We start from the raw sequence: 72,089 nt of genomic DNA on the forward strand, positions 1-72,089 counted from the left end.
TACTTAACTGAACACTGGAATTCAAAATGTAATTTAAATTCACAATAGAAAAATGAATGTATCAGAAAAATCATACTAACCTTTCATGTTTCTAAACATAAGAAAAAATTAAACCTTCAGAATCTTGCATACAAGTTTTGGTATTCTTAGGCAGTTAAAAGAACACATAACTCAGTCAGCGTGCATTCTAAGATGGCAGATTAAAGAGCAAAGTGCTTCTCCGGGCTAAGGAAAAGAAGAGAAAAGTGTAGGAAGTGCACTTTCAGGGGAGAATTGGAGAGAACACCACCCTGGGAGTCCTAAGGGAGGAGGTAAAACTGTATGAACCTTTGTGGAGGGGTGCAGACATGCAGCATGAACACAAGCCCAGAGGCTAAGAGCTGCAGCAGGCAGAAGTTTGGAGATGGAGATGACACTAGACTACAGCAACTCGTGGTGACAGAGTTGGAGGGAGAGCCTGGCGTGGGTCAGGACTGGAGCCCCCAGGACTAGGGGTTGTTCATGGTTGCCCTCGGACCAAATGGAAGTCGAGAGGGATGTTTGTTTCTCTACAGCTTCCCCTAAACAGCACCTGCTGCCCGGCTGAGAGGGCAGGAGCCATTTTTGAGTTAGGGCTGCAGGTGCAGAAGCCTGTGTGTGACTGAAATGGGACTCCGAATTGGCAGTGTTGGCTGCAGTGGTGAGCGGGCAGCGAAGTTCGGCCAGTGGCTCTTTTGTGCACTTGTGATACAGAGGTTCTTGGGGAGTGAATGGTCCACAGTCCCTACTGACGTTGAACCTTCCTGGGAGGTGGCTGGGCAGCCACTTGGGATGGGGGGCACCCACAGCCTTCCAGGGTGAAGATGCCTGGGCACAGCTGTTTCAGGGAATATCTGCCTCTCTGCTCACTGGGCAGGCTGGCAGAGTGGAGAGAAACCTCTGGGCCTGGTGACTGTGGGAACGTCGTGTGCTGAAACCACAGGGACTCAGTGGTTACACGAGAAGGTGCAGGGTGTAGCTGGATAGTGAGAGCTACCACACCCAACTTGGGTTTTACCCTGGAAACTCGCCCCACTCTGGAGCACTGGCCAGAGCTCTCTTTCCAAAGGAACCGCACCTCTCCTGCTATTCACTTCCAGTGCAGACATTCCACTAAGCCACTGAAGCATAGCTCAAAGATAAAAGCCAAAAGAAGAAAAAGACAAAAATCAACTCCACAAATGCCTAAAAACGAATACAGAAATTCAAGAAACAAGAATAAGGGAGACACCATGATCCACACAAAGGAAAACAACAGTATTTCAATATTAGTATGCAAAGATGAAATAAGGAAATGCCAGAAATGGAATTCAAAAAATTAATCATAGGATTACTCAAAAGCAATCAGAAGCAAAGCCACAAACTAAAAAAAAAATCATACATGATATACAAACCAAACTTAAATTAGCAGGAGGAAAGAAATAGTTCAAATTAGAGAAGAAATAAATAAAATTGAAACAAAAAACATGCAAAAACCCAGTGAAATGGAGAGCTAGTTTTTTGAAAAATAAAAAAAAGATAAACCATTTGTGCAACTAACCAATTTTTTCAGACTATTCAAAACATTTTATTTTTTTAAACTTTTATTTAGTAAATATGAATTTCCAAAGTATAGCTTTATGGATTACAATGGATTTTTCCTCCCGATAACTTCCCTCCCACCCACAACCCTCCCCTCTCCCGCTCCCTCTCCCCTTCCATTCACATCAAGATTCATTTTCAATTATCTTTATATACAGAAGATCAACTTAGCATATACTAAGTAAAGCTTTCAACAGTTTGCACCCTCACAGAAACACAAAGTGTAAAATGCTATTTGAGTACTAGTTATAGCACTAAATCACAATGTACAGCACATTAAGGACAGAGATCCTACATGAGGAGTAAGTGCACAGTGACTCCTGTTGTTGACTTAACAAATTGACACTCTTGTTTATGGCGTCAGTAATCACCCTAGGCTCTTGTCATGAGTTGCCAAAGCTATGGAAGCCTCTTGAGTTCACTGACTTCGATCTTATTTAGACAAGGTCATAGTCAAAGTGGAAGTTCTCTCCTCCCTTCATAGAAAGGTACCTCCTTCTTTGATGGCCTGTTCTTTCCACTGGGATCTCACTTGAGGAGATCTTTCATTTAGGTGGTGTGGTTTTTTTTTTTTACCACAGTGTCTTGGCTTTCTGTGCCTAAAACACTCTTATGGGCTCTTCAGCCAGATATGAATGCCTTAAGGGCTGATTCTGAGGCCAGAGTGCTGTTTAGGACATCTGACATTCTATGGGTCTGCTGTGTATCCCACTTCCCATGTTGGATCTTTCTCTGCTTTTTAATTCTATCAGTTAGTATTAGCAGACACTGGTCTTGTTTATGTGATACCTTTGACTCTTTGACCTATCATTATGATCAATTATGAACTGAAATCGATCACTTTGACTAGTGAGATGACATTGGTACATACCACCTTGATGGGATTGAATTGGAATCCCCTGGCACATTTCTAACTCTACCATTTGGGGCAAGTCAGCTTGAGCATGTCCCAAATGTACATCTCCTCCCTCTCTTATTCCCACTCTTATATTTAACAGAAATCACTTTTCAGTTAAATTTCAACACCTAAGAATAATTGTGCGTTAATTACAGAGTTCAACCAATCGTATTAAGTAGAACAAAAAAAAAATACTAAAAGGGATAAAGAATTAAGTTGTACATAAACAGTCAGGACAAGAGCCAATCAAGTCACTGTTTCTCATAGTTACCATTTCACTTCAACAAGTTTCCTTTTTGGTGCTCGGTTAGTTGTCACCTATTGGGGGAACATATGATATTTGTCCCTCTGGGACTGGCTTATTTCACTCAGCATGATGTGTTCCAGATTCCTCCATTGTGTTGCAAATGACCAGATTTCATTTTTTTTTTACTGTTGCGTAGTATTCTATAGAGTACATGTCCCATAATTTCTTTATCTATTTTACTGTTGAAACATTTTAAAGGGAAGGAATCCTTCCAAACTCCTTTTTCTTCTGCATTTTGCATTTTTTTTGTGTTTAAACTTTTATTTAAGAAATAGATACTTCATGCATTTGATATATACAAATTTTAAGCATGGTGATTCTCCTCCCCTACCTCCTTCACATTCATACTCTCACCTTTTGCCTCCTCCCTCTCCCTTTCCCATTTTTAATTTTCAGTTAATTTTATATTCATAAGTTTAACCCTAAAATAAGTGGAGAGTTCACCAAATAGTATGAAGAAAAAAGAAAAAAGAATAAAAATAACAAACAAGAAAAACATTGTTCCTCAACAGTGAAGACAATGGCTATTCAAAATCATCTCATATCAAGGTGTCTTATTCACTCTATAAATTACCTTTTAGATACTCTATTTTTTAGCCATAGATCAGAGATACCATTTGGTACTTACTTTTTGTGATAGGCATATTTCACTAGGTATAATGGTTTCCAACTGCCCAATTATTTTGCAAATGTCAGGATTTCATTTTTTACCACTCTGTGGTATTCCATGGTATGTGTATATAAATATATATTATATATAATATTTAATATCAATTATATATATATATAATTTCTTGATCTAGTCTTCAGTTGATGAACATATGGGTTGATTCCGTATCTTAGCTATTGTACATTGAGCTGAAATGAATTTGGAATTACTGATCACTCCCATTGGCTGATTTCATTTCCTTTGGCTAAATTCCCAAGAGTGGGGTGACGATCCATATGATAGGTTTCTGAGGTATCTCTATACTGTCTTCTTCTTCTTTTTTTTTTTTTTTTTTTTTTTTTTTTTTTACAGGCGGAGTGGACAGTGTGAGAGAGAGATAGAGAGAAAGGTCTTCCTTTTGGCGTTGGTTCACCCTCCAATGGCCGTCGTGGCCAGCGCGCTGCAGCCGGCACACCACACTGATTCAAAGACAGGAGCCAGGTGCTTCTCCTGGTCTCCCATGGGGTGCAGGGCCCAAGTACTTGGGCCATCCTCCACTTCACTCCCGGGCCATAGCAGAGAGCTGGCCTGGAAGGGGGCAACCGGGACAGAATCCGGCGCCCCGACTGGAACTAGAACCCAGTGTGCCGGCGCCGCTAGTTGGAGGATTAGCCTATTGAGCCACAGCGCCGGCCATCTATACTGTCTTCTACATTGACTGTACCAGTTTACATTCCCACCAACAGTGGAAATTCCCACCAATACTCCCCACATCCTTAATAGCATTTGTTGTTTGTTGATTTCTGTATGAAAGCCATTCTAACGGAGGTGAGGTACAACCTCAGCGTGATTTTGATTTGCATTTCCCTGATAACTAGCAACCCTGAGCATTTTTTCATGTGTCTGTTGACCATTTGGATTTTCTCTCCTGAAAAATGTTTGTTCAGATCATTTGCCTGTTTCTTTTCTTTTTCTTTTTCTTTTTTTTTTTTTTTGACAGGAAGAGTTAGAGAGAGAGAGAGAGAGAGAGAGAAAGAGAGAGAGGTCTTCCTTTGAGGTCCCCTCAAATGGCTGCTACGGCTGGCGCGCTGCACAGATCTGAAGCCAGGAGCCAGGTGCTTCCTCCTGGTCTCCCATGCGGGTGCAGGGCCCAAGCACTTGGGCCATCCTCAACTGCACTCCCGGGCCACAGCAGAGAGCTGGCCTGGAAGAGGAGCAACTGGGACAGAATCCGGTGCCCCGACTGGGACTAGAACCTGGGGTGCCGGCACCACAAGCAGAGGATTAGCCAATTGAGCCGCGGCACCAGCCCTATTGGCCTGTTTCTTAACTGGGTTGTTTGTCTTGTGTAGTTGTTGAATTTCTTAAGTTCTTTATATATTCTGGAAATTAATCCTTTATCATTTGCATAGTTTTCACATATTTTTTCCCATTCTATAAGTTGCCTCTTAACTTTGCTGAGTCGTTCTTATGCAGTGCAGAAGTTTCTCAGTTTGATATAATACCATTTATTAATTTTGGCTTTGATTGCCTGTGCCTCTGGGGAATTTTCCAAGAAGACTTGCTCTATGCCAATGTCTTGTAGGGTTTCCCCAATGTTCTCTAGTAATTTAATGGTGTCTTGACATATATTTAGGTCTCTGGCCCATTTTGAGTGGATTTTTTTGTAAGGTGTAAAGTAGAGATCTTGTATCATACTTCTGCATAAGGAGAACTGTCAGAGCTCCTGGGATTGGTTTTAACTCTGTTATCAATGGTAAATTAGTTGTAGATGTATGGATTTATGTTCTCGAGGTTTTATTCTGTTCCATTTATCTACAAGTTTGTTTTTGTGCCAGTATAAGGCTATTCTGATTATAACTGCCCTGTAGTATTTCTTGAACTCTGGTATGGTGATGTCTCCAACTTTGTTTTTGTTACATAAGATTGCTTTAGCTATTTGTGTTCTCTTATTTTCCATATGAATTTTGACATCATTATTTCTGGATCTGAGAAGAATGTTATTGTTATTTTTATTGTGATTGCATTGAATCTATAAATTTATTTCAGTAGTATGGGCATTTTGATGATATTGATTCTTCCAATCCATGAACATGGAAACTTTGTCAATTTTTATGTCTTCTTCTATTTCTTTCTTTAACAGTTTGTAATTTTCATTGTAGAGATCTTTGACATCCTTAGTTAAATTTATTCTAAGGTGTTTGTTTTTGTAGCTAGTTATGCCATTGTCTGTGAATATGAAGGCTATTGATTTTTGTGTTAGTTTTATATCCTGATAATTTATCAAACTTTTCTATGAGTTTGAATAGTTTTTTCTTGGAGTCTTTTCGGTCACCTATATATAGAATCATACCATCAGCAATAGGGATAATTTGATTTCCTCCTTCCCAATTTGTATCCCTTTAATTTCTTTTTCTTGCCTAATGACTCTGCCTAACTTCCAGGACAATATTAATTAGCAATGGTGAGAGTGGGCATCCTTGTCTGGTTCCGAATCTTAATGGGAGTACCTCCAATGTTTCTCTATTCATTAGGATGCTGGTTTTGGGTTTGTCATAAGTTGTCTTGATTATATTGAACAATGTTCCATCTATATGCAAAGCCTTGCTTAAGGTTTTCATCTTATAAAAGGATGTTGAATTGTATCAAATGTTTTTCTGCATCTATTGAGATAATCATATGGTTTTTGTTTTTCAGTTTGTTAATGATGTATCACATTTATTGATTTCTGAATGTTGAACTATCCTTGCATACCAGGGATAAATCCCACATAGTCAAGGTGAATGATATCCCTGATGTGTTATTGGATTCAATTGATTGGTATTTTCTTGAGGATTTTTGCATCTATGATCATCAGGGAAATTGGTCTATAATTCTCTTTTTCTGTTGTGTCTTTTTCTGGCTTAGGAATTAAAGTAATGCAGGCTTTGTGGAAGGAGTTTGGGAAGATACTATACTTTCCAATTGTTTTGAATAGCTTGAGAAGATTTGGAATTAGTTCTTTTTTAATGTCTGGTAGAATTCAACAGTGAAGTCATCTAGCCCTTGGCTTTTCTTTGTTGGGGTTTTTTTGTTTGTTTGTTTTTATTACTGATTAAATCTCCATTTTGGAGATTGTTCTGTTTAGGTGTTTTATGTATTTATGAATCAACTTTGGTATATTGTATGTGTCTAGGGAATCTATCTATTTGTTCTAGGCTTCACAATTTGTTGTCATAGAGCTCTTTGTAGTAATTCCTGATGATTCCTTTATTTCTGTGGTTTCTGTTGTTACATTTCCTTTTTCATCTCGGATTTTCATGATCTGGGTCTTCTTCCTCATTTTTTTTATAGTTGGGCCAATGGTGTGTCAAGTTTTTTTTTATTTTTTCTAAAAAATAGCTCTTTACCTATTTTTTGTATTATTTTTGGTTTTAATATTGTTTATTTCTTCATTAACTTTAATTATTTCTTTCCTCCTCCTTATTTGGGGTTTGGATTGTAGTCTTTTTCTCTAGGCTCTCAAAACGCGTTGACAGCTCATTTATTTAGTGACTTACCAGTTTCTTGATGTAGGGACCAATTGCTATAAACTTCCCTCTTAACACTTCTTTTGCTATATCCCAATAGTTTTGTATGACATATCATTGTCTTCATCCATTTCCAGAATTTTTTTAATTTCTCATTTGATTTCTTCTTTGACCCACTGTTCATTCAAGAGCATGTTTTTCAATCTCCATGTTTTTGCATATGATCTATAGATACTTGATTTCCAGCTTTATTCCATTGTGGTCAGAGAAGGTAGATGGTATGATTTCAATTATTTGAATTTGCTGACACTCGCTTTATGGCCTAGCATGTGGTCTACTCTAGAGAAAGTTTTGTGCACTGCTGAGAAGAATATATATTCTGCAACTGTGGGGTGAAAAGTTCTGTAGATATCAGGACTATTTGGTCCATACTGTCAATTAATTCTGTTGTTTCTTTGTGGATTTTCTGTCTTGTTGATCTATCCATTGATGAAAGTGGGGTATTAAAGTCCTGTATCTCCTGTATCTCCCTTTCAATCTATTAAGAGTACTTACAAATTGCCAGGAACCATGTATTCGTGTATACATTTTTTATAGCCATGTCTCCCTGTTGAATTGATCCCTTAATCATTACATAGTGCTCTTCTCTGTCTCTTTTTAATAGTTTTTGTGTTAAAGTCTATTTTGTCTAACATTATGATGGCTACAATTGCCCTGTTTTGGTTTCAATTAAGGTGAAATATCTTTTTCCATCCTTTCACTGTCAGTCTATGTGTATCTTTGTTGGTTAGATGTGTTTCTTATAGGCAGCAAATAGATGAGTCTTGTTTTTTAATCCATTTAGTCAATCTGTATCTTTCAACTGGGAAGCTGAGGCCATGTATGTTCAAAGTGACTATTGATAAGTAAGAATTTGGCCCTGCCATATTTTTCCTTCGATATTCTTATCATTTACTTCAGATTGTTTTTGTAGTTTTATTTTTACTGGGGGGGTCTTCTGCCTTCTCATTATTCATGATGATGGCTTTCTAAGGCTGATCAATTCTTTCAGTTTCCCTTTGTTATGGAAGGTCTTTATTTCATCTTCATTCATAAAGGAGAACATTGCAGGGTACAGTATTCTGAGTTGATCTTTTTTTCTCTTAAGACTTGAACTATATCTTGCCAATGTCTTCTTGCCTGATGACAAGTCAGCTGTGAATCTGATTGGAGATCCTCTGAAAGTAATCTAGCATTTCTCTCATGAACATTTTAGAATATTTTCTTTATCTTTTACTCTGGAAAGTGTGACTACGATGTGTTGTGATGATGATCTTTTCTGGTCATATCTGCTAGGAGTTCTATGTGCTTCTTGTACTTCCATGTTCCTTCTTTACCCATATTAGGGAAGTTTTCTGTAATTACTTCACTAAACATGCCTTCTAGCCCATTCTCTCTTTCTACACCTTCAGGAACTCCTAAGGCCTGTATAGTGTTTCATTTGTTAGCATTCAATAGAAGAGGCAACTGACAGAATGCAAGAAAATTTTTACAAACTATGCAACTGATAAAGGGTTAAGCATCCAGAATCTGAAAAGCTCAAGAAATTCAACAACAGCAAAACAAATGATTTAGTTAATAAATGAGCAAAGGGCTTGTGCAATCATTTTTCAGTAGAGGAAATTCAAATGGTTAACAGACACTGAGAAAATGCTCAAGATCACTAGCCATCAGAGAAATACAAATCAGAACTACCATGAGGTTTCATTTCACTCCAGTTAGAATGGCTCTCATATAGAAGTTAACAAATGACAAATACTGGCAAAGATGTGGAGAAAAAGATACCCTCTTCCACTGTTGATGGGAATGTAACTTGTGCAACCACTGTGGAAGACTGTATGGAGAAACCTCAGAAATTTGAATATAGACCTATCATATGGTCCAGCCACCCCACTCCAGGAAATTTACCCAAACCAAAAGAAATCAGCATATGAAAGAGTTATCCACACCCACATGTTAATTGCAGCACAATTCACAAAGCTAAGATAGGAAATCAATCCAGATGTCCATCAACTAGCGGCTTGCTTAAGAAATTATGGTATAAGTACCATCAAGTACTACTTAGCTATAAAAAATTCTGTCTCTTGCAATAAGATGCTTGCAACTGGAAACCATTATATTTAGTGAAATAAGCCAGTCCCCAAAAGACAGATATCACATATTTTCCCTGATCTGAGATAACTAATGGAGTACCTGAAATGAAATGTATTGGAGTGAAATAGACATTTAGAAGATTAGTGATTACTTATAGCCCTTCTCTCTACCATTGATGAAAAGTGTTTTGTTTCTCTTTACACTATTATTGTTGAATTCTTTTACTTAGAGTAGGGTTAACTATATGATCATTAAGTATACTGAAGATAGATCACTGTACAACTTAAGAGTGGGAATCTTAGCAGGAGGGAGAGAAAGAGTTGGAGCATGGGTAGGAGGGAGGGTGGTGGCGGGGGAAGTGCCACTATGTTACTAAATGTGTATATATGAAATATGTGAGACTTTTAAAATGTAAATAAAATTTAGAAAAAATAACAATGCATAACTGAAACCAAGATGGTGGGAGAGTACTTCCCTCTGTTCCTGATTTGAGCCAGTTTCCATTGGATGGTCCAAGACGCAAGTTGTATTCCAATTCATTTGTTATTTAGATAATAGGATATTGTATTATATTTTTCAAAGTAAGTGACTAGTATACTTTACTTTATGGATATGTTTTAAGGTTTTACCTTTTTGAGTAGAAGTGGAAACAAAGATTCCTGTGTTCCTCAAGAAAATTGAATTCAGAAATTTTCTGATAAATTTTGCAAATATAAATGTCACTGTATTAATCCTTGTCTAAAAATTACATATTTTATTCCTTTATCTGTATAAATAACATCATGAAAAGGAATTCTGAATTATCTAGAAAATCTAATATATAGTGATTTAGAGACATAAAGTGCCCAACAAAGAATTCTATTTAACTTTTAGTTATGGGGACTCCTCACTGCTCCAGGCATGTCTTTCATCCAGGAGGAAGTGGCAATATGATGAGTACCTAGGGAGGAATATATTCAAGGGATATAATTGTGTTTTCACACATGCTTGAGCCTTACCAATTGACTCCTTGGCAATAGTGTCTGATCACAGTTTTCATGCTTCATAATTTAAAAACAGAGTACCTTAATAAGCTTTTATTCTCTTCACCTGATTGATTCCATATCAGCTTTCAGGTCCATACTTAAAATCATGTGCTCTGGAATACATATGACAATTTATCTGTGTACACACATGCACATACATACATATACACTGCTATATTACTTTATGAAATTCAGAAATTTTTTAAAAAATTTTTATTTATTTGAAAAGCAGTTTTACAAAGAGGCAGAGGCAAAGAAAGAGAGACAGAGGTCTTCCATCTGCTGGTTCACTCTCCAAATGGTCACAATGGCCAGAACTGAGCTGACCCAAATTCAGGAGCCAGAAGCTTCCTCTGGATCTCTCACACAGATGCAGGGGCCCAAGCACTTGGGCCATCTTCTGTTGATTTCCCTGGCCATATCAGGGAGCTGGATTGAAGTGAAACAGCCATGTCTCAAACAGGTGCCCGTAAGGGATTCCGGCACTGAAGGTGGTGGCTTTATCTGCTATGCCACAGTGCTGGCCCTGAAATTCAGAATTTATGTGTTCATTGTTTGACTCTCCAAAACTATAATTTATAATAATTCTACTATTTGATGTTATGGTGTAACTGATATTAGATTAGCCTTCTTACAGCATGAAATTGGGTATATAATAGACTACATAAGTTCATAATCTTTCGGGTTAGGAAACGAAGCAGAAGGTTAGTGCTATGGTTGCTTGTCCTGACTTTGTTCCTGATAATACAATCCAAATTGGTATGCATACTGTGGAATCTAATAGATAAGAGAAGTCTTGGTGAGTTGGGAAGGATAAGACTGGAGAACAGGATTACTGAAGGGAATAGAAATGGCAGTGCTTGGTATCAGAGAAGGCACTGAGGATGAAGTGTGACCCAGACCAAGTATGAATGGGGATTTCCAGCAAGCTGTTGTGTCTGCATAAGGAGAGGAGCACAGAGCCAAAGACACTGCTCACTACAAGTTTAAAAGCTTAATGGGGACAGAAAATCCAGAAAGCACTTGAGGACAGTGAAGGTCTGACCCAACCAGTTTGTTCATGGACTCAGACTCAGTGATATTTTTAAGAGCTAAGTTAGCAATCCTCAAATGAAGTCCCAACCAGAACAACAGCAACCATGTTTTTGAAATTCACAATTTGATTCTGAAACTTAAAAAAAAAATGACTCAGAAAACCTAGACAGTCTTGGAAAATGGAAGATGGGTGGAGGATGTTTAGCACTTGATTTCCATAAAGTTGCATGGACAGTTGTTCTTGGCATGTGGATAGATAAACAGATCAGCAGAAGAGAATGGAGTTCTGAAATAAATTCACAAATACAAAGTCAACTGAGTTCCAATGAGAATTCAAGAAGCTTTCTTGAATGGAAAAGAATTCAATTTCTTTTCCAACGATTTGTAATAACAAAACCAGATGAATGTATGAAAAAATATGAACATTGTTATCTACCTGTGATTATACACAACATTTTTCTAGTGCATCAGACCTAAATATAATAGGAATATTATTAAGCACCTTGAAAATATAACAGAATATCTTCATGGTCTTGAAGAAAGAAATGAACTACTTTAGGAGAAGATACAAAAATTTCTAACCATAACAAATGAAAGATTTAGAGTACACTTCACCAAAAGTAAGCAATTCTCACAAAACTAGTACTATGAAGACCTAACAGATATGGCCAAAACTGAAATATTTATGATATAATATGTATTAAAGGACACTCAAAACATATTTTTATAAACTCTTAAACAGTAATAACACAACTCAATTTTAAGAATTATAAATGCCGGCACCGCGGCTCAATAGGCTAATCCTCCGCCTTGCGGCGCCAGCACACCGGGTTCTAGTCCCGGTCAGGGCGCCAGATTCTGTCCCGGTTGCCCCCCTTCCAGGCCAGCTCTCTGCTGTGGCCAGGGAGTGCAGTGGAGGATGGCCCAAATGCTTGGGCCCTGCACCTGCATGAAGACCAGGAGAAGCACCTGGCTCCTGCCTTTGGATCAGCGCGATGCGCCGGCCACAACGCGCCAGTCGCGGTGGCCATTGGAGGGTGAACCAACGGGGAAAGGAAGACCTTTCTCTCTGTCTCTCTCTCTCTCACTGTCCACTCTGCCTGTCAAAGATAGAAAAAAAATTAAAAAAAAAAGAATTATAAATAAGACTTGAACAGCCGCATCACAAGTGAAGATAGAAATAACAAAATAAAGCCATGAAAAGGGAAATGTGCCACTTCACTAACACTGAATGTTGTTGAGGGCAGGATGATCAAACATTCTGAATGCCATGCAAAGAGTTACAACTATTAAAAACTTTTTAAAAAAGATTTATTTCATTTTTTTGAAAGGCAGGGTTACACAAAGAGAGGGAGATAGAAAGAGAGATCTCCCATCTGTTGATTCCCTCCTGAACAGAACAACCAGAATAACCCAGGGCTGGGCCAGATCGAAACCAGAAGCCAAGAACTTCTTTCAGGTATCTCATATGGGGGCAGGAACCCAAGAACTTGGGCAATACTCCTCTGCTTTCCCAGGCTATTAGCAGAGATCTGGATCTGAAATGGAGCAGCCAGGACCTGAAGCAGAGTCCACATGGAATACCAGTGCTGCAGATGGTGACTTAACCCACCATGCCAAAGTATTGGTCCCTGGAACACTTTTTCACAGTTCCCTTTAAAGACAATCATTCTACCACCAGTCAACTCAATCGTCCCTTCTTGGCAATTTACTCAAGGGAAATAAATCATTTATTGGCCAAAGGTCCATGATAGTATATTAATATCTTTTTTATTAACACTAGCCCAAATAATAAACAAATGTCTAAAATCAGTTACTACAAATTGAGACGTATTCAAACAATGGAATACTTATGCATCAAAAACATTGGTAAATCTTGAGAATATTACACTATTTGAAAGAATAAGGCCGGCGCTGCGGCTCACTTGGCTAATCCTCCGCCTATGGTGCTTGCACCCCGGGTTCTAGTCCCGGTTAGGGTGCCAGATTCTGTCCCAGTTGCTCCTCTTCCCAGTTGCTTCCTGTCTGTGCCGATCCGAAGCAGAGAGATGGACTAGAAGAGGAGCAACCAGGACAGAACCGGCGCCCCTACTGGGACTAGAACCTGGACTGCTGGCGCCACAGGGGGAGGATTAGCCTAGTGAGCTGCGGTGCTGGCCAAAATACTTTTTTTTTTAAAGAAATGTTTAAGACTTGGGCCAGCTTATATCAGTTTTATTTTTTGCTAAGTTTAATCTATTATTTATTCAGAAAGTGATTCTAGTCTTGAAAGGATTTATTGTAAAAAAAAAAAACTATTGGAATATTTCATCAGTTCTGAAGGCTCTAACTAAATGTCAGATTTTATTACTTTGAATATTGATGGCATGTCCTATGAAGTGTTTATCATGGGGATCAAGAATTTCTTGATTATTTATGATAATTTCAACTTTATTTTTCAAGGGACCTTTACACACCCATTATGTCATAACCTTATGCTTTACATAAGAAAACTATAAAAGTATCCATCTTATTTCTAAAGAAATTAAGACACAAAGGTCACCTGTGTTATCTAAAGTTATAGAACTACTTAACAACACGAACTAGGAACAGGACATGAATCTTTATGCGCTTACTTGAGTTTTCTCTACTATACCTTAGTGCTTCTGGGGTAACCTAGTCCCATACCAATACTGATTTCTGCTAAACACCAATGACTCCTTAACTGAGATTAAAGTGATTTTGATTGAAAATGTTCTTCTCTTCAAACTGAGATAATTTGAATGAGCACATCATTCTCAAAACGCTTTTGTTGGGAATTATTACGCTTAACTTTCTTCTTCATAATCATATATGTTCCTCAAGGGTGCAAGAGTGGATGGCCTTGTCTCTTCATTTCTCCTCTACCACTTTCCAGAATAGAATATGTAAGTCATGAAAAAGAGACCTGGATAAAGTTGAGCAGTTATAAATTTATTTTTATACAAGTTGTATGTAAAAATTGCTCCATTGTTTTTATTTTCATTTTATTTCTCCCCTGCTTCGTATCTTTTCTCTGCTTCCTCTCTCTTATGGCTATCTGAAGAAGACAAATATGAGAGCCAGAATTTTCTCAGTGGAAGATATCACCAAGCTCAGCTCCAAGCTCAAACCTGTTGTTACAGTAAGTCTTGCAAAGCTCAAAGAGTAGAAACACAAATATCTCAAAATTGCCTCTCCTTTTATTTATTCTATCAATCAAGGCAAAAATGTACTATTCTCTTCTCGGACCATGATTTCTAGACAAAGAGAGAATTAATATCACTATGGCCAGCTGGAAGCAAACTAGAAACTGTGTAATCTGCAGACACTTGGCAGGTCACAGGGAATGGTGTAGAGTTCGCTTTTCTTTTCTTTTGGGTTCTGTTATGCAAGTCACAAGTTTGCCCTTTCCTGTTTATTGTGCACTGGCTTCTGCTGTTAGAGAGTTGGTTTCTAAAGTTCAAATATACAACTTACCTGAGTAGTTTACGAAAACGTCCTAGCCTCCTGGTGTGAGGGCAATTCTGTTACAGGTTTGAGATAAGTCCCAGTAATCAACAACTTAAACTTTAGCACCCTCCTATTAGGAAAGTTCTAAGACAGGCAACTGAAAATATTCCTTTGAAAAATTCTAGCTTAGAGAAATGGGTTTACGGTTCCCTATTTAAATTATTTTAATTATGCTTTATCATAGAGCATGATTTGTTCCCAGAGGAAATATATAGGCATGAAATGAACACATATGTTTCCTACTACTTTAATTAAAAGAGTGGCATGCATATTTCAGTGCTATTAACAAAATGAAATTGATTTGCTTCTCTGGATAACAGAATATATCAAAACAAGAGTGCTTTTATTCTATGGCTCAGCTGTAAATTCCACATTGTTTTAATTTTATAGATATTGAGAAGTATTGTGAGCTTTTGGCCCATTTAAATTTGTATTTATTTTCAATTTACTTGAAAGGCAGAGATGAGAGAGAAAGAGAGAGAGAGAAAGAAAGACAGAGAGAGAGAGAGAGGAAACTTCCACCCGTTAGCAACAGCTATGGCTTGGCTAGACTGAAGCCTGGAATCAAAAATTCAATCCATGTATCCTGCATGAGTGACAGGGACCCAAATATCTGAGCTAACACAGGCTGCCTCCCAGGGTAAGAGCAGGAATGTGGAATCAGAAGTGGAGGCAGACACTAGTCTTGTTTATGTGATCCCTTTGGTACTTAGTCCTATTATTACGAGCAATTGTGAACAGAAATTGATCACTGGGACTAGTGAGATGGCATTGGTACATGCCACCTCGATGGGATTCAATTCGAATCCCCTGGTATGTTTCTAACTCTACAGTTTGAGGCAAGTCAGCTTGAGCATGTCCCAAATTGCACATTTGAAATTTTTTTTTTCCTTCCAGTTTTTTTTTTTAACTTTTATTTAATGAATATAAATTTCCAAAGTACGACTTATGGATTACAATGGCTTCCCCCCCAATACCGTCCCTCCCACCCACTACCCTCCCCTTTCCCACTCCCTCTCCCCTTCCATTCACATCAAGATTCATTTTCGATTATCTTAATATACAGAAGATCAGCTTAGTATACATTAAGTAAGGATTTCAACAGTTTGTTCCCACACAGAAACATAAAGTGAAAAATAATAGATGATTTTTTTAAAATGATGATGAAATCAGATCAGACCTATTGTCATGTTTAATCCCAGTGAGAGTCAAGTTGGGAATTGATAATTTCTTTCTTTTTTTTTTTACAGAAGATCAGTTTAGTATGCATTAAGTAAAGATTTCAACATTTTGCACCCCCATAGAAACACAAAGTGAAATATATTGTTTGAGTACTCGTTATAGCATTAAATCTCAATGCACAGCACATTAAGGACAGAGATCCTACATGAGGAGAAAGTGCACAGTGACTCCTGTTGTTGACTTTACCAATTGACACTCCTGTCTATGGCATCAGTAATCTCCCTATGCTCCAGTAGCTGATAGAATCAAAAAGGGAGAGAATGATCCAACATGGGACATGAGATACACAGCAGACCCATAGAATGGCAAATGTCCTAAACAGCACTCTGGCCTCAGAATCAGCCCTTAAGGCATTTGGATATGGTTGAAAAGCCCATGAGAGTATTTCAGGCATGGAAAGCCAAGACACTCTGGCAAAAAAAAAAAAAAAAAAAAAAAAAAAACAACTAAATGAAAGATCTCCGTGAGTGAGATCCCAGTGGAAAGAACAGGTCTTCAAAGAAGGAGGTACCATTCTCTGAAGTGAGGAGAGAACTTCCACTTTGACCATGGCCTTGTCTAAATATGATCAGAGTCAGTGAACTCAGGGGGCTTCCATAGCCTTGGCAGCTCATGACAAGAGCCTAGGGTGATTACTGAGGCCATAAACAAGAGTGTCAATTTGTTAAGTCAACCACAGGAGTCACTGTGCACTTACTCCTCATGTAGGATCTTTGTCCTTAGTGTGCTGTACATTGAGATTTAATGCTATAACTAGTACTCAAACAGTATTTTTCACTTTATGTTTCTGTGTGGGAGCGAACTGTTGAAATCTTTACTTAATGTGTGCTAAACTGATCTTCTGTATATAAAGAGAATTGAAAATGAATCTTGATGTGAATGGAAGGGGAGAGGGAGTGGATAAGGGGAGGGTTGCGGGTTGGAGGGACGTTATGGGGGGAAGCTATTGTAAATCATATTCTGTACTTTGGAAATTTATATTCATTAAATAAAAGTTTAAAAAAAGAAAAAAAAAAAAAAAGAAGTGGAGGCAGGACTTGAACTCACGTACTCCAATATAGGATGCTTGTGTCCCAAGTGGTATCTTAACTGTGGTGCCAAATGCCTTGCCAATGTGAACCTCTTTATAGCCAGAAGAATAACTTGTAGTTTTACTATTATTTTTTCATCTGTTTGCTTTCTATTCTTTCTTTTGTTTTAATTCTAGTACCAAGTATAAAAATGGCATTAGAAGGGTACAAAATTAAAATGACATGTATTAAACTAAATTGATATCAATCTTTTCCATAAAGGAAAATATTTTTTTTTGACAGGCAGAGTGGACAGTGAGAGAGAGAGACAGAGAGAAAGGTCTTCCTTTTGGCGTTGGTTCACCCTCCAATGGCCGTCGTGGTCGGCGTACTGCGGCCAGGGCACCGCGCCGATCCGATGGCAGGAGCCAGGTGCTTCTCCTGGTCTCTCATGGGGTGCAGGGCCCAAGCACCTGGGCCATCCTCCACTGCACTCCCGGGCCACAGCAGAGAGCTGGCCTGGAAGAGGGGCAACTGGGACAGAATCCGGCGCCCCGACTGGGACTAGAACCTGGTGTGCCGGCGCCGCAAGGCGGAGGATTAGCCTAGTGAGCCGTGGCGCTGGCCTATTTGTTTTTATGAAGGTAGATACCACTAAATGCTGAAAACATTCCCAAGCACATCACAGTCATATTTCAAGAGCTGAGCACCCTCTATAAAATGCACATATTTCTCAATGATACATATGGAATACATTAAGGTGAAACTGTATAGCAAAGGTAGATCACTTATTTATTTATTTATCTATTCATTTATTTTTTTATTTTTGCATTTATAGTAGTTCATGCTCCTCTTCCAAGTACCACGACTAAGCTATTTTTGTCTGGTTGATGCCACTAACCTGAGCCCTCGTAGTTTCCATGACACCCACCTGAACTTCTTTTCATCAGCTTATTTGCTCTCTCATGAAACATGCATTCTGTGTGTATCATAATACCATATAAAAGATGAAAAGTAGAATCCCAAAATGAATTCTTTCTTGGGGATGATTCAATATAAACAAAACAATTGTAATGCCAAACAATAAATATAGAAGTCAGCTTCCATTAGGACCCTCAGCAGTCACTTCCTGATTTTCATGCCTCTTTGTAATCCCCATACCTATAGGACTGTGGCTGCCTGTGCTATTAATAAGATGTCAAGGAAATGTCAGTGTCTGACTCTGAGACTCAATCACATAGAACATTGTAGGTTCTGTCTTACTCTTTCTTAGACCTTTTTCTCTCTGGAGAAAACAAGCAGATTTTTTTTTTTAATTTATTTGACACGTAGAGTTATAGACAGTGTGAGAGAGAGAGACAGAGAGAAAGGTCTTCCTTCTGTTGGTTCACTCCCCAAATATCCGCTACAGTGGGAACTGCGCCAATCCAAAGCCAGGAGCCAGGTGCTTCTTCCTGGTCTCCCATGCGGGTGCAGGGACCCAAGCACTTGGGCCATCCTCCACTGCCCTCCTGGGCCACAGCAGAGAGCTGGACTTGAAGAGGAGCAACCGGGACTAGAACCTGGTGCCCATATGGGATGCCAGCGCTGCAGGCAGAGGGTTAACCAAGTAAGCCACGGAACTGGCCCCCAGCAGATTATTGTGAAGGTACTCAAATCACTCTGTAGAAGGTCCTAAAGAGAGAAACAGACTTCCTGTCAACAGTCACACCAGCTTGAAAGCCTTAAAAGGGAACCAGTATGGAAGCCAACATTGCAGATCTAGCCAAACCCACTTCTTGTCTGAAGCTCCATGAGAGCTGCGGAGACAGAAACACTGAAATCACTACAAGAATTCCTGGTCCATAGAATATGAAACGAGGTTTCTTCATTTTGATCTAAGAAGTTTTGGAGTAATGTTTTGCATCAATAATTAACTAAATAAAAAGCAAGCAAAAGTGTTCTAAGAAAAAAATCAGAGTGTTATAAAATGCTTCATAGAAGAGATAGCATGTGAATGAAACCTTAAAGATGATTGGTTTAGAGATGAGAGCTGAGAAATGCCCTTCCAGAAAGAAAGAACAGCATGCACAAAGGGGCCTTGATAGTGGTATGCAACAAATTAGGCAAAAATCTAATAGTCTTGTTTTATTGCAACATCAGTTTACTTCAAAGTTGTGAGTTTTGTGGTGTTGAGATTAAATGAGGGGCTATCTATTTTATAGTCAAGGGAGTAGGGTCCGTGTGAAGCTGAGCATGACACTGGGAAGAGTTTAGTAAGTTGAAGAAAGCAGATCCAAACAGGTCACCAAAGAGAACAGACAAGTAAGGGTTGGGCCCAGGGATAAGGGAGCAAGGAATTCAAAGGCGGTGTCTATTCAGAACGAAAAGACTATTGTGAATGGATAAATCTCTCATGAAGAGTCCATGTGGCTTGACATTCGGACTAGCTACTGATATATCGAGAGAGATAATTGATTTTATGAGTTAGTATGGCATTTACACCAATATCAGAGAACGGCAGTAAAAGAAAGTAAAATTATAGTTCAGGGCATCATTAAGCTTAAGTATAGATACAAAAATCACTAATAAAAACCAAATCCAGAATCGTATATAAAATAAGAAGTCTTTTATGAATATGAGGATGTCTTAACAAAGAAATGATTCTGTGAATTCAATTTTCTATAAAGGAGAAATGCAATTATATTAATTACTACACAAAAAATCTTTGGATGAAATTCACATGAATTTATGTCAAGAATTCTTAGAAAGCTGGAAACAGAAACTTTTTTAACTTGAAGAAAGATAACTACACATTCTAGAAAATACAATATTTGTAAAATATTGGAATTATTTGTGGAATAAGATAGTGTATTTGCTGGGAGAATATTCACTTTTAATAATTAAATCCCAGATCATCGGCACTTTAAGATAATCAAAGCTTATTTCTCAACCAGATCACATATCTGTGATGCTGTTTCTCACCAAGTAGACCCCCCAACATGGCCATTAAGAGCCGTACCCATCTTGAGACTGCAGTTCCTTAGAGTCTTGGGTTCTCTCCTGCAGTGTGGAGAGAGAACAGAATATCATGTACTGGAGATTCCTTGAAAGTTCCTGGAAGTGGCATCTGCCCACACTGCTTTGGTTAGCAGGCTGCGTCGCCACCTTCACTGAAAGAGGTTTGGAAACGCAGAGAAGATCCCGGGAAGAGAACATGAGTTTGCTGATCAGGGAGCAGTAGTCCCATTCTTGCCTCGAAGGAAACAAGTCAAAGTCCTTTCCTGTGGACACTTCTGTTCAAGAGCAAGATTGTAAGGGACAGGCATTCTTCTGCACAAGGTCTGGATGCAACTTTTTCTCATCCAGTAAGTTATGAATTAAAAAGACAAATCATAAACTCCCTCCTTTCCATACCTACTTCCACTACCATCATGGAGGAACCTGGATAAATACTGAATAAATATATCCACTTAAAAAAGTGAGAGAAATACTTCTATAAACAATGATCAAATACTGTTGGGCACATATTATGTTTTCTTCTGCTCAGTAGTGGAGACGTTACTTGGTCAGTTCTGCTCCTCGAGAGAAACCATCTCATCCTTGGCATTCTGACATCCATACTGTACCTGAAACAGCAGGAAGTGCATAGTTTTGGGAGGCTATATAGAAATTGGCTCTTGCTTCCTGCTCATGTAACTTTGGGAACTTAAGTCTTGCGTTAGAACTCTGGGGGACACAAACATTTTTACTTCAGTCGTCTTGCAATATCTTTCAATTTGGCTATTAAAAAAAAAAAGGAAAAATATGGTTGTGCCTTACAAAATTGAACATGTGCTTACCATATGATCTAGCAATTATGCTCTTGAGTATTTTTTCCAGAGAAGTAAAAACATATACCCTTTCAAAATCCTGTATACCAATGTGCATGGCAGATTTATTTGTAAGAGCTCCAAATTGGAAATGATCCAAATGTCCTTCAACAGGTAAATGATTAAACAAACTATGCAGTACCATCATACCATGGAATACCAGTTGGCAATAAAAAGGAACACACCACTGATTCATACACAGCAAAGATTAATTTTATATTAGCCTCCTATTGCTTCTGTAATTAATTATACAAATTTAATGGCTTAGAACTCCAGAAATGTATTTTCTTACAGTTCTGGAGATTAGAAGTATCAAATGAAGATGATGTTAGTCAGACTGTCTTCCTTCTGAAGGCTTTAGGGGAGAATCCATTTCCTTCCATTTTTTTCAACTTCTAGCAGCTGACTAAATTCATTGGCTCATGACTCTTACCTTGCATCACTTTAATCTCTTGCTTCCATTGCCATACATCCTGCTTCTCTCTGACCTTCCTACCTGGCTCCTTAATGACTCTTGTGATTATATTGGACCCACAAGAATTCTCCAAGGCAATTTTCTCATTTGAAGATCTTTAATCACACTGGCAAAATATCTTTTGCTGTATGTGATAACTCCATAGGACCAAGGGATTAGAATGTACGCCTTTCAGGATGTGGCACACCATTCTGCCTATCATAGATCAAAGGGATTATGCTGAGTGAAAGAAACCATATTCAAAGGTTTCTCATGACTCCTCCATTTATCTAGCAAAATGACTTTATTATCAATAAAGACAAAGCTGAAAGACATAGCTCAGATATGCTAAATGGATCCCACAATTGAACAAATTCAAACACTTTGCCAAAGGCAATACTAGCAAGGAGCTGCACATAGAAACTAGAGCTTTGTACATGCCCAAGAAAAAGGTAGAAGAAACTGAAGTCAGCATTCCAAGATTTTCAAAACTGCTTAGCTCTCCATCTCCCAAGATATGTTAATCCAACTGAGATCCCCTGAATGAAAAACAAAGATTTAAGAACTCTTTCTCATAGCATATGTAATGGTTCACCTGTTTAAACTTCATAGGAGGTGTGTGAGTACCCTCTACTTTAAGAAAGTATTCAGTATTTCACAATAATGTTAAAATTTAAAGATTCAAGAGAAGACAATAAGACTGTCAGAAGTACATAACGGTCAATTTTATTAATAATTCTAGATTTTGGACTTTTGAGGGTAGGAACCGGGGAACAATTTCGGCTTTACCATCAGAGGAATATCAAATTCAGAACTGATTTACGAGATGACTTCAATGACAACTTCAGAAATATGAAGGGGGTCAGATGAGCACGAAGGTGATGGCCAACATCAACTGGACTGGCACCAGCTTAGTGACCACATTGAAAGCAGCCTGTACACTGAGGAGAGCCTTCTGAAGAAGGTGTCAGGGGATGTCAACTTCTTGCATTTTGAAAACATTTTTTAAGATTTTATTTATTTATTTGAGAAGTATAGTTATAGACAGAGAGAGGGAGAGGCAAAAAAGTCTTCCATCTGCTGGTTCTCTCCCCAAATGGCTGCAACAGCCAGAGCTGAGCCCATCTGAAGCCAGGATCCAGAAGCCAGGAGCTTCTTCTGGGTCTCCCACGTGGGTGCAGGAGCCCAAGCACTTGGACCAACTTCCACTGCTTTCCCAGGACAGAGCAGAGTGCTGGATCAGAAGCAGATTGGAGTGGAAGGTATTAAAGATGATGGTAAGGTTTACTTTCTGGGGAATGTCAGAGCCATTACTCTGAAAAAAAAAAAAAAAGGAAGAGATGTTAATGAATGGGAGAATTGACTTCTCCAGATCAAATCCACATCCAGTCATTTATAATCTGTTATTTTAAGTTTTAAGGACATCAAAAACTCTCCATGTTCTCTCTCTCTCTCTCTCTTTTTTTTTTTTTTTTTTTTTTGACAGGCAGAGTGGACAGTGAGAGAGAGAGAGAGACAGAGAGAAAGGTCTTCCTTTACCGTTGATTCACCCTCCAATGACCGCCACGCTGATCCAAAGGCAGGAGCCAGGTGCTTCTCCTGGTCTCCCATGGGGTGCAGGGCCAAAGCACTTGGGCCATCCTCCACTGCACTCCCAGGCCACAGCAGAGAGCTGGCCTGGAAGAGGGGCAACTGGGACAGAATCCGGCGCCCCGACCGGGACTAGAACCCAGTGTGCCGGCACCGCAAGGCGGAGGATTAGCCTAGTGAGCCGCGGCGCCGGCCCTCCATGTTCTCTTAACAGCTCCTTGTGATATATTTGCTATTTAAGTCTTTTAGTAAAATTTCAGATTTTTGCTCCATGTAGTTTCTTCTATATTTTTAGGATTATTTTTATTCCTACATGCATAATAGCTTTGATAAGTATGATAGATAAAATCCTGTACCTAATCTGAAATGATGTTACATCTAGACTTTAGGAAGCTCTTGCTTTTTGTGTTTATTAATAGTTTTTCACTCTAGTGCCATGAGATTGCTGGCACAGAAAGAGTTAAGCAGGAGTAATATATTCTTGGTTTTGGGGTTTTATATTTATTTATTTATTTGAGAGGTAGAATTATAGACAGTGAGAGGGAGAGACAGAGAGAAAGGTCTTCTGTCCATTGGTTCACTCCCCGAATAGCTGCAAAGGCTCAAGCTACGCCGATCCAAAGCCAGGAGCCAGGAGCTTCTTCCAGTTTCCCACATGGGTGCAGGGGCTCAAGGAACACGGCCATCTTCTACTGCCTTCCCAGGCCACAGCAGAGAGCTGGACCGGAAGAGGAGCAGCCAGGACTAGAACTGGTGCCCATATAGGATGCTGTGCCGCAGGTGGAGGATTAACCTACTGCGCCATGTCGCTGGCCCCCTGGGTTTTATATTAAAGGATATTCCATGCCACTACTTTAAGAGCTGGAGCAGTATAAACTAAGTAAGGCAAAATGTGAACAGAGTCTGGACAGGTAAAGAGCAGGCCAGGAGCATCTTAGGAGCCAAAGTAAAAATTTCATGCTTTGCTTTTTTCTTATTTGCATATGTCTTATTATTCTTTCCACCTAAGATATTAGTAATTAACAAACATTAATACATTGCTTTATAAAAAGCTTAAGATGTGGAAGACTGGAAGGGATCTTCTTTGACTCCAGGTCTCTGGAAACAAGAACAGCTGTTCTGGGGTGTGACTCTGGAGGCCTGTAATGACAGAAGTGGTTCCCTTTGTGATGAGTTCTGAGTAAACCTGACACTCTACAAAGACAGTGAAAGTACCTCTGCTCGGTTGCCTTTGGACTCCTTTGTCTTTGATCTCTCAGGGATGATTGTATTCCACAAGTGAAAGTAACTGTGCATTTTGCTTTCTGAAGTGGCCAATTCCTAATTTCATAATACTATTGCTAGCAATGTTAGCAGTAACAATAGCCACAGAAGTCATGTGTAGTGAACAGCAATTCTGTCTTCATGAGAGTCACAGAGTATTTCATTTAATTCCTACAAAACAGTTCTTGTTTTGGGAGTTGATTTTTCTGCTTTAGAGACAGTCAAACTGAAATGTTGCTTAAGATCTACAGAAGCAGACCTGGCCAGTCTGAATTCAGTGCCCAGCTGCTGAAACTATGAGAGGTAGAGGTGGTTTATATGTTAAATGACCATACCAATTAAACTTCTCAGTATTGTCTGAGACAATTAGTAGACACAAAGTACATTAAGAATAAATCCTCTCGGCCAGCGCCGCGGCTCACTAGGCTAATCCTCCACCTAGCGGCGCCGGCACACTGGGTTCTAGTCCCGGTCAGGGAACTGGATTCTGTCCTGGTTGCCCCTCTTCCAGGCCAGCTCTCTGCTGTAGCCAGGGAGTGCAGTGGAGGATGGCCCAAGTGCTTTGGCCCTGCACCCCCTGGGAGACCAGGAGAAGCACCTGGCTCCTGCCTTCGGATCAGTGCGGTGCGCTGGCCGCAGTGTGCCAGCTGTGGTGGCCATTGGAGGGTGAATCAACGCCAAAGGAAGACCTTTCTCTCTGTCTCTCTCTCTCACTATCCACTCTGCCTGTCAAAAAAAAAAAGGAAAAAAGAATAAATCCTCTCTTTCAGGCTTTTGCTCTCTCTCTCTCTCTCTCTCTCACACACACACACACACACACACACAATTCACAGTAACAATTAAAACAAAGAAAAACCTTCCACTTTTCAGGGATATGTGAAATTCAAAGGCTGGTGTTTTAGGAGAGAAGAAAGTTTGCATATGTCATTTGGAGGTGTAAATTCGATAAGTACAGAGCATGATTTGTGGAGGGGGCTCAGAGCTACATTTGCTGTCATAGTGATGTAACGTATTTCAGAACTGAGGAACTCCAGATGGCAACCAAAGAGTCTGGGATCAAGGACCCTGGCCATGCATCTGGGAGAAACGTCTGCGATGAGGAGGAATAGGCAGTGACCACGAAGGAAGAAAATGGGCAGGGAGAAAATCAGGGGACCAGAACAACCATTGAACACTTTCAGAGAACTGAACTTGTCAGTTATTCCAGGCTATGTTCTCCCTGAGTCAGAAGTGTTGTTGAGTTTACTCCTACTGCACCCTGACCCTATTGACACCCAAACCTTGAATAAGAAACAGTGTCATGCAAAGGCCCTGGACTGCTAGTTTTCCTCAAAGAACGGCAGATGGCACAACCCTGAATGGTGAAGGGTGTTGAGGAAGAATGATGTCCCCACACCAAGGAAAAATCAAGGGCCTGGGACTGCAGGAAAGCAGGATGTTCACCTGGCCATTCTATAGTGGACAGCAATAGTCTTCATTCTCCCATCAAAGTAGAAGTTGATCCTCTATGTGAAAGCAAGTGGGGCCCAACTCTGCTAGTTCTCCACAATGAGACTTCTAGGAGGCAGGTGCACTAGATTATTGTCATGTTGTCACCTCACATTGCTTAACCAGGAGCTACCACAAGGCAAGTCCAGACTGGAGGAAATGTATCAAGCCAAGTCCCTCTGGAATCCTGAACTCAACCCCACATTATCTATAGGTGGCCATTTCCTGCATGCAGTGTCAGGCTTTTCTGTTCTCTTTTCCTATCATCTTCTAGGGCAACCAGTAAGTGGAGATGAATATCCATAAGACCCTTAATCTTTCTCAGCTTCTGCTCTTTGAGGGACAAGGGGCTATTATGACTGAGTACCTTTTAACCTCCTGTTCTGTAGAGACAGCCATTGTTGTCTGCCATAATTCCATTAGTTAATGAATGCTTTAAGAATATATCCATCATAAAATTACACTTAAATTAATCAATGATTTCTTCTGTTAATGTTTCTTGTTCTTTTCTACACTTTCACATTTAGCTGAAAGCATATGAGAAAAATATGATTAATTCTTGGATTTCAAAGTTTCATGTCAGGGCCAGGCATGTGGCACAGAGGTTAAGATGCCTTTTGGGATGCCCACAACTCATATCAGTACATCGGTTCAAATCCCAGGTTTTCTCCCAATACTAGCTTCTTGCTAATGCACACACTGGGAGGAGGAAACAGTGATGCCTCAAGTAGTTGGGTCTCCCACATGGGAGGCCTGGTTTGAGTTCTTGCCTCTTGCCTTGGCCCAGCCAGGTTATGGTGAACATCTGGGGAGTGAACCACAGGGTAGGGGATATTTCTCTCTCCCCTACCCTCTTTCTATATAATAAATATCAGAGCTAATGGGTAATTATGAAGCTCCCAGAAAAGAAAATTGACAGCACTTCCGAAATTACAGAAGTACTTCCCAAATACTAGTAGATGTCTACAGAGACATGATGTTGAGGACAAGGATAAAGAACCCTGGATATTCTGTGTGTCAAGATTACATTAGCACTTTGCTGATGAGAAATCATCATCTGTGGCTACTTTCAATTAAATCATGTGTGGGGTTTTCTTTTAGGTTAAGAAGTTGTCTCCTTATAATTTCTCTTTCATTCTCCTCCCAAGTTCTTAATATCCCAGAGAATCCATGTGCTAAGGTGTTATCTGTAGTTAGTGGAACCACGGAGAGGTAATATTTTTTTATTTTATTTTATTTTTTTGACAGGCAGAGTGGACAGTGAGAGAGACAGAGAGAAAGGTCTTCCTTTTTTTTCCATTGATTCACCCTCCAATGGCCGCTGTGGCCGGCACACTGCAGCCAGCACTCTGCACTGATCTGAAACCAGGAGCCAGGCACCCCTCCCAGTCTCCCAGGTGCTTCTCCTGGTCTCGCAGGTGCAGGGCCCAAGGACTTGGGCCACCCTCCACTGCACTTCCAGGCCACAGCAGAGAGCTGGAAAGGAAGAGGAGTGACTGGGACAGAATCTGGCGCCAACGCCCTGACTGGGACTAGAACCCAGTGTGCCGGCACCGCAGGCAGAGGATTAGCCTATCGAGTCACGGTGCCGGCCAGTAATTTAAAGATAATTTTTAACCACATTGAAGCAGGATGAGAAGGGACAGGAGATGTCAACAGGCTTCCAAAGTCTCAGCAATGGTTGTGGGAGACAGCCTGAAGATTCTGGAGGGCACCCAAACATGTTAACCCATCAACATGTGGGTGGAGTAGCAGCATGAATGGGACTGCGTAATAAAAGGCAAAACAGTCAATGACAGAATGGAGACCCTGTTCAGATATAAAGGATGAAACCTCAATCAGATCACTGTATCTCTAAGATGATATAAAAGGTCATAGAATCGAATTCTAAGGAACAGTGGAAACCCAGAAATAAAATTAGAAAGGAAATCTAAGATCTACTTAAACTCAGGATCACCTAAGAAGGAGTAGGACAGTGAGGATTAGAAGGTACGGTGCAGACTTTTGGATCAGACTAAGATCCTTTAATGAAAGGCCCTGTCTTAGGAATTCCACAGGGGTTACCAGGAAGCCACGGTGATCTAAGAAACCAAGTCCACTCTCACTGTCGGAGTGTCTCAGCTGAATCCAGACCAAAATAGGATTTTGACTGAAAACGTTAAATGATCAGGAGGTAAAAACCAGAAGCTGTTAATTATTGGTCACTGATCTGTTTGCCACATATAAAACAAAGGTCTTAATCATTAGATTATTGGTCATATGGCTTTTTAGTTACTAGGCAAAACAAAAGTCCTGCTTTGAGGCCTGGAGAGAGGGCAGCATTAGAAGTAGTTACAAGTATGAGTACATTGATTATACTGGCAGTGAGGAGTGACTCTGATTTCCTGTAATTCTCAAATCCCCCTATTTATAAAGTGCTGATTGGCTACCACCCAACAGGCTGCCCACAGACTGGAAAGCCATATTAGGAAACAAAGAAATAAAGGAATATTATTTAAAGAACATATTAATCAAAGAGGCATCATGTGAAATTTTTTTTAACTTTTATTTAATGAATATAAATTTCCAAACTACGGCTTATGGATTACAATGGCTTCCCCCCCGTAACATCTCTCCCACCCGCATCCCTCCCCTTTCCCACTCCCTCTCCCCTTCCATTCACATGAGGATTCATTTTCGATTCTCTTTATATACAGAAGATCAGTTTAGCATACATTAAGTAAAGATTTCAACAGTTAGCTCCCACACAAACATAAAGTGAAAAATAATAGATGATTTTTTAAATGATGATGAAATCAGATCAGACCTATTGTCATGTTTAATCCCAGTGAGAGTCAAGTTGGGAATTGATAATTTCTTCTTTTTTTTTTTTTTACAGAAGATCAGTTTAGTATACATTAAGTAAAGATTTCAACCGTTTGCACACCCATAGAAACACAAAGCGAAATATACTGTTTGAGTGCTCATTATAGCATTAAGTCTCAGTGTACAGCACATTAAGGACAGAGATCCTACATGAGGAGTAAGTGCACAGTGACTCCTGTTGTTGACTTTACCAATTGACACTCCTGTCTATGGCATCAGTAGTCTCCCTATGCTCCAGTCATGAGTTTCCAAGGCTATGGAAGCCTTTTGAGTTCACCGACTCTTATCTTGTTTAGACAAGGTCATGTTCAAAGTGGAGGTTCTCTCCTCCCTTCAGAGAAAGGTACCTCCTTCTTTGAAGACCTGTTCTTTCCACTGGGATCTCACTCACAGAGATCTTTCATTTAGGTTTTTTTTTTTTTTTTTTTTTTTTTTTTTTCCAGAGTGTCTTGGCTTTCCATGGCTGAAATACTCTCATGGGCTTTTCAGCCAGATCGGAATGCCTTTAGGGCTGATTCTGAGGCCAGAGTGCTGTTTAGGACATCTGCCATTCTATGAGTCTGCTGAATATCTCGCTTCCCATGTTGGATCACTCTCCCCTTTATTTATTCTATCGGTTAGTATTAGCAGGTACTAGACTTGTTTATGTGCTCCCTTTTGAGAGAGGGAAGAGATGTACAATTTGGGACATGCTCAAGCTGACTTGCCCCAAATGGTAGAGTTAGAAACATACCAGGGGACTCCAATTTAATCCCATCAAGGTGGCATGTACCAATGCCATCTCACCAGTCCAAGTGATCAATTTCAGTTCACAATTGATCATAATGAAAGGACTAAGAGTCATAATGTGAAATTTGAATAGGAGAAAATTGTATTGAATCTCCTGAAATTCTTATCTATTTTTTTCTTTGAAAATAAATATTCCTTAGTACTAAGTATATTTGGTTTTACTAAGTTATTGATATTTTTCAAAATGGTATTCTGGATAATTCTGAAAAATTCTGATAGGCATAAACTTACATCATTTTCTAACAAGTCTTTGTCTTTTCATCTTCATGTTAGAAAATTCCAAGCAGACTTAAGTTACTGCAAAGAATTTATGGTATTTAACTGTCACACACAAATGAGTATTCTCTGCTTTAATAATTCCCGTTTCAAGGAAAATAAAGATATTTGGCAGGAACTCCAACTCCATCTAAGTGGTGATATATTACATCCATGCCCAGACTAAAATGTGTGAAATCATATTTTAGAAATTTAAATTTCATTAGGTCACTATTAGGTCATTGTGTATTTTCTCCTTCATCGTTTTGAAATTTAATATATCTTTCAATGATCCTTCCAAAATTACATGAAAATGGTACCTACAGATCTCATAGAATATACCTTCTAATCTATAGGAATAGGTATATTTATTTCAAAGAAAGATACAACTGATGAGGCACATGTTAAAAAAAAAAACTACCATTTGAAGATTGGATTTAATGTTTCTTGTAATAATTCAATAAAAATTTTAATAGAGCCAGTGTTCTGACTGCATCATTCTGCTATTATCTCACACACACACACACACACACACACACATATATATATATATATACTTCCACATTAATTAACAGGTGGTATCTAGGTAAACTCATGATAATGGAAATGTTTATACATAGATGCATTTCATTCTGATTTCTGTATCATGTAGACTGAGTTAAATGGACCCATTTCAATTCAGTAGAAATATCCTGCAGCTGCAGCTGAGCACACAAATGAAGTAGCAAACCAACACAAAGGCATTGCAGAAGAAACCTGCTTCTGCGTTTGACTATATCATTGTACTCAACCTTTAAAAGTACAATGATCTGGGGCTGGTGCCATGGCTCACTTGGTTAATCCTCCGTATGCGGCGCCGACATCCCATATGGGTGCCTGGTTCTAGTCCCGGTGGCTCCTCTTCCAGTCCAGCTCTCTCCTGTGGCCCAGGAAGGCAGTGAAGGATGGCCCAGGTGCCTGGGCCCTGCACCCGCATGGGAGACCAGGAAGATGCACCTGGTTCCTGGCTTCGGATCGGCACAGCGCGCCAGCCATAGCAGCCATTTGGGGGTGAACCAATGGAAGGAAGACCATTCTCTCTCAGTCTCTCTCTCTCACTGTCTATAACTCTACCTGTCAAAAAAAAAGTACAATGATCCACTTCTATTGTTTGGATATTGCCAAAAGTTAGGATCATATTTAACAATGTGATAAAGTCAAAACTTAATAACAACTACGAAATATATGGTCAGAGTTAGATTTCACTTAAATAGTAGCAAAGGAAATCTATTCCTGTAAAATATTGAAACATGACACATATTTACCCAACCTCGCCAAAATGGTTTTTAAACAATATATGAAGACTTTTAAAAATGCATATTATTGAGGTATTTTCTGATTTAGTGTGGCCTTATTTTGGTTTAGTAATCTGCATTTTTAACAAATGCCCCTTACAAATGACCCTTAAACAGATGATCATGGAGTACCAGCCTGAGAAACTCCTTCTCACTTAAATGTTTCATGAGGGAAAGTGATGTTAGCTTGCAGCTTTAATTTTATAGTTTTTTTCATTTTTTTAGCGTTTTGGACAGCATAGTCCAATTACCCCACAAGGATAGAACTCCATGGAAACTTACACAAAAAATAAATGAAAATGAAGGACAGAATATAAAATATTTCTCTGAAAATTATCCCCAATTTTTTGCCAGTCTGCCATTTGATATGTTTTAGATTACATTTTTTAAGATCTCCAAATTAACATTTTTAAAATGAAATATTTCCAAGCATTTTGATTTAATGGAGTTATCCAAGACAATATTTTTTTCAAAGATTTATTTATTTTACTTGAAAATCAGAGTTACACAGAGAGAGAAGGAGAGGCAGAGAAAGAGAGGTCTTCCATCTACTGGTTCACTCCCTAGTAGGCTGCAACTGCCGGAGCTGTGCCAATCCGAAACCAGGAGCCAGGAGCTTCTTTGGGTCTCCCATGGGGGTGCAGGGACCCAAGGACTTGGGCCATCTTCTGCTGCTTTCCCAGGCCATAGCAGAGAGCTGGATAGGAAGTGGAGTAGCTGAGACTAGAATCAGCGCCCATACGGGATGCTGGCACTGCAGGCAGCGGCTTTACCTGCTATGTCACTGCGCCAGTCCCCAATACAATATATTTTTAAAATGCTTTCATTGTTTCTGCCAGAGAATCTGAAAATAATCAAAATAACATCACTTCTACATGACTCTTTTGAGTTAATTGTTATTTTTCCACATTAATTACCAGGTAATATCTAGGTAAACTCATATTAATGGAAAAGTTTATACTAAATTTTATATATTCTATCTACTGCATATCAGAAAGATTTCATGCTTACATTATCACTGTATTTTTGAACAGATATATGAAAAATAGCAATTGTAGCACTAGTAGGATAAAAATGTCAGTAATTAGTATTTCTGGAGAAATTACTAAGTTCAATACATGATGCTAATCATGTTATACGCATCTAAAGCATTTATCCCATCAACCTCATATACAAAGTCAAATTTCTTCTGATTCAAGAATGGAAACTGAGCCTTGTAAATGTTAACTAAAATATCTGTGATTATAGAGATCATAAGTGACACAGCAGAGACATGAACCCTGGGGCCAACTGCATCCAGTGCCCGTGTGTTTAGCAACACTATGATGGAAAGGCTACCCCCAAAATAACTGTTGTTGCAGTTAAACTCTTTTTCATACTATCTGTAGACATGGAGCCAAATGTCTGCAGCTGACAAAATACTTGAGCAACAATTCAAGATTTTCATTCCACCCAAACTTTGATCACACATGAAATATCCCGAGTGATATTTGAGAGATCGTTGCCCTCTGTCATTTTTGGTGAATGTATTTCTACATTGCTTCATGAGCAAGGTATTTAACTGGTGGAGGTGGGACACACATCTCATGTGTCTTATTCCTATCTCAGGTGCCTTCTAGTTGATCTTTTTGGAAAAGGAAGACAATTTAAGGGACAGACAATCAGGGAAGGCCTCTCATCCCTAGCCCAAATGAATCTTTTCCTGTTTCTTGGTGACTGAATAGCAAGTACAAAACCTTTCCACTCAATACTGGAAGCAAAGCTTAGCATTCAACTGCCACAGGATTCCAAAATCCAGGTCTGATGATTAAATCCTCCCTGAGAACACGTTTGAGTGAGTACTGGGGCTGGGGTGGGGCGATTGTGACTGGAGGGAGAATGACATGAAGGAATATGAAAAGGGAACGATCCAGCCACTTCATTGTGTAACTAAATTCCTTCGGTGGCATCCACAGCAGTTTCAGACATGTCACCTCCACAAAGGTACTCAGGAGTTAAGAGTCATCAGTTTAGTGTGTTAGCCTCAATCAGAAACTAGAAACAACATAGACATAGATGTCTATATCATTTACATTTCAATGATTTCCTCTGAATGGGAGGAGTCTTTTTTTAAATCTTAACATCAATATAGTTGTCACAAGGCACAATACAATGCATTTCTGCTTTAAGGATGAAGATGAACTTGTTTTCGTATCAGTATTTCATAGTTCTTAGGTATAAGTCTAAGAATATAATGATACTCCCTTCCTTCCTTCCTTCCTTCCTTCCTTCCTTCCTTCCTTCCTTCCTTCCTTCCTTCCTTCCACCATTGTGAACTATATGATGACGGAACACATTTTCATTTCTGCCCAGAGAATTGAACTCTCAGAATATTTAAATGATATTCATTTTCAAGTACAATTGCATTTCCCTTATAATAATTTCAAACAAATTTGTTTAACTGCTCTGTGTTAAATATGTCAATTTTTCCTATAGTATTTGGAGTTTCTTTTGGAAAATGAGGTATATATGTGTCTGTATACATAAGCATGTGTATATAATTTTCAAATGAATGCAATCATATGACCAGGTAAGTCCATGTATCTGATAAAAATGTGGATTCAATGAAAAATATACAATTGTTTAAATAAATTTGTGTCCAGAAGTTATGGAAATATTCCAGATTCACTCCAACATAATGAGCACACAAAGATAAAGCTGGAATACAGATAGAGGCTCTTACTGATAGAATTCCCTCATGTCTTTCAGTATATCTAAGCACGTGCACTAGCTGATATATTTTGGAATTTATAAATGATTGCCACATAGTGACTCTTTCATATTTGTATATCAAAATTCAGTGATGGTGGTAAGACTTTAAGGCAATCTTAATCTTTGTGCTCAGTCATTACTTTCTCATCACCAGTTAGAATACGGATGATCAGGATTTGTGATGATAGCAATTTTTCTTGATAGATTATAATTTTATCAGGGTAACAATAAGGAACATCCTTGCCCTATATGTCTGAAGATTTTCTTCTTTTCTTGCTGGTAGCTCATTTGTAACTTTCCTATTAAGCTATGGCATTTTATGCCTCAGAGAAGAATGAGAGGACTGATATTTGAATGGTTTCATTTTCTATCATTTCATATAAATTGAGCTCATTTTCACAATCTCCGAAGAATATCCTTTTAATATGTGTTTCATACTTTTACTTGTATCACAGTTCAAGAGAAATGCTTTTGGAACCACAGCATAAACCTGAAATAAGGCATTGTTTTCCTTCTTACCATCATTATTCTGGGTTTGCAGGTGATTCTGCTGCTGGAAGGATTCCCAACTTAAGTAAATTCTTCCCACTACAATTTAATGAAGGTTTACTCTCCCCAGTGGCTCACAGTGATGCTAACCTTGGCCTTGAGGATCTCTGTGCTGTAATCTCTGGAACCCCAACTCCACTTCAAGATCCGTTTCATCATGACCAGGTCCTAGCCAAGAAGAGATATTTCTAAAGTTGCTGACCTGGAGTTCCTACATTACTGTAGTAGCCTCTCTCCTGCTAATGATCCTGGCTGAGCTTCCTGTGAGCTGAGGGTCATGCAGTGTTCCAGGAGGCTTCCCAAACCCAGAACACAGTCATTTACATATTTACTGATAGCAAGGTTTTATTTGTTTCTCCGTGGTTGATCCCAGCTGCTTGTTCAAACCTATTGAACACAGGGAAAGAAGTGTGTTGGTCCAACTATACTTAGTAATTTATGAAGAAGAGAGGTTATTTTTTGACAGTTTGGAGGCTGAGAATTCCAAGATGAAAGCAACGTAATTCCATTGAGTGCTGCTCTCTGCTTCCAGGATGCTGCTTGGAAGGCTTGGTCCTCTCCTGCGTTAAGGCAAAAGGGCAAACCAGTCACCTGCTGCACGAAACCTCCTTCATGAGAACCTTAATCCTATTTGTGAAAGGAGGAGACTTCCTAACCTAACTACCTTTTAAAAGTCATCAACTTCTTTTTTTTGTTGTTTGGAATTAAAGGTAAGTTTATTTTAGTAAAAAAAATTTGAAATCCATGTAGTTTTTTCATTACATATATTTCCTATGAACTTTTTAAAAATGTTGTTTAAGTAGTAGTGTCAATTGTTAAATCAACAACAGCAGCCACTGTGCACTTACTCCCCATGTAGGATCTCTGTCCTTAATGTGTTGTACTATGAGAATTAATGGTAAAACTAGTCTTCAAGCAGTGCTTTATACTTTGTGTGTCTGTTTGGGTGCAAACTGTTGAAATCTTTACTTAGTATAAAGTTGATCTTCTGTATATAAGGATAATTAAAAATGAATCTTAATGAAGAATGGGATGGGAGAAGGAGTAGGAGGTGGGATAGTTTGGGGGTGGGAGGGTTGGTATGGGGGGAAGAACCACTATAATCCAAAAGTTGTACTTATGAAATTTATATTTATTAAATAAAAGATTTATATAAAAAAGAAAAAGGAATGGAGATAGATTAATAACCAAGAAATATAATGAGCAACAGATGACAAAAAATATTTAAGTTATACAAGTTTTATGTATTTCATATTCAAAGTCCTCAAATTCATTCCATCAACTTGGCTATTAAGTTTCAACATACGAGTTTTGGAGGGGACACATTTAAACCATGGCAGAAATCATGAAATTAGACACAAGAAGGAGAAAAGACAGCCAACTCTTCTTTAACCAGAACTGAAGTTATTTCACTCAAAACTCCCACTAGTTGGCCGGTGCCATGGCTCAATAGGCTAATCCTCCGCCTGTGGCGTCAGCACCCTGAGTTCTAGTACCGGTCGGGGTGCTGGATCTGTCCCGGTTGCCCCTCTTCCAGGCCAGCTCTCTGCTGTGGCCAGGGAGTGCAGTGGAGGATGGCCCAAGTGCTTGGGCCCTGCACCCCATGGGAGACCAGGAGAAGCACCTGGCTCCTGGCTTCAGATCAGTGTGATGCGCCGGCAGCAGCGTGCCGGCCGCAGCGGCCATTGGAGGGTGAACCAACGGCAAAGGAAGACCTTTCTCTCTGTCTCTCACTGTCCACTCTGCCTGTCAAAAACAAAACAAAACAAAACAAAACAAAACAAAACAAAACAAAACAAAACCTCCCACTAGCAATGAATTCCTTTTGTCTATTGTTCTGCTGCATCGAAGAATTCATTATTTTTTCTCTCTGTCATTACCACAACCTACATTGCACACTCATGTGTTCATGTATTACCAGTCACTGTCAGAAACTCTTTGCTGTTAGGAGGCAATTTAATTGGCACCATTCTTAAAGGCTTGAGAAAGGAACTAAGAGCCAAAGGGTTTATTTTATATTGAATAATATCATAAAATCTCAAGCAAGGCTATTCAATAACTATTGAATAATACAGTTTGCAATTAAATCACTCCTTCAAAATAAAAATTTAAATTCACTTTAAAATCTAGTCTTTTCTTTCAGACACCATTATTCTAGAAAAACCTGCTAGACTAGAATAGGAATGCTACTGAAGTTTATAAAATGTTTATCAAGAAATGCATTTGCAAGGATTACAAGACCTATGGTGCAGTAAGTGGTTAAGAATTACTGGGTCTGAATCCTGGCATGACAATCTTAGGGGTGATAGATAAGGGTTCAGGTATTTGGGTCCCTACCAACCCTGTAGCAAACTCAGATTGAGTTCCAGTCTCCTAGCTGTTGTGGGCATTTGGAAAGTGAAGCAATGGATAGAACAACTCTCTCTGGCTCTGTCTTTGTGTCGCTCAGCTTTTCATATAAAGATTAGTAAGTAAGTTATTAAATCAACAAATAAATGAGAAATGCATACACAAAAACGTGTAAGAACATGTATCTGTAATGAAAGGCCTTGAGGCCCCATTTTGCTTAGCTATGTGTATGCAAATATGTATGTCTTAGATGTGATGTATATCAGGGTACTGAGAAAAGTTTACTGTTTCCTCCCACAAGCTTTGCTATAAACTCTTATAACTTCTAAAAGGGAAATTTTTTATGCAATTATTTGAAACCATGGGCATTGGAGAACTGGAGAATGAGCCTTAGGATTCAGAATAAAAATAGCTGGTTGAAGATCCTACCTCTAGACTTCATATCTGTTTTATCCTGGCAGCTCTAGGGAATTTTTAAAGTCTCTGTGATGGTGACAATAAAACATATGCCATAGGATTGTAGTAATGATCAGAGGTGATAATTACATGAGTCCCTTTAAATATTGTGTTATTTTGCTATCTTCAATTTGGGATGTTTCTTGTGAAAACTTCTTTCATCCACCCTATCAGATTCTGAAGGGGTATAATGTTTTGCAAAATCAAACATAATTAGACAGAGTTAAAATTTTGATATGGAACCTAAAATTCACTTAGCATTAAAACTTATAACAAAATTAGCTTAGTCCTTAGGAAATAGATAATCGACTACTTAAGAAATGGATGGGAAAATAAAATGTTCATAAGGACAAAAGGAGAAAAGAAGGAAAGAAGAAGAAAGAAAAAAAAAGACATGATGGGGGCCAGCACTGTGGCACAGCAGGCTAAAGCCCTGGCCTGAAGCACTGGCATCCCATATGGGCATTGGTTTGAGACCCAGCTGTTCCACTTCCAATCCAGCTCTCTTCTATGGCCTGGGATAGCAGTAGAAGATGGCCCAAGTCCTTGGGCCCCTGCACCTATGTGGGAGACCTGGAGGAAGCTCCTGGCTCCTTGCTTCAGATCGGCACAGCTCTAGCTGTTGTGGCCAATTGGGAAATGAACCAACGGATGGAAGATTCTCTCTCTCTCTCTCTCTCTCTCTCTCTCTGTCTGTCTCTCCATCTCTGTAACTCTGCCTTACAACAAATAAATAAATAAAATTTAAAAAAATAGACATGATGGAATCAACTGGTTAACATCGGAAGGACAATGTGCAGGGCACTTTGAAATGTGTTCTTAATCCAAAACATCCTGTTTTATCTCTTGTGACTGCTGAAGAAACTGAAATTAAGAAAAGTCATGTGCTGAGGTCAAAACTGAAATTAAGCCCCATCTGACTCTCCCAGAATGTCCTATTTGTCTGTGTGATCCCTGAATTACTTGGCACACTGGGAGACACTGGGAAAAAAAAAACACAGTTGAATGAAAAGCCCTTTATTTATTTATTTATTTGACAGGCAGAGTGGATAGTGAGAGAGAGAGACAGAGAGAAAGGTCTTCCTTTGCCGTTGGTTCACTCTCCAATGGCTGCCGCTGCTGGCGCACTGTGGCCGGCGCACCGCGCTGATCCCATGGCAGGAGCCAGGTGCTTCTCCTGGTCTCCCATGGGGTGCAGGGCCCAAGCACTTGGGCCATCCTCCACTGCACTCCCTGGCCACAGCAGAGAGCTGGCCTGGAAGAGGGGCAACCGGGACAGAATCCGGCTCCCTGACCGGGACTAGAACCTGGTGTGCCGGCTCTGCAAGGCGAAGGATTAGCCTAGTGAGCCGCGGCGCCGGCCAAAAAGCCCTTTTAAGAAGAGAGGGACGTGGAGCTTTCCTCTGAGCCCTCAGGAGAGTATCTAAAATACTGAAGGAATGTCGCCAAGTCCTCTCCTCTTTCATACTTCACACATCTATAGGAAAGAGAAGCCCAGTGCATTATTTTAAGACAAGAAATATATGTTTTACCTCCCTGGGACTTTTCAGTGGTTGACATCCCACTTCACCTTCCTCTCCACTTCCCTTTCTCTCCTCTGTGAGGAACCAACATCTCTTTGATTACTTCAAGTAACATAGTTACTGCAATGCTGTCACCAGCCCCAGAAATGTCCAGTGTGAACAGTCAGCTTAATTCTATAGCATTCATTTTCAGTGTTGCATTTATATCAGCTTATGAATGACATGTGTCTGCATTACATAATTCAACTTGAAGTAGCTTATGTCCACTTTTAGTTACAAAGATTTATATATGGGTAACCTAGTTCCGATATATAATGTAGGTTTTATTCTATATGTTTCTATCACTACTGGTTATTGAAGTCTATGAGTCAGGCAGTAAATATATATAATGCATTGGTATTTTCCAAAATGCAGATGAGAGGAGGTTCAGGAGATATCTGTCACCTATCAGTGACTACCATAGGTGAAGGATTCCATTTGTTAAAGGACAAAATGACTGCAGATACTGGATGATTGGATATCAATAGTTTGGACAGAGTCTCTCCTAGAAAAGTTTATTGTGTTCAGACACAGTCATAGTGTGTGGGGGGAGTGGGAGAAGGGTGTTGGGGCAGCGGGAGAAGAGACTTGCTAAATTGAAAAAGCAAGTCAGATGAAAAAACAATGCTACCAACATGAGGAGAAGGCGGTTGTGAGGTTGTAAGCTCCCTGAGAGGTGATGTTTGCATGCCCATCATTGTATCCACAGTGTTAGACACGGACCCACACTCACAGGAAGTGCTTCTTTCTGTGTGATGAATGAATGGGTACATGGACACAGTGTGCACAATGCTGAAAATCAATTAAATAATTTTATCAGTGGTTGAAAGAGATTCTTTCCTCCATGCCAGGACAAGCGCTTCCTGTGTGTAGTGCAGCTAGTACCACACTAAGGAAAGAAACACCAACATTTAGTAAGCTGGTAAGGCAGTAAAGGGGCAATAGAAAGAGCGTAAGTGTGCTCAGTGTGTACCAGATGGAGAGCCATATGGGGGCAAAGAGGAAAATGATAGTGGTTCTCCAAGAACACGTGTGAGCCGTCACAAAGATTCTGTCATCACAAAGAAGGGACTTGGGGCTGGAGGTCCAGAATTGTTCTGATAGGGCCTGCAGCCAAGGGCTCTTCCTGGTGACAAGTATAAACACTGTATCTTGCGTCTTCCAAGCTTGTTTGTCCTGAGAAACAAGTACATACATATTTAATTCAGTGAAAAATTACTTCCAATTGGCAGATGTTAGGATATTAGCTGCAGAAAAGAGAAGTATTAAAATGTTCACCAAATGCATCAATATGGTGAACCGTCTGTAGACTTTAAGTTGTATTGTGTATTCCATTATGGAAATGAGCATGTGGTATGTCAGGTAAAGAAAGCAACAACTCAAAACTACATGTACACACTGTGTTTGCAACTATGTTAAAATGCACAATTACAGGATTCAGAGAAAGACCATGGGATCATTGATAAAATGTAAATATTTGACATTTTAAAGTTTATGAGATAATTTCGCTCTAAATTCTGTGCAATAAAATTTATTGTGAACAAAACGGTTGCTCCCTCTACTCAGTCATAGCATGCATCAAATGCTGTCCCCAGATGGGGGTGTGCTGGGCGTCACTCACACAATAATACAGAAGTAATGCAATGCAGGTTATACAACCAATAATGGGGTTCTCTAGAACTCTATCACTGAAAATAAAATGATTTGCCAGAAGGCGTATGGACTGAGGAAAGCAGCGTTAATAAACTCTAAAATGAGTTTTCCTACACAAGCTTTATATGGTCTTCATATTTAGGTTATATTAAGTCAGCTGTCAACTATACACTACAGTTCAATTTAGCAATATTATTGATTAGGTAAGTCATTTCACAGTCATAATTTCTTGCATTTCATTCACGGCTTGTGGAATTTTACATATTTCTTCTGCTGGTCATTTTTGCTTTCTATAAAACAATGAGAAAAAACTCCTGAGCTTCCAGTCTGGAAGTAAAATTAAAATAGTAGAGTAGAAATACAGTTAGCAGCAGTACTTTGCATATTTTACAACACTTCTCTGTAAACAGATGTTTTATTAGTTGAAAATGTTTAGGACAAATAAAATCCAGCTTTCGTCTTACAAAGACTCCCCGAGAAGCCTAATACATGCTTGCTCTCTACTCATTTTTTTCCTCCTCTAACTCTTGGCCTCATAGCCTTGACCTGCCTCAATTCTTTGTCACCCTTTAAGGGAATTTGGAGAGACTTTAATAAGTAAGGGAACCGGGAACTGGGTCAATGGAGTTTTTGTTCTGAGAGCCCTCCAAGTGTGTCTGAAAGTCTTGAGATACTAAGGATATTTGTATCTTTGACAGGTGTTTCTTATTTAAGGCTTAGTGAACAAAAGAGTATAGTAACTTAAATACCTGTGACATTCTTAGATACAGCTTCATTGTGGCTGGTAAGGCTCAACATTTTGGACAGAAGAGTCAGGATTTGGAACAGACACAAAAGAGAGAAAGGATCTTCATCCCCTATCCTCATGGTCAATGCTGTGCATCAGCAGTGGTAGTGAGAGAAGAATTAAAAAAAAAAAAAAAAAACAGTGGAGGTAAATCAGAATGACAGTAAATTCCTATTCAGGGTGATTAGTATCACTTGTTCCCAGAATCCCTTTCATTTGGCCATGGGTTGAAGAGATGCAAATCAAGGCATAGTTTTCCTTGTAACCAAGTCATATTTGACTCTAGGGCACTGGTGATTGCTCCTTACAAAAGAAACCTCACGATCCAAATCAGTATTTCAAAAGTCTTTGCATTGTTGCAGAAATCAGAAACTTTTATGGACTTATTTAAAAGTCATAATCATAGCCGGTGCCATGGGTCATTTGGCTAATCCTCCACCTGTGGTGCCAGCACCCCGGGGTTCTAGTCCCGGTTGGGGCGCAGATTCTGTCCCGGTCGCTCCTCTTCCAGTCCAGCTCTCTGCTGTGGCCCGGGGAAGGCAGTGGCCTTCCTGAGTGCTTGGGCCCTGCACCCGAATGGGAGACCAGGAGGAAGCACCTGGCTCCTGCCTTTGGATCAGTGCAGTGCGCCAGCCATAGTGGCCATTTGAGGGATAAACCAACAGAAAAGGAAGACCTTTCTTTCTCTCTCTCTCTCTCTCTTTCTCTCTCACTGTCTAACTCTGCCTGTCAAAAATAAATAAATAAATAAAAGTCGTAGTCACACAATTTTACTTCTTTCAAGCCTTCTGAGGGACTTTTCTCCAGGAATGTCTCTACCCATTTAATTTCACCACACATGCAGTCTCCCAACTTTTGCTTGGTGTTTCCAAGTTTATGCCATTTAATGAGTCTGCATAGCTGATGTCAGAACCACCTGCCATGGCAGATCATACTCAGTATTCCTATCTCTTCCCAAGGATCAGTATCAAGAGAATTTCCCAGCCCTCTCTCCAGTCTGATCAACTCTTGTGATAAATTGCAGGTTTCCAGACTGGCCTTCTGTGTGGTAGTGTAGAGGGAGAGGTTATTTGAGAATTGCCTGAGGAGTTCAAGCTGTTCACAAACCATTATCAAGGGATGAGGACTCTATAAAGAATGACTGCATAGAGGAAATCCCATTGTTACTCCAGAAGGCCAGTGTTTCATCTTATTTGTTACGCCAGATGCAACACATTCAGGCCCCATTAGCCAAGAGGCCTTGGCTAGAAGCTATGGTGCCTTGGAACAATTTTGCAATTAAATACCTTGGCGGTAGTTAGCATGTGCTGAATGATTTAGGCTTAGTTCAATTGAAATTACCAAAACCCACAATCAATAACCCACATTTGATTTGCTGGACCATTAAGGAGAAAATACTTTTCAATTTTGACAGATTTTCTCAAAATAGCTTATAATGCTTGCAGTTTTTTTCTCAAATCTTCTTCCATCTGTAGCCATCATAGCTATGTGGCAAACCCAATATTCACCTCCATGAAGCTTAAGGAATGTCACCAAATTTCTTATCCAGTTTGTCTCATCATCATATATAATTGTCCAAAAACACATGTCATAGCTAAGTTCATGGAGTATCCCACCAAGAACCTACTAGATTTTATAAACAACCTCTTAATCCATCCATCCCCAATGTCTCTCCTCATACAATTCTGGACTCCTGGGATTACCATACCTAGGGTCTCCACAGAGTAGGGTCTCCGGCTTCCCTTCTGTACCTCAAGACAAGTTCTACAATTTGAAGAGGAAATGCTTATTATGTTCATGTTAAAAGCAAATACTTTGACATTGCAAATGCATTAATATGGTTATTCTAAGACATTTACTTCCATTTTGTTGTCAGAAGTATTTCTCTTAAACTAGCAATCATGTCTCAAAATTATAATTTTTTTTCTGGTTGATAAAAAATTAGTCTTAAGTTGAGGTTAACCTATTTCATATTATTTTCTTTAATGCAGATTACAAACAACTATAGATTGATAATAACTGCCTGGGTTGCTGAAATATGAAGAATTCCAAGGACATTTCCCAACTGAAGAAGGAGCTCCAGAAGATAACTTGTTGGCTCATAGAAGAAAACCATCCGAATACATGACATATGTTTGCCAGCTTTATCCTAAACTTTTCTCAAAAAATCAGTTTTAAATGTTCTATTCAACAATACAATATGATGACAAGAATCTAGATCAGAATTAAACAAACTAGAACATGAGTGCCAATTCCAGCCACTGTCTGTTTCTGAAAATAAAGTTTTCCTGGAACACAGCCACACTCATCTGTTGACCTGTTGTTTACTGCTGATTTCAGTGTTACAACTGATATGTTAAATGGCTGTTATAGAGACTTCAAAACCCACAAAGCCTAAAAAATTTACTATCTGGCTCTTCAAAGAAAGAAAGAAAATTTCCTTCTCATCTAGATGGAAACTAAAGCTACCTACTTGAATCTTTCCTCCATAAACCTTATGCTAAGGCCACTTAAGCTCCTACTGGTGACTCAGTCTCATAGGGCCTTTATTCAATAGAAGTTCATTCCAAAGATCAGGTGTTTCAGCATCATCATGCCTGAGGTATAGGCCTAATCCTCTCAACTTCGATAACTGGTATTTGTATTCTAGTTCCTAAATATCTAGCATATTAACACAAACACAGTCTCCTGACTTTCCCACACCTACTGCCCCTCTATCCCAGTCTTCTAGATGTCAGCCACTTATCCAAGATCCACTAAGTCATCCTTGACAATTGCGGTGATTACCATCTGCTGCTGTATATAAAATAACCTCAAAACCTGATGACTCCAAGCAGTAATCAATCATTAAAACTCAAGTGTCTGCAGGGCAGATGCCAGGTTTACTCATTGGCTCATGGGCCAGCCATGGACTCCACTTCAGACTTGATTTTGCTAGAGCAGTTTGACAAGATGGCTCTGTTTGCCCTTTCTCCATCCCACTGTGAGAAGTGGATAATATGGTCATATTCTTCTTTGGGTGATGACCTCAGTGCAAGAGACCAAGCTCAACTACACAAAACATCTCCATTTCCTAACAATCCATTGGGTGAAGTCAACCAGGAGGCCAAATTTATGTTCAAGGGGTACAAGCAAAGCCCATGTCATACAAGGAAGTCTATAAAACTACATTTGTCCATGGGACCTCAAATCCCATTAAGCTGGGTGGTAAAAATGCCATCTTAAGGGCTAAAGTGATCATATTCAGTGTTAAAGCAAACATATAGATAGTATTTAGTGTTAAACTGAGCATATTAAGTGTCTGGTAATAATAATAATAATAATAGATAGAATGTTCCAACATGGGAAGCAGTACACCAGCAGACTCATAGAATAACAATCACTTTAAGTAGCACTCTGACTTCAGAATCAGCCTTGAAGGCATTCTGGTCTCACTGAAAAGCCCATGAGAGCATTTCAGGAATGGAAAGTTAAGACACTGTGGCAAAAAATGTTCTACATGAAGGATCTCTGGAGACCCAAGAAGAAAGAAGTGGCCATTAAAGATGTAATTTTTTCTGAAGGTAAGAGAGAACTTCCACATTGCTTATGGCCCTGTCTAAATACTGACAGAATTTGTGGATTCAAAAAGCTTCTGTAGCCTTGGCACCTCATGTCAAGAGCCTCAGGTGGTCACTGTCATCATACATAAGAGTGTTAATTAACAATAGGAATCACTGTGCACTAACTTCCCATGCAGGACTTCTGTCCTCAATGAGTTGTATTATGAGAGTAAACTGTAAAACTTGTTAAACAGTTTGTGTGTGTGTTTGCGCAAATTGTTGAAATCTTTACTTAGTATAGAGTTGGTCCACTGTGTATCAAATTAATTGAAAATGACTTAGTGGAGAGTGGGACTGGAATGAGAGGGAGGAGAAGAGGTGGGAGTGTGGGTGAGAGGTTGGGTATGGTGGTAAGAATCACTATATTACTAAAGTTATACTTAAGAAATTTAAATAAGGGGGGCTGGCATTGTGGCTCACTTGGTTAATCCTCCACCTGCGGTGCCAGCATCCCATATGGATGCAGGGTTCTAGTGCCAGTTGCTCCTCTTCCAGTCCAGCTCTCTGTTGTGGCCTGGGAAGGCAGTGGAGGATGGCCCAAGTGCTTGGAACACTGCACCTACATGGGAGACCAGGAAGAAGTGCCTCCCTCCTGGCTTCAGATCAGCACAGTGCCGGCCGTGGTGGCCATTTTGGGGGTGAACTAATGGAAGGAAGACCTTTCTCTTTGTCTCTCTTTCTCACTGTCTATCTGCCAAATAAAAAAAAAATTAAATAAAAGGTTTCTTTGGGGAAAAAAAAACTACATTTGCAAAGGGCATGAATAGAAGACATTAATGCACTTTACCTCAAGGATCCAAGGATGCTCTAAGAAGAGAAGCAAGACTCTTGGTAGTTACAAAGTGTCAGACTATCGCCTCTAATATCTCCATCAACCTGATCCAGAGCTAAACAAACACCCAATATTTTACATCATAGTGCCCTTTTAGGATGTAAAGGCAAGCACAAGAGGAGGAAGGAAAGAAAGTTGTATTTCAGCCCAAATTCTAACATTGGCAATTTCATTCTGAATTTACAAGCTTTTTGGAAGGTGCTCTTCTTCTCTTTTAAAAAAGACATGTTTATTTATTTGAAAAGCAGAGTTACACAGAGAGAGCGGCCAAGGCAGAGATACAGAGAGAGATCTTCCATCCACTGGTTCCCCAAATGGCTGTAATGGGTAGGGCTAGGGCAGGCCTAAACCAGGAGCTAAGAACTTTCTCTGGGTCTCCCATGTGGTGCAAGGGCCCAAGGACTTGGGTTATCTTCTGCCACTTCCCAGGTACATTGGCAGGGAGCTAGATCAGAAGTGGGGTAGCTGAGATTGCAGGTGGGGCTAAACCCACTGTGCTGTCCCCTGTAAGGTTTTCTTTTATGTGAAGCCCACCAACCCATAATGTAGAGCCTTGTTCTTATCTTGCAGTACATCCTCATGTAAGTGATAATGTTGGTAATCCATCATGAGGAATGGGCAATACTCATTTCATTGGTTGGTGAAGCCAACATCTACTGATTTTTAACTCTTTGTTTTGAGAAATTGTAGATTCATAGGCAGTTGTGAGTTATAATACAAAGAGGTACTGTATATCCTTTACCCACTTTCCTCCAATGGAGACATAAATTTGTTCAATTTATGTGTGATATCATATTATTTAGATTTCACAAATTTCACATGCACTCTCATATGTATGATTTCATGCATTTTATCACGTGTAGGTTTATGTAACCTCTACCATCTTGAAGATGTCAACATACAGAACAGTTCCAACCAACATCTACTATTTTTAACTCATCTAAGATCAGTGAATTCTGTCGAGGAGCTATGAATTAGCCTCAGTGCAGGATTTTTAACAGTCTCAGACATTTGGTTCATGTCATACCGGTAGACACAGGATATTTGTCTCTTTTCAAAACAGGTAATTGATTGTTAAATGAGTCACATAAGTACTCGCCTCTCAAGTGACCGTGGAGTGCTTATACAGAGTGTATCTTCTTACAAATCTAATAAGGACTGTGTAAAATGAATTAAAAAGTGTTTCACTGAAATGCTATCTCGAGGAATCCAGCTCTGCCCATTAGATTTGAAGCTGTGAAAGAATCTGAAACACACTGAGTGAGCCCCACTTAGATAATTTCTCATATGAGATTGCTGTAGTTTTGCTGCTGTTGATCTCATCAGAAGTGATTCTTTGGCCATACTTGTCTTTGTTTTGAAATGCCAATTAATGAATTGCTATAACAAATGGCTTGGGCTCCAGATCCTCATAGATGTCTCAGAGTGGAAGATTTGACAATATAGTAAAAGAGTGTGGAATTTCATAAAGCTCATTACCAGAGTGAGTGCTGTGTTTCCTTCCTCAGGCTGCACTTCTGATTTTTTGAGCAAAATGCCAGAAAAATGTATTCTTGATGAGAATTATTTATCTACCTGCAGCTGTGTGTTCACCTAATTTTTTGTGTTAGCACTTGGAAGAACTCACAATAGCCCACAAGGATGCACAGCCCAGCCTATTTAATGAACTGTAATCATTGAATGGTAACACTGGGAGGCTTTCATTGAATCAAGGAGCTTGCAACATTTTTAGTATTAGAACTTTCTTTTTGAGTGTGTCTTTTTAAAATAAATTTTAAAGGTTATATGTGGACACAGTCTGAAGGGTCAAGTAGTTCTACAAGAATTGAATTAGTGCAACAAGAGCAGGCTAGCAGCGAAATAAACATTGAGTCTGCCGCATCCCTGATTTTTAATTTGTTGTTGCTTTCATAATCTTTTTCAATCTCTTTATCTGAAAGCTTTCATGCCTTTAAAAACACCTTCTTCTCATTTCCATGGAATTCTTGAGAGGTAGAATAGTAGTTATGTTAAAGTACACAGCTATCATTTATCAAAAAAGTCAATAAAATCTTATTCATCACCCCTTCAGAAGGCACTTGAAGATCAGGCATGTGGCCCACTGTTTAAGACATCAGTTAGGATGTGCATATCACAAATGAGAGGGCCCGAGTTTTAGTCCCCATTCCACTATTGAGTCCTCGTACAAATGTGCACTCCAGGAGGCAGCAGGTGATGGCTCATGTAGTTAGGTCCCTGGTATCCATGTTGGGAACTGAATTACTGGCTCCTGGCTTAGACCTGACTCAGCTTGAACTATTGTGGACTTTTGGAAAATAAGCAGAAGATGGAAGATCTCTCTCAATCTATTTGTCTCTCTGCTTCTCTTTTTTAAATAAATAAATACAATTATTTTTAAAGAGTAGCTAATTGAATCATGGGCTATCAAAATCATAAAGACTCCTTGAAACAATGTTTGCAAAAAAATACAGTAACCCAGTCTCATCATTTTATAGGTGAGGAAATAAAGAGTTGAGCAAGTAATGTGAATTGTCTAAAACCCCATAGATGATAGAAAACAGATTTAGACTACAATCCACATCTTCTCTCATTTAAATAGACACCATTTTCATTCAAATATGTTGTCTGTATTTAATCCAGAAAGCAATGAAATTTTTGGAGACATTGTTTCAGTAGTCTATATAAAATCTACTAATTCACTTACTGTTTCTTTAAGTTAGACTCCCACACTGCACCAAGGGTTGTGCTTAGCATGGAGGGTAAAACGATAAGTATAGTGTAAGTATGATCCTTTTTTTTTTCAGGTCTACATTCAATGATGGAGAGGTCATAATCTGCCAGGTTCCAGGCTAGATTTAGCCAGCAGATGTGTTTTATTTGGCCTATCCATTGTGTTATAAAGAATATATAAACTTACTGACAACAATCAAAAATGGAGAAATTATGTTACAGGGAATCTGGAAGTCTGACTTCTCTTGAAAGATGGCATGATCTGGAAAGACTGACCATTTGTTTACACCTGACACAGTGATGAGATGTTAACAGTCCCTTTAGATTGAGCCTGCAGTCCTTATATAGCCCCGTTCCTGCCATTTCTTTGTATTACTTGCTCTGTCCTTAGAACAATTGCACCTTCTTCATTAGCATTTTTTAATATTCTGTGGACTCCTAGACATTCTGATGAGGATCTCAGCTGGCCAAGTACAGAGTTCAGCCAATCCTAATAGATTCTATCAGAAAGTCTCTGCTCTACTCATCTCTACTTTCCATACTAGGCATACACTTAATCATTGTCTTTCACTAACATGTTCTGCTTAAGGAAAAACGATCAAGTTCCACTCTGTTATAAGAATGTTTTAGTAAGAAGGTACAGACAGTAATTGCCATGGAAGTAGGAAAGGAATATTGCTTCAGTATTTGATTTTGTCTTTTATTTTTAAGATTTATTTATTTATTTGAAAGGCAGAGTTGAGACAGAAAGATAGAGATAGATAGAGATAGAAATACAGAAAGAGATAGAAATAGAGATGGAGATAGATATAGAGAGATAGAGATAGAGATAGAGAGAGAGAGAGAGATAGAGAGAGAGAGAGAGAGACCTTCCACTTGCTGGCTCACTCCCCAGATGGCCTTAACAGCCAGAGCTGGGCATATCCCAAACCAAGATCCAGGAGCTTCTTCTATGTCTCCCACATGGGTGTAGGCACATTAGCAGGGAGCTAAATCAGAAGTGGAGTAGTTGGGAATTGAACTGGTGCCCATATGGGATGCCAGCACTGCAGGTGGTGGCTTTGGCCACTATACCACAGTGCCAACCCCAATTCAGTCTTTTAAGAAAGAAGTGGGGCCACAGAATAGCTTTTTCAGAAGTCAAAAATTTAAGATGAATCACTCAACTAAAGGTGCAGCAAGGAAACAAGCAGTGGGTCTCATAAAGAAGTGCTTGGTAAATGCATCCTCTACTCTGATTAACCTCAAATAGGTTAGTGACATATAAATAAGTGGTCTCTAATTGTGAATTTATTTTTTAAAACATAAAAAAGGGGATTAAATAAAACTCACAAATTTTCTTTACCCTTGTCAGGTAGATACATGGGCTCTCAAATACTTGAAATTGCAGTGTTTTTTCTGTAAACACAATAAAATAGAAGCTAGTTTTCTAAGGACTTTGGTGAGAGGGTAAGTGTATCTGGAAAAGAGATTATGACTTTATTTCAATGAAACACACATAGTCAATAAAGACTTGGGGGGTTGTTAGTTGATTTTAATTAAGATGAATTCAATTTAGTGCATTTTCATTGCTGGCACACATCTACTCTTTTGCAATAAATAAGATATAATTTCTATCTTTATATTTTAAAAACTCAGACTTCTCATACATTTCTAAGATGAGGAGCCACTTGGTTGACTTTTACATTAAAATGTAACCATTATTTCTTAGCTTTTTTATTTTTAGCATTTAAATTGTCAAATTTCACAGAGACAATTGCTTATCCCATTATAGGCTTGATTTTTAAATATTGAAATCTGCCTGCATAGCAGTTTGTCCTTTTAATCCTTTTCTTCATTATTTTCAGGATACAGCATAGAATTTTAAAAGATTTCAAGTCACTCAACTCCAAAGTCCATAATTTACAAGACATCTTCTACCTCTTCAACCCACGTGGCAGCAGATAGATATTGAGGTCTACCTCATGGATTCATATGCTTTTATAACAATATCTGCAATTTAATATTTAGAAAGAAGCTCACATGTAGATGTTCATCTGAAACAACAAACTGCCAAGCTAGAAATAGGATCTTCATTTTACGAAGCCCAAAACTAATTTTCAAAGCTACTAAATGACTTACCTAAGGTTGCACAGGTCTCAGAAAGCCCTAGAATTATTTACTGGCTCTGACTGAGGCATTCATTTCCCATCAGTGTTAAACAGATATTGAAAGTGTAGCCACCCCATGGAGTTGTTGAAAGGACAGAATGATATGAGGAAAGGCCAATCAGAAATTGGTAAGTAGGAGGGGTTTAACAAATGCTCAATACTAGAAGTAGTAAAAGGATTTGAACTTGGGTTTTCAAGTATTCTGATTATCCTACTTCCCACACTTTGATTTTGCAAATAGTTTATAGAGCCAAGAGTATGCTCAGCTTGCATATGACCAACATTTCAGTCATTCATGTCTTTTGGCATACTGAATTTTCAGGGGAAATGGTGTTTAAAAATCAGATCCATGGGATCACTGGGTCATGTAACTTAGTTTACTTCACAAAATTTCTCCAAAAGTTTGTTCATTTGTGAGAAGATATAAAATAACAATAAATGCATATTACTGGGCTTGAGATGTGAAGTAGGGGATGGAGGATTTCTCCCCTTCTCCCCTCTCTTAAATACATACATACACACATACACACATTTTTAAATGTGGAAGGAGGGTTGACCTTGCACATACCAGTTGACTTATGTAAGAATATGGGAATCATATGCTTGAAAATGGTTACCTTACAGATATGTGCTGCATGTTGGATTACCTTCAATATCATATCTATACAGTGATTATAAATTTGGTGCATGGTCCTCTTCAGAAATTCAAAGCTCACTACTACTTGGGGTAGTCCATTCAATCTCAGATGCTTCTGACTATGGAAATATGTGCACTAAATCTGTGAAAAAGTATATCATAAGACTTCTACTTATTTGTGCTATTTGGGATAATATTAAGTAATTAAATAATTTCAAAATTTGAATACAGTTCCATGGACTGAAGAAACACTCCCTCAAGTATATTAGCCTCAAGCCAGTCAAGACTTCCTCTTTTAGACTTAGAAAAAGAAGAACTTCACATTCATGATCATTCTTCTCTGAATGCCCTCGAGTATTGCTTGTGATTTTTACATTATGTACTCAAAACCAAGCACAGAGACTCATGGGGCGATCTGAACTGTTAGGTTCCTACTGCTAAGTCCTATGCTCTGATCAAGGCAGCCTGTTCATGACCACCATTGATTCCCATATGCTTACATAGGTTAACTGATGGGTGCAAGATCAACCCTCCTTCCACATTTAAAAATGTGTATATGTGTGTATGTATGCATTTAAGTGGGGGGGGGGGGGAGTGAGGAGAACTCAGCCCATGTCTCCAAGTACTTGGGCCTTCACCTAGGGCTTTCCAGGGCATTAGCAGGAAGCTTCATTTTGGCTACAGAGCTGAGACTTGAACCCAAGAACTCGGATATGTGATGTGAATATCCTAAGCGACATTTTAAACACTATGTCAAATGTCCAATCTCTCATTTAATTTCAAATACTGAATTATACTGTAGAGTAACATCACTCTTCATTTTTTACAAGATAGAGATTTAGAGATACAGGGATTGTGGATACTTGATAGTTCAGAGGTAGCAAACTAGCCCATTAACCCAGTTGATTTTATGTCTAGTAGATTTGTCATGTATGATATCTGAAAAACAAAGCCCATTCCTGGGGGCTACATAGAGTGGCATGCTCAGTAGAGAAGTAAGAAGTCTTGTAATCCTGAATGACCTTAATCACTTGAAGCTACATCTCCACCACTTATATAGACAAAGCATGTTCATTCTGTGACCATATTTGAACCTCTTTGCTGATTTCTATTGTCTGCCTGAACCCTACTTGACTTACCATGGTTTGAAGAGCTGATTGCTCTCTACTTGTTCATCTACCTTTTCTACACTCCAGCCTCTCTTCACCTTTAGCTTCGGATGCGTACCAAACCTCTCCCTATAAGAGCTCATCATGTCTGTTCCTGAAACACCATCAATAAGTGCTGATGGCTGCATCTGGCCCCTCTCTCAAATCCCAGAAGGGTCCTTCTTGTTGCTCTTCTTTCTTGGGCTACCTCTGTGTCTGCCATGTTTTAGCTCTATCCCTCTTCACCCATGTGTTACTCTGCTCATCCAGAAGAATCCTCTACATTTCATCCATACTGCTATCCATGTCTGGGCTTTTTCTACAGATTTTCTCCTGGTCTTGCATCAGCCCTGTTTTGGTGGCTCTGCTTTGTACTTCCTCAGCACCAGGACAGAAGTCCTATCTTCCTCTGCCTTCCTTCACACCACTGAAACTTTGTTCTGTTATCTTCTGTAACCCAGTGGCCTTCAAGGGCATCAGCATCAGCTGGAAATTATTCTTGGGGTCAGCACTGTAGCTCAGCAGGTTAAAGCCCCAGCCTGCAGTGCCTGCACCCCATATAGGCCCCAGTTCAAATCCCAGCTGCTCCCCTTACGATACAGCTCTCTGCTATGGTCTGGGAAAGCAGTGGAAGATGACCCAAGTCCTTGGACTCTTGCACCCACATGGGAGACCTGGAAGAAGCTCCTGGCTCCTGGCTCCTGGCTTCGGATTAGCTCAGTTCTGGCTGTTGCGGTCATCTGGGGAGAGAACCATTGGATGAAAGAATTTCTCTCTCTCTCTCTCTCTCTCTCTCTCTAGCTCTGTATGTAAAATAAATAAAATAAACCTTAAAAAAATAAAGGCAAATTCTTGGACTCCACATTAGCCTTACCGAGTCGGAAGTTCTGGGTCTGGTCACAGCCATGTGGATATTCCAAGCCTTCCCCAGAATTTGAAGACCTGAGCTTGAGAATCACTGTTCTCTTTAGCCCAGCAGTTCTCAGATTTGCTGATGTTTGAGTCTCCTGAAGAAGTTTTAAAAGCAACCATGTCTGCCATCACCCCAGTGAATTTCTAAATTGATACTACAGATAGATAATTTTAAAGTTCCACAGGTGATTTTAATGTACAATGAGGGTTGACCTCAGGTCACAAAATGTTTCCTATTCGGGGGCCTTCTCTCAGTCTGAGAAGCTCTGCTCTGTCTCTGCAGATGTGTTGCTTTTTTTGCTTTGTTTCATTCTTCTGGTCACAGTGAAACTGCCACCATCTCAGAAAGGCCTTCTGCAGCCACCTTGTCTCTAGGAGTCCTTTGATTATGAACTTTCTATCACTTAGACACTAAGTGAAAATAGCTTTGACATCATATATTTCCTTATTGGATCCACTACAAAATAAGCTTCAGAAGAGAGTTGAACATTCTTTTAAGGGTCTACTCACAATTCCATAGAATAGGAGCATCACAGGTAGCAGTTTGGGCTAGATTTGTGCAAAACAGCAAACACCACACACAGAAATACAATCACACTTTCTATTCCAATCTCTGCTTTCAATGATCTGGTTTCCATTTCCCTTGCTGAAAATTTTACTATTCTGTTTTCACTGCCTTTTTTTAAAGATTTGAAAGCTAGAGTTACATAGAAAGAGAAGGACAGAAAGAGAGAGAGGGAAAGAGAGAGAGAGGGAGATGTCTTCCATCCACTGATTCACTCTCCAATTGGCCACAATGACCCAAGCTGCGCTGACCCGAAGCCAGGAGCTAGGAGCTTCCTCCGGGTCTCCCACGTGGGTGCAGGGGCCCAAGGACTTGGGCCATCTTCTACTGCTTTCCCAGGCCACAACAGAGAGCTGGATTGGAAGCAGAGCAGCCAGGACTCAAACAGGTGCCTATACAGGATACCTGCACTGCAGGTGGCTGCTTTACCTCCCATGCCACAATGTCAGCCCCTTTCACTGTCTTTTATTTTATAATTAGTAAGATTCCCACCAAGGGCCAGAACATGCAACTCAATTCATCTTTATCCATAATGAGCTCTTCCTTTCCTGAAGTCCTATCTGACCTTGTTAACATTTTTTTTAACTATTCATTTTTTTTTTTTTTCTTAAAGGAGAATGGGACTGGGACTGGGACTGGGAGATGGAGGAGGAGGTGAGGTGGGAGTGAGAGTGGCAGGGAGAGTAAGATGGGAAGAATCATTATATTTCAAAAGTTGTACTTACTAAAGTTGTACTCATTAAATAAAAAGTTTTTTTTGGGAAAAAGAAATAAGTAAGTTAAAAAAAACTGCACTAGAAACTTGCCTTTAACTTGAGTTACTCAAGTACATAGATCAAACTGTTGGTCTCTTTCTGTTCTATGTGTGGATGGAGTATACTGCTAGTCACACAAAGATAGATACTTTCTGAAGTGAATTGGCCTGAGGAAGGAAAAAGCTTTCAGTCAATAGCTGTAAAAGCCAGGGGACCATTGGAGGGAGAGAAAAAGAGGAGGAGAGAGAAAACGGATACAGGAAAGAGCATCCAGTTCAATACAGACTCAATCTTTTCAGTATTAAAAACAAAGCCTGGGTGGCTAATACATTATGTGTTGAGGATGCCCTGCCTGCTGCTGGTCCCAGTTGGTTCCTCTTTCTACTCAACACTTTAAAAGACCTAGATCTGGGCGAAAATTCCCCCAAATTCCTCAACTTTCCCCTCCTTTTCTCTCTTAAACTGTACAGAACTCTGAAACTAGCATTCACATCAGGGAAGGCAGGATAGCCACAGGCAGTCTTTGATTGCAAGTAAGCTGCTACAGAAACTCCCTTTTATGATGTTACATTATCTATATGAGAGCAATCAGAGAGATCAGCTGGAGGTCCCTCAACACTGGGAAGGAACTGACTGGCTCTCACACTGCTTCTCCTCGAAATGTCTTGCTGGGAGACCAGTAGGGCTCTTGAGCACGAATCAACATCCCTATCCTAAGAGATTGATCTATTCCTCCCTAGGAGGCATTGCCTGCTGGCTTTGGCTGGACAGAGGCAAAGAGAGTACAAAACCCTTAAATAATGATCTAACACATGGGGATTAGGATGTATTTGTTCTCGTTTCTGTTCCGTACGCTGTCTAATGAGCCAGAGGTAAGGTATAATTAAACATATTCACTCTTAGGCATACATTTTTTTTTTTTTTTTTGACAGGCAGAGTGGACAGTGAGAGAGAGAGACAGAGAGAGAAAGGTCTTCCCTTGCCGTTGGATCACCCTCCAATGGCCGCCGCTGCAGCCGGCGCACCGCGCTGATCCGATGGCAGGAGCCAGGAGCCAGGTGCTTTTCCTGGTCTCCCATGGGGTGCAGGGCCCAAGCACCTGGGCCATCCTCCACTGCACTCCCTGGCCATAGCAGAGAGCTGGCCTGGAAGAGGGGCAACCGGGACAGAATCCGGCGCCCCAACCGGGACTAGAACCCGGTGTGCCGGCGCCGCAAGGTAGAGGATTAGCCTATTGAGCCACGGCGCCGGCCTAGGCATACATTTTTATTCTTGAAGATACAGGCTGGCCCCAACAAAGCAACAGTGACTCCAGTTCCTTTCTGTAATCTGAAATTTAAAGGATTGCTTGGATAATCATGCTTAGCTCTCAAAATCCAAGGTTCAGAAATGTGTGTTTGTCTTTAGTTCCTTTTGCTTTCGTTCTCGTAGTAGCTCTGCCCTTTCCCCTTTCATTCACTCCCCTATCCAAAGGACTAGCACTCCTAGTGTGATTTATAAGGTGTCCAGGGCCTTTCCCCACCCAGAACTGACCTCTCTGTAATGTTCCAAGCCTCAGATCTTTCTCAGGACACCCTCTTGGGCCAATTTCCTAACCTTTGCCAGCGCCAACTTGATAACCTAATTTGCACTGTGTTGATAACCTGATGTGTTCACTACCTTTCCTAAGAAATGGCTTTGCTTTGAAAAAGACGTCGTATATTCTACAAGTCAAAGATCAAAAATAGGAATTTCTAGTAGTTTGGGAGATCAGAAAAACGGGGAATTTTTTGGACCCTAGGCAAGGGGAAGCCCCATGGTGGTGGTGTCAGTCACAACAGAGGGGCCACCTCCATTGTGTTCTCCAAGAATAGACTCAATCAGCATAATCCAATTTGCCACACTCCACGCACAGCATTGATGCATAATTCTTCATGCAGTCCCTGGAACCAGTCTCTCCCCTGCCTATCACACTATGTCTGCATAGTAGCAATGATGGAGAAGGGGGCAGGGAAAGTCTTTATGAGTTCACAGAGACTGAACATAGAGTGGTAGAGAGGGAGAAATCCTCAAGTTTGGAGAACTATAAAATATGCTTAGTCTACCTCGTGATATGCTTAAAATTCATTGAAATAATTTATAGACAATGACTTCAAGCATAATTCATTTCAATTTAACATATATCGTTGGACTGTCAGTACATAATTAATAAGGGATAATGATTAGTAACTAACCAGTAACACGAGGTTAGTATTTACCTTGTTTCATACACTCCTCTAAGGATTTCACGTAGATTATGTCAATAACAGTTTCATCAAGCTTATTGTGCAGTAGGCAGTGCTATACTAGTAAACTGGCTCTCTGTGAAGAAAAATAACTCTTATTTGTAACATTTGCTTATAATTGTGGTGTAAATGTTTTCAGTGTGGATAATTTCAAGATAAACAACCAAAATTCCTGACTATTCAATTGTTAGTAGGAGCTGGTTCCTGCATGTCACTGGTGGTATGTGCCTTTATTTCCCCCTTTGTTAGGATAACCAATTACTCCTAGTTCTTCTGGAAATCTCCTGGTGTTACTATTAAAAGGTCAGTGTCCAAAGAAACTCTTGAGTTACAGAGAAACTGGGATTGCTCACCCTTCTCTTGCTATGGTCTGAATATTGGTGATTCCTTCAAAATCCATAGGTTGGAATCATAACCCCCAAAGTGATGAGGCTTCTGAGACGGTTAGGTTACAAGAGCAGAGCATTTGTGAGTACTCTTAGTGTTCTAATAAAAGGGACTCCAGAAATTGGCTTTGCTGCTCCTACCACCTGAGGACACATGTAAAAGTTGCCATCCATGAAACAGGAAGGAGTCCCTCACCAGGCACTGAATCTGATGCTACCTGGGTTTTGAAATTCCCAGCCCCCAGAACACAGAAGGCTTCCATAGCCTTGGCAACTCATGACAAGAGCCTAGGGAGATTACTGACGCCATGAACAAGAGTGTCAATTTGTTAAGTCAACTACAGGAGTCAGTGTGCACTTACTCCTCATGTAGGATCTCTGTCCTTAATGTGTTGTTCAATGTGAATTAATGCTATAACTAGGACTCAAACAGTATTTTACACTTTATGCTTCTGTGTGGATGTTGGAATCTTTACTTAATATATACTAAATTGATCTTCTGTATATAAAGAGAATTGAAAATGAATCTTGATGTGAATGGAATGGGAGAGGGAGCGGGAGATGGGAGGGTTGAGGGTGGGAAGGAAGTTATGGGGGTAAAAAGTCATTGTAATCCATAAGCTGTACTTCAGAAATTTATATTTATTAAATAAAGGTTAAAAAATCCTACTTCTTTAAACAATCTAGGAAATTTTATAAGTGAGAAAATTTGCTTGTTCTTAATGATGCACTATTGAATACAAACTTCATTAACTGTAAAACAATCCTTCAATTTAGGAAAACATTTCAATGATTATTCCTAATGGGTATCAAGATAGTTATATGAAAAATAGAGTTTCTTCCCTTCTAAATTGAAACTCATGAAATCTAGTGTATCTTTTAATTAGAGTATCCTTCAAAAATAATTACCATGAATAGTAATATTAATATCTCACTATTTGTTCAGTAAAATAAAATCATGTTTGGAAACTTCACATTTTGTTTTTCTACTTTTGATAGAGGTTGAATAAATGTTATTTTTAAGAAGTCAAAGTATTTGTTTGGATTGTTGTGAACGTCATTTTTAACCTAATAGACCCCTTTTAATGGGTAAAATAAATTATCTGCTCTATAGAGATGAGTAATTTTGATTTTATAAAATGCCATAATATTCTGAAGGCATCTAAAGAGGGCAAAATGACATTAATTCACAAAGCAGTACTCCAGAAACAGATTCATTATGATTGTATACATATGAAAAATAGTGTATCTCAACACTCATGTACTATCTTAATTACCTTAAAAGCTTTCAAGAAACTGTTCCCAAATGCTATTTTTTTAAAAAAAAAAAAAAACCTACTGCATACATCACCTCACTGACTTTGAAAAATAACTGTATGCCAAATAGGATCTCTGTGTGTAGGAGTGAGGGTCAGAGAATGGAGAGAAAGGGTATGTTTAAGTTGGGAGGCACAAAACGGGAACTAGAAATGGATTCAAATTTTATTTGTCATCATACTTTATGTCTCTGAGGTATATTTCAGTCTAAAATTGCATGAACCTAATAGTACAAAAGATTTGAGGAAAAGTATTGTACAGAATATGTGATCTACCACTCAGTAGTACATATCATCTAACTCAAGCGAGTAGCAAAAATATGTATGAAAGAAAGGAAAATGATGAAATTTGGCAAGAAAAGAGAATATTCACAACATGAATCACATAAATCAGCAATTTTAAATTTTGCATAAAGGAAGCATTTGGTATTTCACTTGTTCTACTTTGAGGCCCAGAACTTAATATGACATCACTGAACTCACAGAAAGCCTGGGTAGAAGATATTATATCCTTTTTAATTTTTTTATTTTATTTTTTATTTAAAAAATAAAAAATAAAAAAGATATTATGTCTTTTTTTATTTTTTTATTTTATTTTTTATTTAAAAAATAAAAAATAAAAAAGATATTATATCTTTTTTTTTTTTTTTTGGACAGGCAGAGTGGACAGTGAGAGAGACAGAGAGAAAGGTCTTCTTTTTCCATTGGTTCACCCCCCAATGGCTGCTGCAGCCGGCGCACCGCGCTGATCCGAAGCCAGGAGCCAGGTGCTTTTTTCCTGGTCTCCCATGGGGTGTAGGGCCCAAGGACTTGGGCCATCCTCCACTGCACTCCCAGGCCACAGCAGAGAGCTAGACTGGAAGAGGAGCAACCAGGACAGAATCTGACACCCTGACTGGGACTAGAACCCAGTGTGCCAGCGCCGCAGGCGCAGGATTAGCCTATTGAGCTGCGGGGCCAGCCAAGATATTATATCCTGAAAACATAACTAATCATTCTATTTCTGATTTGGGTCCATAATCACTCTACTTCTATGTTACAAAAATTGAATAGTATAGACTAGAGTCAGAGATTATAACCTAAGCTCCAATTTAGTTTTTATGATGACCATACAAGGGTCAGCGTTGTAGCCAGCATCACATATCAGAATGACAGCTCAAGACCCAGCTGTTCTGCTTCCAATTCAGCTCCCTGCCACAAACCTAGGAAAGCAGTGGAAGATTGCTCAATTACCTGGCCCTGCCACCCCTGTGGAAGGTCCAGATGAAGTTCCAGGGCCCTGGCTTCTGCCTGGCTTAGTCCTGACTATTGTGGCCATTTGGAAAGTGAACCAGCAGATGGAAGATCTCATCCTCTCTGAGTCTCTCCCTCTGTCTCTCTGTAACTCTGCCTTTCAGAAAAATATGTCTTTCAAAATAAATAATCAAATAAATAAAGTGTTTTTTTAAATAAAGGATCACCATATCTTCAAATTTTCTACATTTTTTTCTGGGCCAATTTTTGAAGTTTCCTACCAGCTTCTGAAAGCAGTAAGAAACTACAAAATTGAAGAATCTCTAGTGAGAACCTCTGGCACATGATTAGATCATATAAGTCAGTATTTATGTATCTCCATTGCATATTTGATTACTTAAAAGATGTACAGTGAAGTTATAATAAGCTCCAGTCATCATTTTATGATATTTTAAGCTTTTAATGTGAAACTCACAAATTAAAGCAGATACAATCAGTCTCAGTATGAAAATTCTTAGAAAATTGATGATTTTTAATGTACTTATTGTGCAATTTCACAGTGTTCTCAAACTACACCAGTAAAATGTTTTCAACTCCTAAGTTTAACTTTTATTAGTGTCAGAGATGGCATTTGGTAAGAAGCAATCATCTTAAGGAAATTATTAAGATATTCCTGAGCCCACAAATATCCCACAGCGTTACTGGGCTAGAAATTCTACCACCATGACTTCCCATATTTTGAAACAGGCAAGAAAGGAGGCTACAGAAAGCAAACAGGTAAAAGAAAATTTCCACTGTAAAAAGGAATTATGAAAGTGGAACCCAAGAGTGCTGAAGATGGGCCTCAGTCACATTTCCTTTATCAGCATGTCATGTCAAGACAACAGAAAAGCACATTTTAAATGTGTTAAGATATCTTGCAGTACATACATGAACTTAAGTAACTTGAAATCCACTGCCTTGTTTTCTCTAGTAATCATCCTTTTTTCAAAACAACTCAGCTGATAATTTTTATTTATATCTCAAATGTTCAATAAATTTGCTTAACTTGGAATATTTCTTTATTCTTACTTTTAATCCCATATTAATTGTTGATAGTATAATACCCTTTATTTAGATAGATATGACAGGTTAAATCAATATTATCTTTACTCAGCCTTCTCTTTCCAACTCTTTCACCTCCTATGTCTTGTTTTTAAGAATAGGAATATTCTTGGACTATTGCTTAACTATAAAGCCATACTAACTAGAAAGGAAACTCTAGATGCTGTAAACAAGGAAATAGCTAAAAATTGAGAGTGGGACTGCAAGGTGTAGCTGAAATGCCCATGATGATGGTGACACTAATTAGAGGATTTCCAGATGGGATTCTGACTCTGCTGGCAGACGGAGACTACAGGCCTCAGAGCCCGAGTACCCAGGATGGGGAACAGAGATTCTTGCAAGATGTTGAAGACAAGAGGAGCCATACACAAGAGAAAGGATACATGACACAACACACAGCAGGAGAACTGAGTTCCGATAAATTCAGGCAATACAAAATCTGAAAAAGATTGTTTAAGAGTTTGTATTTGAAATGTTAAAAGCCATAAGGGGAGAAATAAAAATAACCCATTAGGTTGAGTCCCATATGTACAATGGTCAGGTAGAGGTAAAATAACCAATTCTAAAAATTGTAACATATGTATTCAAATAAAAGTTAAGGAAGACTAAATGGCAGAATAGACACAACTGAGAAAATATTTGTATTTTAAAATTAAAAATGAGAAAGTTACCCTAGATTACACTTTAAAAAATAGAGGGATACGTTGAGGATGGATAATTTGTCAAGGAATACAATTGTTAAGGGTGAAAGACGAGTCTATCCAAATAAGCCAAATACCAAAATTGCAAATCAAAATCGAATAGTGAAATGATAGAAACCAAAGACAAAGAAAAAGTATTTAAAAGCATCTAAATAGAAGAGACAGAAGTAATTACAGGGAGGCATCAATTTGTCAGCTTTCTCATAAGCAGCAAGACATACTAAAAGCAAACAGAATGGTATCTTTAAAATGTTGGAGGAATGCAAGTGTCAACCTAAAGATCTATAAACTGCTAAGTTATTATCCAAGGTGAAATAAATAAAAAGACACTGAAATCCCCCAAAGTGAGCAAAATTTACTACTGATGAACTAACACTAAATTAAAATCAAGGAAAAAAAAACAAGAAAAATGTTAAAAAAATAAAAGATCTACAAAGGTCTATGAACTGACAAATTTTCCTGCTCACAAGTATTCCACATAAAAAGAACCAATATTCAGTAAGAAAATATAGTCATTGAGAACAGTGAAGTGTTGAAGTCTCCCACTGTCATAATATTAGCATCTCTCTCTACCTTTAGGTCTAACAGTATTTTCTGTATAAATCTGGTAGTCTTGCATTGGGTGCATATATATTTATGATTATTATATCTTCCTGCAGAATTGACCCTTTTATCAATATATAATGTCTTTCTTGGTCTTTTTTTATTGTTTTTGATCTAAAATCTGTTTTATCTAATGAGAATATAACTATTCCTGCTCATTTCTTGTTTTCTTTTGTGTGGTATGTCTTTTTCCAATCCTTCACTTTCAGTCTGTGCATCCCTTTATGTGTGAAGTGAGTTCCAACAGTTGGAGCTTGTTTTTTCAATTCATTTAGCCAGTCTAAGTCTTTTGGCTGGTGAATTTAATCCATTTACATTCAAGGTCAGTATTGAGAGATGAGAACTAACACCTGCCATTTTGTTGATTGGTTACTGACTATGCCTGCTTTGCTGGGGAATTTGATATTGTGATGCTTCATAACAGGTTTATCTATTTTTAAAGATTTACTTACTTATTTGACAGGCAAAGTTATAGACAGAAGGAGAGATAAATAGAGAGAGTGAGAGAGAGAGAGAGAGATCTTCCATCTGCTGGCTCACTCCGCAACTGGTCTCAAAGGCTGGAGCTGGGTCAGTCCAAAGCCAGGGGCCATTTGGAGCTTGTTCCAGGTCTCCTGCATGGGTGAAGAATCCTAGCATTTGGGCCATCTTCCACTGCTTTCCCAGGCCATTAGCAGAGAGCTGGATTGGAAGTAGAGTAGCCAGGACTTGAACCAACATCCATGTGGGATGCCAGCACCTCAGACAGAGGCCTAACTTAGTATACTACAATGCTAGCACCGTAATGTTTATTTTTAATGTAGGACTCCCTTCAGAATTTCTTATAAGGTTTGTCTGAAGGTTGTGGATTATCTCAGTTTTTGCTTATCTGAGAAATGCCTTATTTCTCTTTCAGTTCTGAAGGATAACTTTGCTAGATGTAATATTCTTTTTAAAAAATATTTATTTATTTATTTGAAAGACAGAGAGACAGAGATAAAGAGAGAGACAGAGACAGAGACAGAGAAAGAGATCTTCCACCTGTTGAGTGACTCTCCAATGGCCACAATGGTCAGGGTTGGATCGGGCCACTACCATCATCCAGGAGCTTCTTCTCGATATCACATTTGGGTGCAGAGCCCAAGCACATGGTCATCTTTCTCTGCTTTCCCAGGCACATTAGCAGAGAGCTGGATTGGAAGCAGAGCAGCCGGACTTGAACTGGTGCCCATATGGAATGTCAGCATCGCAGGCAGAGGCTTAACCCACTGTGCCATAATGCCAGTCCAGGATACAATATTCTTTGTTTGACTTTACATAATACAATTATTATATTGTATAATATATAATAACAATATAATAATTATATAACATATAGCTTTTGAAACCTTGAATATATAATCCTACTCTCTTGTGACCTGTAGCATTTCTGCTGGGAAGTCTTCAATAAATCTAATTGGTTTTCCTTTATGTGTAACTTAATGCCTTCCTCTATCTTTAGGATTATCTATTGTCCTTAACTTTTGAAAATTTGGCTACAGTTACCTTAGAGAAGATCTCATATCCATTGTGCATGTTTGGGGTCATTTGACCTTCCTGTGTCTGGGTGTCCATGTCTTTTTCAGGACTTTGGAGATTTTCAAATATTATCTCATTTATTAGGTATTCAATGCCTTTTCTCTTCTCTTATATATGAATATTTGATGAATGGTATCCCATATTTCACATGGGCATTTTTTGTACTTTTTAATTTTTTTTATTTATTTTTGTCTGACTGGGTTATTTCAAAGTCTTTTGCTTGAGATATTAACTGTTTCCTCCACTTAGTCTATTCTGGTTTCAAAGTTCTCTATTGTATTTATATATATTTATTATATATATATTTATATATATAATTTATACATTTATATATTTATTATATTTATATATAATATAATATATATAAATATATATACTCATATATTTAAATATATTATATATTAAATTAAATTAAATTAAATTATATATTAAATTAAATATATTATATATTAAATTATATATTAATTATAATATATAATATCATATATATTACATATATTATTTATTATATATTATTTATATATTAATTATATATTATATATAATATATGAATTATATATAAATTATATATTAAATATATATTATATTTATTATATATATATATAAATGATTAAAGATTTCAGCTCCAAAATTTCTGTTTGGCCTTTCTTAATGATTTCTATCTCCTTAGTGAATGTTTCATTCAAAGCGTCTATTGTTTTCCTCCTTTCTTTAAGCTGTCTGTGTTTTCTCTTGCATCACACTAAGTTTCTTTACACTCACTATTTTGAATTCTATTTCTGGAATCTCATGCATCTCTTTTGGAATACATATTGGGAGAACTATTGTGTTATTTTGGAGATGTCATGCTACATGCTTCTCCATGTTTAAAAAAATAAAGCTGAAGAAAAGAAGCAGGATGCAAAAATGATGAATGAAGAAATGGGTTGTTGAAAAAAAAAAGTAATAATAAAAAGAATAGCTAATAATATTTTTGATAAGCCGGTGCCATAGGCTAATCGTCTGCCTGTGGCCCCGGCACCATGGGTTCTAGTCCCAGTTGGGGCTCTGGATTCTGTCCTGGTTGCTCCTCTTCCTGTCCAGCTCTCTGCTATGGCCTGGGAGTGCAGTGGAGGATGGTCCAAGTGCTTGGGCCCTGCACCCGCATGGGAGACCAGGAGAGATGCCTGGCTCCTGGCTTTGGATCAGCGCGGTGCAGGGACCGCAACGCACTGGCCGCAGCGGCCTTCGGGGGGTGAACCAATGGAAAAGGAAGACCGTTCTCTCTGTCTTTCTCTCACTGTCCACTCTGCCTGTCAAAAAAAAAAATTGATAATAAAGTAGAATTAAATCAAAGTAAATAATGATATAAAGAGTGGAAGAAGAAGTGGAGAAAATTGTTTACAGGGTCCTTAATTTAACAGAAGCATAGAGATATAAACTGACTTTACTCTTTGCTTAGTCTGTATATTAAAAACTTGACAGTTTTTTTCCTCTTTTTTTCTTCCCTTTTTTGTCATTTGGTAAAAAAATGTATGTCAAAAGCCTTTAAATGGAATGGAGCACAGTAGAGTCTGTATTGGAGTGGGATTTAGAGCCCAAAGAGATTGATGATGCTGTCCATGGATAAGGGCTACTTCACAAGCGCAGGATAAATCAGATTGTCCAGGCAGGAAGTGATCTCGTCTGAGCACTGAAAGAATAAGCAGGATTAGGAATGTGTCCGCTGGGGCTTGGTGGTGGACAGATGGCCTAGCAACATGTGTTGAAACATGAGAACAATATCAGTCCCTGAAAGTATTGAGGAGGATGTCCATGCGGCAAAGATGCTAACATCTCAGTGGCCTGAGAGGGTGTCGTTATATGTGAACAACTAAGTGTAATGTGTTGTACTGAAGTCCCACGCGAAAACGGTCTTCATGTGGGAGGGGCATCAAAGCATGGGCTGTGAGCCCAAGCAGGTGAAAAGGATGTCCATGCAAAACGACGGTTTCAAGTGGGGTTTCAGAACCTGCGCAGGATGATGGGGGCACTTGCCTGTTGGGTTATCCAATATCTTGTGTTGGATCTCAACAGGGAAAAGGAAAACACTCTCTTAGTGGGACTGTGGGTGTCCTGAGACAGGAAACCAAAGCTCAGGAGGCATAAACAGTGTTTCTTATGCTCAGTGGAAATTGCAGCAGCAATGACGTGTGGCTGATTACACACAGAGGGTCTGATTGAATAGCAAATACAGTAAGAAGGTAGGAGCCATTTCTTCACTATTGGGGAAGGGATTTACAAACGCAGAAAGGAGAAAAAGTAGAATGAACTTTGTGCTACTGGACTGAAATTGGAAAAAAAAAATCTGGAGTGAATTGTTTGCGATCTATAAAGACAAATATACAGACAAATGCTTATGTCTGTGCCCATATTTGTATGTGCATGTAAGTGCATACCATCTTGCGTATTGCCTGATAGTAGCAACACTCCAGTAGCAATGACTACAACTAGCACCCTGATTTTGGCTTTTAAATTGTATTGTGCCCTGATAGGAGCAAGAGATCCTTGGTGAACTATCTCATTCAAGAAATGTGGATAGAAAACAATTGGTTGCCCCAGAACATTCATGGCTAATGAATGATGAGGATATATCAAAATGAACTGAAATTAACTTGCAGGGTATCACACACTGCAATATGAAGTAATCAATATGCATCCCCAAATAAATGATAGCAACACAACAATTTATAACTGCCATAGAGGAAAGTACATGTGTAGTAGAAATGAACAAAGAGAGAAAGAAAAACAATCAATAGACATCAAACAAGTCATTTTTAAATGACAACTGAACAATCTTAACATTTTAAAATATAGACATGCCTCTAGGAAAAACAATATAGGAAAGAATACAGAAGACATGGAGAAGCAAAATCATTGCTATGAAAGGTGCCATAATTTTAATGATAGTAGATTTAAAAATTCTTAATAAAATCCCATGAAAAACTGTGTGCTACTATGTTTTCAAATTTAGATGTTATACAATTTGAGAGAAAATCATAGCTATAATTTTGTATAGATAGATAAATAGATAGATAGATAGATAGATAGATAGATAGATAGATATACGAATTGGGAGACAAATGAAGTCATCCGTAGGATTAAATTGACAGTAGGTGATTATATTCCGCATAGTACATATTCTTTCTACAGATACATTGGCAGAAAACACGTTTTAGATTGTGTTATTGATATCTCACAAAACCAAAGGGATACATTTTTTTCTAGGCTATTTTAACTGTTCGTGAGAAGATAAAAAGAGAGAGTAATTCTTCTCAAAAAAAATCTATTACATCTTTGATGCTTTAGTCGGTATATGCGGTTTGAGAATAAAATTATGAACTAGCCTCATGAATGCAGATTGGGAAATTTAAATAAAATATAAGAAAACCAAATTCAACAGTGTTTAGAAGAATCATGTATTGTAATGAAATATTTAAATATAACACTTTATCCATATCTGTCTGCATGTTTATCTATCTATCATCTCTATCTATATCCATATATATTAAGCTAACCTCAAAAAGTGATTGAAAAGTAGAACTAAACAGTAACTTAAGGCAGCCATTTAGTGCAGGGGTTAAGACATCTCTTGGGAAGCATAAATCACATATCAGAATTCTTGGATTTGAGTCCCAGTTCCCCTTATACAGCTTCCTGCTTCTGTGTACCCTGGAAGCAAGCACGTAATGATTCAAGTACTTGGGTCCCTGCTACTGATATGAGCTCTGGACTCCTGGCTTTGGTCTGGAGCATTTAAGGTATTAATTTAAGGTGGTAGATTCTCTTTCCCGTCATTTCTGTTTCTCTCTTTTGTCTTTCCAATAAAATAGAAATACACAAATGAAATTAAAATAAAAGATAACTTTATTTTCATGCAAACTTATTTTGAAGCTCACGCATATTAGGAGTCTACAAAAAGTTCAGAGAAAATGCATAATATGAAAAAATTATGCATGGATTTCCAATTTTCCACCTAAATATGCTTATCCTTTATGAACAACTATTCAAAAATTATAATAATTGCATTAACTGGCAATCTATTAATATAATGTCCCATATTAACAGATTAGGGCATAGAAAACATATGTAATCTTCTCAACAGTCATAAAAAAAGTAATTGCTAAATTCAATACTCCTTCCTGATAAAGTCCTTAGCATGTTATTAATAGAGTCTTCACTTTCCTACTAAATTTTAGCTACTTCAAATAGATCTTAATGGTGGATTTCAGTAGTTCTTAAAAAATCAGGAATGAGACAAGAATGCCATGGCCACATCTACTTCTGGTAGTCCTTTTTGTGGGGAGCAGCCCGGACTGGACTGAGTTACTGGAATTGGGACTTATTCTATGCATCTGCTCTCCCACAATATGGCGCTGGGAGAGAAGTAAACAGCTTCCGCACAGCTGCCTCCAGTTCAACCAATAAACAGTAGGACTTGCTCCTGATTGGAGAGCAGCGTACTCGGCGTGTGGGCAGCCGAGTTAGGATTGGCGGAGGAGGATTATAAAGGAGGAGAGAGACGGCATGCACCAGGAACATCTAAGAGGAACATCTAAGGGGAACACCTGTGCAGCCCCCGAGAAAGCCGGCCGGCGGTGTGCCGCTCCCCTGCGGAAGTGGGGAATGCGGCCAGGGGGAACTGCCCTTCCACGGAGGTGGAAGGGATAGTAGCCAACCCGGGAAGAACCAGCAGCAAACCCGGGGAGGGCCGAGCAGACGAAAGAACAGCGCAGGGTCCTGTGTCATTCCTCCACGAAGAGGGGGAGCGACATAATGGTGCCGTGACTCGGATATGAAGCCTAGGCAGGGTTTTGTGTCGTTCCTCCATGCAGAGGGGGAGCGACACTTTTCAAACTAAAAACGTGAAAAAAAGAAATAAGCATGCTTAATAGATCTCTGGTTATAAATAAAATCTAAAAGAAATGAAAACAAAGGATTAAAATGTAACAGAATTTCACATCTAGGTTGTTGAATAGGTTGTATAGGAAAATAATAATGTGCCCATCATTTAAAACCTACTTTAAAAAATACTGGTAAGCAATATCAGCAAAAGTTATAATCTTCTCAGGAATAAGCCAAACAGGAATTATTCTCAGGAATAAGTCAAACAAAAGGTGAGCAAGAGCCATAAAACGTACCAAATAGAATTGAAAATTCCTGAAGAACCCTTGTTTCAATAGGGGCCTTTCTATGTTTGTGGATGGAGACATTCAGTACCATAAGATGCCTATTTTCCTTCATATTACTCTATCTACTTATAAATTTTATAAAAATCTCAACCAGATTTTAATGAAAGTAATTATTGAAATTCATATTAAAGAATAAAGTGTCAATGGCTGCCAGAGAAGTTTAGAAGATGGACGCAACTGCAAACCATTATACTTAATGAAATAAACCAGTCACAAAAAGACAAGTACTGTATGGTCTCTCTGATCTGTGGTAACTAATAGAGTACCTTAAAGGTAATCTATAGGAATGAAACTGACACCTTGAGATGTGATGATTTTGAACAGCTTTTGTCTTAATTATCCAGGAACAATGCTTTCATGTTTGTGCCTGTTCTATTTTTTTTCTTCATACTATGCACTCTTTACTTACAGTAGGGTTAATCTTATAAGTATAAAAAAGAAATGGAAAATTGATCTTTGTAAAGAATAAGAGTGGAAAAGAAGATGACAGAGGAAGAAAGGTGGGACTGTGGAAGGGAGGAGGTGGGGGAGAAGAATGACCATGTTCCCAAATTTGTATATGTCAAATGCATGAAGTCTGTACTCCTTAAAAAATTAAAAAAATATTTAAACAGCTTAGTAGAATACATAAGGATATGGAACTTTTTCAGATGGCACAAATTGTCATAAAGTATAGTAATGAAAGCAATGTGTATTAGTACATGAATAGATAAAAGACATTGGAGCACAGTTGATTATTCACATATGAGAATTTGTTTTCTGGTAGACTATTATACACTGATGAAGGATTTTGTTAAACCTACAATAAAATTATCTTTATGGAAAAGAAACTGAATTCCTACTTCATATTATACCCAAAGTATTTCTAGAGAATAAAACTCTAAGTATGGGAAAAAAAAGTGTACTATCTTTAGAGAAATATTTTATACAATTTCTTTATAAACACTGATAGTAAAATATTTCTTAGCCAAAAGCACTCTTCAGGGTAAAAATAGACAATTAGGACTACATTAAAATGGAACTACCTCTCCAGTAAAAAGTGCAATGAACAAAGTTCAAGCAAAAACTGAAAGAAAATATTCACAATGAATAAAATAGTAGATTAGTACCAAAAATTTGAAAACAATCCTATATATCTATGAGAAAAATTCAAGCAACTTTGTAGGAAGAATGGACAAAAGTCCTAGATAGGAAATTTACAGAAAATGCAGTCCAAAGGCAAATAATTCATTAAAGGGTGCACAATCTCACAAGACACTTGACAAGTGCAAATTTGTATATTTTTGCATTTTCACCTTGTAATTGTTTTTGGAAAATCTACTTTTAAGTATAAAATAATAAATGTTGATGATTATGTGGTGAGACAGTTGCTGTTGCTATGACAGTAAATTGTTATCCCAATTTCGGAGAACCATTTGGCAATACCTAATATTATTATTTAAAAATGTGTTTGCTCTAAGATTCAAAGCTACATTTTTGGATATATGAGAAACCTTAAGAAAGTTCATAGAAAATCTGTATTATGAGAAAACTATGATTGGATTTAGAATTTTTCATATCAAAATAACCTTATTGTTTCATTCCATTTTTATATGAACTTTTTGAGTACAAGTTTTAAAATCTTTTATACATTTTCATTTTTTTGAATGGTAAACAGACATAGAAAACTAATAGAGGACTTCCATCCACCAAATCACTCCCCAAATGTAGACAATAGCTAAGGCTAGGCCAAAACAAAGCAAAGAGCCAAGAGCTCAGTGGGTCTCCCATGTGAAAGATAGGGACTCAACCAAAAGATGCAGCCATCTTCTGCTATCTCCCAGGGTACATAGTAGCAGGAAGCTGGATTGGAAGCAGAGTAGCCAGGAGAAGAACCAAGCTTTCCAATGTGGGACACAGTTGTCTCAGACTGAGCTAAATACCCACCTTTCCATGAACTTCTTAAAGTACCCTGATACATACAAAATCTTTACACATATGTACACTTGCCAAGAACATTCATTCAAGCCCTCCTACAATGGTTATAATAATAGAAATAACCTAAATTTGTCCATCAAGCAAATCTACATCTACACAAACATTGGGGTAAAAACTAAACACTATACAGTAAAACACAAACAGATTAGAGTTCCAGTTTTCAAAAGCATGATCAGTGGAAAAAGAAGTTGTAGACTGTTTAATACAGTCTGTTACTGTTTGTATGGACAAACACACAGTTTGTAGACAAGCACATGCATAACAGTGGATTGGAAATATAGACCGCCTTTTGATAGTAGTAGTTTCCGGGGAGGGAAAAGGCTGAAATGATGTGGGAAATAGACTTAGCAGTGTCAAAGTTTTCTCTTAATGCTATATTTCCTTTACAATATGTATCAAAACAATAATGATGAGATATTTATAATTTTAAACATTGATTACTAGGTATATGATAGTGTTACTATTATTCTTTTCTATATTTTGCTAAATGTACTAAATTTTCTCTTTTTTTTTTAAAGAATTATGTATTTATTTTAAAGGCAGAGCGACAAAGAGAAGGACACACACACACACACACACACACAAGCGAGAGAGAAAGAGAAGAGAGAGACAGATCTTCCAGGAAGTGGTTCACTCTCCAAATGGCTGCAACAAGAGCATAGAATTCCATCCAGGCTCTCCCATGTGAGTGGCAGAGGCCCAATAATTTGGGTCATCATTCGCTGATTTCCCTGTGCTCGTTAGTAGGGAACTGAATTAGAGCGACTGGGACTAGAGCTAGCACTCCACTATGTGATGACAGCATCGCAAGGGATGGTTTGTCCCCCTGCACCACAACACTTACCCCAATATTTAATAAATTTTGAAAATGTATGAATAATATCTCCCTCTTTCATCTGTACATTGGTAAGTATTAAAATGATGTATATGAAAAGATTCATGACTTGCTCAGTGCTATCCAGGTATATCCTATGGAAAGTCCTTATTAATTCCTGGCTTAACTGTCAGTTTTTGAAGATACAATATGAAATCTATAAACAGCAGGTATCCAGAGACTACATGAAGTAGTTGAGAAATTAGTGTTTCCATGAAAATCCCCCAGGTGAAAAGAAATCAATTTAAATCTCCAATGCGTAACACCTTTGAAGGCTCTAAACAGTGTCTTACAGAATGAAAGTCCCAAGAGAAAGTGATACATACCAATGCCAGGACGGCTTGACATCATCTGGATGAAAGGTTATTGGTTGTAGTCATAAGGTTAAATAATAAACCAAGTTTTGCTGATTCCTGCTCATTATTACAAATTACAAGACACAGGAAGTTGGGCAGCAAGTGGCAAACATTTACAATGAAGGAGATGTGTATCCTTTTCTAATTTCTTGAGTATGACTCTGAAGGTGGACAGTTCTCCCTGTTGACTGTAGCATTGTTATTTTAATTCCTTCCAAGCCAAGTAAAACAAACAGAGGAAAACTAAACTGGCAAAAAATTACT

The sequence above is a fragment of the Oryctolagus cuniculus genome, chromosome 3 (assembly GCF_051225735.1).
Source record: "Oryctolagus cuniculus isolate XC-2025 breed Fujian yellow rabbit chromosome 3, ASM5122573v1, whole genome shotgun sequence".
NCBI lineage: Eukaryota > Metazoa > Chordata > Mammalia > Lagomorpha > Leporidae > Oryctolagus > Oryctolagus cuniculus.